The sequence below is a fragment of the Phoenix dactylifera genome, chromosome 13 (assembly GCF_009389715.1).
Source record: "Phoenix dactylifera cultivar Barhee BC4 chromosome 13, palm_55x_up_171113_PBpolish2nd_filt_p, whole genome shotgun sequence".
Taxonomy (NCBI): Eukaryota; Viridiplantae; Streptophyta; class Magnoliopsida; order Arecales; family Arecaceae; genus Phoenix; species Phoenix dactylifera.
Window position 1 is genome coordinate 4,190,289 of NC_052404.1, and position 60,948 is coordinate 4,251,236.

At 38.6% G+C, this 60,948-nt stretch overlaps 2 protein-coding genes across 3 annotated transcripts; both read right to left on the reverse strand.

The window, feature by feature from the left end:
• Nucleotides 1-9,427: 9,427 nt before the first annotated feature.
• Nucleotides 9,428-39,245, reverse strand: LOC103701661 (protein transport protein SEC31 homolog B-like). 2 transcript variants are annotated; one of them, XM_008783810.4, is made up of 23 exons: nt 38,710-39,245; nt 38,343-38,397; nt 38,132-38,254; nt 34,612-34,708; nt 34,484-34,520; nt 34,262-34,367; nt 33,864-33,921; nt 32,598-32,695; nt 32,371-32,490; nt 31,431-31,476; nt 27,410-27,531; nt 27,209-27,336; nt 26,603-27,125; nt 26,336-26,428; nt 23,336-23,521; nt 23,039-23,249; nt 16,695-16,810; nt 16,386-16,586; nt 13,218-13,343; nt 12,833-13,118; nt 11,119-11,357; nt 9,825-9,959; nt 9,428-9,721 (listed from the first exon to the last, which is right to left on the reverse strand). In XM_008783810.4, exons 1-22 carry the CDS (start codon nt 39,024-39,026, stop codon nt 9,867-9,869), a joined length of 3,381 nt encoding a protein of 1,126 aa, XP_008782032.2. In that variant the 5' UTR covers nt 39,027-39,245; the 3' UTR covers nt 9,428-9,721; nt 9,825-9,866. The 2 variants fall into 2 exon arrangements, with proteins under 2 accessions (XP_008782032.2, XP_038988754.1); XM_039132826.1 differs by having other exon boundaries at nt 9,428-9,959.
• A 1,992-nt stretch (nt 39,246-41,237) lies between these two features.
• Nucleotides 41,238-59,136, reverse strand: LOC103701726 (kinesin-like protein KIN-14A). The gene is made up of 20 exons (XM_017841465.3): nt 58,890-59,136; nt 58,256-58,413; nt 58,009-58,149; nt 57,671-57,923; nt 56,611-56,711; nt 56,467-56,520; nt 54,501-54,578; nt 50,320-50,394; nt 46,701-46,782; nt 46,072-46,167; nt 45,826-45,996; nt 45,640-45,746; nt 45,357-45,532; nt 45,089-45,253; nt 44,750-45,000; nt 44,479-44,642; nt 43,352-43,678; nt 42,874-43,271; nt 42,545-42,723; nt 41,238-41,578 (listed from the first exon to the last, which is right to left on the reverse strand). Exons 1-20 carry the CDS (start codon nt 58,954-58,956, stop codon nt 41,505-41,507), a joined length of 3,117 nt encoding a protein of 1,038 aa, XP_017696954.2. The 5' UTR covers nt 58,957-59,136; the 3' UTR covers nt 41,238-41,504.
• Nucleotides 59,137-60,948: the final 1,812 nt, after the last annotated feature.

Consider the following 60,948-nt stretch of genomic DNA (forward strand, 5'->3'; position numbering starts at 1 on the left):
GACAATGTTCATTTCAGGGAATTTTGCTCTGAGCTCGGCATTGATCACCGTTTCACCTCGGTCGCTCACCCCCAGACAAACGGAGAAACTGAGGTAACTAACCGCACTATTTTGCAGGGACTCAAGGCTAGGCTTGATCGGTCCAAAGGACAGTGGGTCGAGGACTTGTACAATGTCCTTTGGGCGTACCGGACCACGTTCCGACTGCCCACGGGAGAGACCCCCTTCAACCTAGCATACGGCACTGAGGCCGTCATCCCGTTGGAGATCGGCCTGCCTTCTCCAAGGGTGGAGCATTACGACCCCGACACCAATTCCTCCCAGCTCAGGAGCAACTTGGACCTCGTCGAAGAGACAAGAGAGGTTGCCCGGGTCCGCATGGCGAGATACCAACAGCGAACGGCCCAATACTACAACTCTAGAGTCAAGCCCAAGCTCTTCAAAGTGGGGGACCTCGTCCTCAGGAGAGCCGAGGCTTCTCAACCGACCGAGCAAGGAAAGCTCGCCCCAAATTGGGAAGGGCCGTATCAGATTGCCCGGGTACAACGACCAGGGGCGTATAAATTAAAGTCCCTAGAGGGGACCCTGATCCCGCAAAGCTGGAACTCCGAGAATCTACGAATGTACTACCAGTAAAACCCTTAGGGGTTCAAGACCATCAGGACAATGGACTCAGCTTCCTTTTCGCAAATAATTCTCTTATCTTGATGGCTGTAATTCTCTTCTAATGTTGGGTCGTCTGTGATCCTCAGATTCTCCGGCCAAAATCGGGATGCCTCGAGGCTCGACCGTAGAGTCCCAAACTCCCTCGATCTCGAGAAGTATCGCAGGACGATGAAACATCGGCATGACGCAAGGATCCCTCGACTAAGGTCGGGATGCCCCGAGGGTCGACCGTAGAGAACCAGACTCCCTCGACCTCGGGAAGAAGCCGTGAGGGGTGGAAAGGGTGGCTCCACCCGGGGCGCCACAAAGTGGACCCCCGGGAGCGGTCGACGATCCCCGATCCCCGAAGCGAGCGATCCCCCGACTAAGGTCGGGATGCCCCGAGGGTCGACCGTAGAGAACCAGACTCCCTCGACCTCGGAAAGAAGCCGTGAGGGGTGGAAAGGGTGGCTCCACCCGGGGCGCCACAAAGTGGACCCCCGGGAGCGGTCGACGATCCCCGAAGCGAGCGATCCCCCGACTAAGATCGGGATGCCCCGAGGGTCGACCGTAGAGAACCAGACTCCCTCGACCTCGGGAAGAAGCCGCGAGGGGTGGAAAGGGTGGCTCCACCCGGGGCGCCACAAAGTGGACCCCCGGGAGCGGTCGACGATCCCCGATCCCTGAAGCGAGCGATCCCTCGACTAAGGTCGGGATGCCCCGAGGGTCGACCGTAGAGAACCAGACTCCCTCGACCTCGGGGAGCGTCGCAGGTCGGTAGAGCGTGCCCAGACCCGCCGACCTGACGAACGATCCCCCGACTAAGGTCGGGATGCCCCGAGGGTCGACCGTAGAGAACCAGACTCCCTCGACCTCGGGAAGAAGCCGTGAGGGGTGGAAAGGGTGGTTCCACCCGGGGCGCCACAAAGTGGACCCCCGGGAGCAGTCGATGATCCCCGATCCCCGAAGCGAGTGATCCCCCGACTAAGGTCGGGACGCCCCGAGGTCCGACCATAGGGTCTCAAGCTCCCTTGACCTCGCAAAGAGCTACAAATCAATAAAGCCTCCCCAAATCCTCTCAACCTCGACGGACGCCGTTGGGTCCGTGAGAAGCCCGAGCCCCCTTAAAGTCAAGAATGACTCCGGAGGTCGACGAGGAAGGGAGGCAACCTACTCCACCATGCGAAGCATAACTCTGAGAATGCAAGAGGTACATCTAACTAGACGCCCTCCTTGTCAAATTTTATCTACATACTGCTGAGCGGAATCTCATCCAACGTTGGAGTCTTATCTCGCCCCAAAGCCGGGCTTCTCCAATAGGTCGGCTTAAGACCGACCTCCTAACTACATTATGCGTGCTCCGTCCGTCAAGTCTCCACAATTTGTACAAAGTCTTCATATATTAGGGCCCAACTCGGCTCCCCTACGTAAACTCCGATGTTTAGCTGAGAAAGTGGTCCCGGCCACGAGGGCACCAGCCAAACACAGATACCAAGGCAATCTTTGAAAATTCCAGCCTTGCTTACCGAAATCTCGGCAGAGTCCGAGAACGATAACTATGAAAACCTTCGGCAATAACTTGTTTATTAGCCCGCGCTCCCTATGAGGGGTTCGGAGTTGAGTTCGGAAATCCGACTAAACTCCCCGAATAGCAGCACGCACAGACCTAGTCCGGTCTTACTTGAAGGGCTAAGGCCCGACCTCAATGCCTTGGGACTTCTCCGAAGGCCGAACGCGACGACTTTCGCGATTCAAAGATCCGAGTTATGGGACTTAAAGAAATTTGCTAGAAACCCAAGCTCGGGGCTCCCTTTGGTCGGAATGACTGAAATCCGAGAAGGCCAAGACATAACTCAGGAAAAAGGGCAACTTCGTTAAGCAGCCCGAAAACTAAAATACATAGTTATAGGTCGTCAAGGCGGTTAGCTAAGGCTCTAGCCGCATTCACGACAAGAAAGGGAAAGACGAGCACAGAATGATAAAAGTATTCTTCATTGACAAAGGGCCGGAAGGCCAATTACAGAATTGGAGGTCGACCATTCAAAAGCCGACCTCGGATACAATGAAAAAGAAAAAAATACGCTAAGTCCTAAGCGGCGGGAGCAACATCCGGAGGGTCGTCTGGCACAGTGATGACCTCAGGACCTTCAGCCGGTACGAGCTCAGGGTCGGGGGCAGGGGCCTCGGGTGCCGCCCCCGGGGCGCCGTCAGTCTCGGCCGCCGGTGCCACCTCCGGGACGCCGTCCGTCTCGGCCGCCGTCGCCGCCTCCGGGACGCCATCCATCTCGACCGCCGTCGTCGCGGGCTCGGCAGGGTCTTGTTCGTACAATCCTGCCTCGGATGTCAAAATGGCAGGAAGGTCTTGCATATCGGACCCGTAGCCCAAGTCCATCCTCGGACGGACTGTCGAAAGGTCATACTGGGGGCAGTACCGGCGCATCTACAGCCGAAAGTTATCGAAGCCCCGGAGGAACCCATCCACCGTCTCCTCCTCGAGCATGTCGCGGAACTCCTGCGACCCCTTGAAGAGCTCCACGGCGTGATCAGCCCGCTCAAGTGCCCTCCTCTCTCGGGCCTCAAGCTGCTCGATTCGGAGGCAGGAAACCCCGTCCTCATACTTAAGGGCCGCGACCTCGGCCTGGACCTCCCCCAAGCGCGCCTCCGTACCGCGCATGGCCGACCTGGTCAAGGCGTGGGCGGCTCGTTCCTCCCCGAGCACCTCCGCAATAGCGAGGCGCTCGGCCTCGGTGGCCGCCCTCCGAGCCTTGGCCTCGGCCAGTGCCGCCTCCAGCTCGACGATCCTTTTTTTGGCCGGCTCCAGCTGCTGGCCGAGCTGTCGGGCTTCCTCCTGACACCCATGGGCGATGAACGCCAAGGTGTTGAGTTCGTGAATATGCTGAAAAGCGGGAAGCGAAGACATCGTGAGTTGAAAAGCACACAAGTTCGCTAGTAACTCGAGGAAATTAAGAAGGAAGCTTACCCGGGCGGTGTTGCAGTAAGCACTGTCAACGACCTCCTCCAGCGAAATGTTCCGGAACTCAGCTCGGTCCCTGGAAGCATCGCGCGCCGCAACACGGAGCGTGCGACCTCGGCATCATGGATGGCCGAGCTCCCCTCGGGAATAGGGGAGCCCGGCTCAGCTGACTCCTCCCGGAAGACCCGGGAAGGGCCCGGCATGCCCGAGCCCGAGGTCCCGGAGCCGCTCGCTTCGGGGCCCCGAGTCGGCTCGGGCCCTGGGCGCTGCAGCCGGATCGTAGACGGCCCCTCCCGCTGGGCAATAGGGGCGGGACAAGGAGGGGCCGATGGACCCGCCTCGATGACGACCCGCGCCCGCCTCGGGTCAGCTGTGGAGGCCCCCGCCTCGGGGCCACTCGTCCCGGCCGACGTCGAAGCGCCGTCCAACCTCGCCCTCTTCCGAGGTTGGGGCATGGCCCCCCCGGCCTCGGCCTCTCGCCTTCTCAGGCGGGAAAAAAGCGATGTGTTGCTGGTCGGCATATGGGGAATATCTGAAATCAAAAATTTTGTTAAGTGTCAGACCAATGGCAGTAAAAGCAAAGGACAAGGAAAGAAAATAACGCAACCACCCTTACCCTCGGGGCGCGCCGAGCTCAGACCCACGCTTGCTAGGGCGTCCTCCCGCAGGAGCTCGGTCAGGTCGTTGCCCCTCCCGAGGGCTCGCAAAGAGTCCAGGGTCCTCAGCTCCCTCCTTGAGGGCTCGGAGAGCTTGTTGAGGGCCTTCAACCGAGGGTGCCCCCACGTCGGGTCAAACCCCCAAGGCGCCTCGGACGCCAGGAAGAAAAACTTCCCCTTCCACTCATGAATCGAGGAAGGGGCGCCCTGAAAGAGTGACATACCGCCCCGAATGGCGAAGTATAGCCACCCTGCGTCCGCCGGATTCTTCTTCAACAGAAAACACCGGCGGAAAAGACCTACTGAGATCGGGATCCCGTGCCCGAGGCACAGGGACAAGAACCCGACTATCGTCCTTCACGAGTTCGGAGCCAACTGCGCCGGGACGAGCTGGTACTCGGCCAGCAGGTTGTTCACGAACTCGTGAACGGAAAACCGCAGGCCAGCCCAGAGCGTCTCGCGGTAGACCGCGATCCGACCTGGGGGCGGCTGCGTCACCCTGTCCTCCGGCCCCGCGGTTTCAAGGCGAAACCCGGGCTGGAAGAAAAAACGGGAGCGGATCAACTCCAGCTCCTCCTCTGACAGACTCGACCCTACCTCCTCGGGACCCAAACCCATTCTTACAGAAAAATAAAGGGGAGGAAGAAAGGAAGGAAACCCTAGATAAAACAGGGTGAAAACCTACTGGACATCGCCGGAAATCGCTCCGGGCACCAACAGCAAGGTTCGGTTGAGGAAGGAAGTAAGGGAGAAAGACAACAAAAATAAGAGGCAGCCAAATAAAACCTTTAGGGCAACCTCGAGGGGTTTATATAGACCCCCCTGACGGCCCAGATCAACAGGGTCGGTTCCCATCCCCCGACCGGGTTGCGCCACGTGTCGACCTCGGAGGCCGAGGCACCGTATTCACTCCGGATTAATAAATCGGGTACGAAATCGAAGCGTTGTCCCATCGGATCTCGGGGCCTCATCATGGGTCCGCAGAATCAAATCGTCTTGAGGAACGAGCGGACGCCACCCCCGCTCCCCTCATTTAATAAGGCCCTGAGACACGTGGAGCCCCGACGTAGCCTCCAACTCACCAGATCCATGATCCGGTAGCACGAGGTCGGAAACGTCCGACCTCAGATCATGCCGCGTGTCCATTTTGAAACGTAAAACGGCACACTCATTAATGAACGGGGAGCCTCGACCACAGGATCGAGGCGCCGTCTCGTCGAGCTCGAGGACCCTCATCATGGATCCGCCGCACAAAGCGACCTTGGCGATCCAAGAGACGCCACCCCCGCTTCAAGAAGCGTAATGATGCGAGCTTCATCATAAGTTCGCTGAATAAAGCAGCCTCGAGACGTCAAAGGGCGCAGGTTTCACCATGAAAACTCCGAGAAGCGCAAGGGTGCGGACGAGACTCGCCCCCCAACTTTAGCAATAGACTTTACTTCCCACGTCCGAGCCCACAAGCCGCTCGAACTCGGAAGTCGGGGGGTAGTGTTGGGGGGAATAAGATTTTTTCCCCCAAATGACACAAATGCCCCTAAGAAGCCGCACAACCTCCGACCCTGGACGGCCGAAGTCGGCGTCCGACCTCGGAACGCCCGACCTCAAGATGACTGACCTCGAGACCTCCGGTCTAAGAAAAACCCCGATGTTCGAGGTCTACTCTTGTCAACCACCTACTACGGCCGTGCACCTCTGAGGTCCGGCCGAGGACCATACCCTGACGCCCCTCTGGCATTTATTGCGCATGGCCGCCGTAACCCTCCGGCTCACTCAACAATTAATGCGGATCTCCGGCTTACTCCACAATTAATGCGGATTTCCGGCTTACTCCACAATTAATGCGGATCTCCGACTTACTCCACAATTAATGCGGATCTCCGGCTTACTCCACAATAAATGCGGATCTCCGGCTTACTCCACAATAAATGCGGATCTCCGGCTTACTCCACAATTAATGCGCATGGCTCCTGTCATCTACGGACTCTCAGCTCTCCACGACAAATTAGCCCAGCAGAGTCTAGTCGACTATGATAAGTCTCTGATCTCGGCCATACCTCCGACACCAATGCAATAATTCGCCTGGTAGCGTGTTAGTTCGGGTTGTACGACGCCCTCACCGCCGACATCAGTGCAATAATTCGCCTGACCGTGCGCCGACCTGAACAACATGCCGAGCCGTACTACGGCTTCGCCCTGTTACATCGCAGGTAAACCGACCCCCGCCTATAAAAGGGAGCCTTGGCCTCTCAGGAGGGGGTCGGAAGATGGATGCACTCTACAGACACTGTTTATCTCTCTTTTTACACTATTTGCCCCCTCCCTGACTTGAGCGTCGGAGGGCCGGCGCCGGAAAACCCGGCCACCGGTTCGTGTGCAGGCACCCAGACGGAGGACGCCGCCAGCTGACGGATCGCCGCCTCGCCACGAGGACCAACTGCTCCTTCTTTCCGATCACACCAGACAGAGGACGCCGCCCGCCGACCGGTCGCCACCCCGCCGTGGTGACTCGCCGCTCCCTCTCCCTCAACCGAAGATTGCCCCCGGGTCCAATTTCCAGCAACAGCAGCGATTGTGAGTTAGCTGTACCCGGCCAAGGGATCCGACAGGGACGAGCTCCAGGTTCTCGCAGTGGCAAATCTAAATCATAAGCCCGTCTGGATCATTGACGAAGAGCCGGTCGATTGTGTGTACCTCATCTTCGTCCTCTTCAATCTCTCCTCCATCGCCGTCGTATCCTAACGCTGCAAAAGTTCGATGTTAAGCTACTGGAGAATTATTGATTGATTCGATTGTACAAAAATTCGTGCTAGCATATATTTAGTTCGACATTGGTTATAGACCATATAAATCTTGAATATTTGGAACTCAAACTAATAACAACTTCCGGCTAACCTTTGTTAGTGTCTGTTGTTACAAACTGATTGATCCTATCTAACCTAAAAGGAGATGTGGTTGTCCATGGGGTCGAGCTAGGTCGGACAAGCATCGGGCTAGCCGCCATTGTGCTTCTTATGGACCAAGTGAATTCCGACGCTCATAGTTGAATGGCCTGCACCCCAAGAAAAAGAATGCTCTTAAAAGAGAAGTATGAAATGGAAGGTTGGTAGACGAGGTGTGAGCTAATGAGCAACGAGGCTGAGACTGGGGGCCATCGAAGTTGATATCGGAGGATGAAGATACATGCAGTGGCTTACCTGTCTACTATTAAGTGATGGCACTGCTCTAAAATCATAGGCTACGTGGTAGTTAGAGGAGTCGACAATCTTTGAGTGGCGAGTTGAGTGTATATCCGGGAGGAATGGATGCTTTCCATGAATTTCTTTTATGTTGTAAAGCTTGGTTAGTTTGATATCGGCTATGACGTCGTAGCTGTTTGCTTCCATTTTTTATGGAGATCTTTGTACTTTTGAAATGGTATTAGGGGTACAGTTGGTGTATGGTCAGAATCGGAATAGATTAGGATGAAAATCGGAATGACCATATGAAATATTTGATTCTTGATTAGATTCAGCTGACTCAAAAATTAGTTTTTTGAAAAATCAATTAAATAGAGAGAGAGATTTTTAAAAAATTATTTTTTAAATAAACTAGGTGGAATAGAATTTGAATAATGAAGGAAGAGTAGGGTTGGTTTTGGGAGATCCGAGCAACCCTCATTCCTCCAGAGAATAGGAATGAGGATGGGACTTTCTCCAACCGAACAGCAAGAGTGAAAATCACATATTTTTATTTTTATTCCAAAATCCAACTTCTCGCAATCAAATATGTCCCCGGTCTCTATAAGAAAACACTGTCTTTTTGTTGTTTCTTTTGTTTCTATTTGTCGCCATACAAGTACTGCAGGCTGATACGTGATTTGTTGGATGGTTGGGATACTGTCGATGTAAATTCAACACGGATGTAATTTTTTTAAAAAGAAAATTAACAAATGATCATAACCTCATCTATCCTTTCCCTCCATAGTTGAGATTAGGGGCTTCAATGTTTACCTAATTTATATTAGGGCACGGCATTTTTTTTTTAATTTTAATGGTGTTAAGGATATGTTCAGTTGCTTGAAAAAGATCTGGGAAAAACAAAGCCTTCGAAAAAGTCAGAGTTTTCCAGCCATCTGATAGGTACGGTAATTAAAATAATATAACAATGAGTTTTCCAAATCTGACTAAATATCTTCATTTCCTTGGAAAATATTTTCCTTTTCTTTCACTTTACTGCAGCTTTTCAAACAACCAAGCAAACCATAAGGACCTGCAGGCCTTAGAAGAAAATATGGAAGGGAATTAAATACATTTTTTGTTGAACAGGAATTAAATGCTTCTCCACAATGCTGGATCTTCTAACAGGACGAAGGGCTCAAAAAAATAAAAGAAAAAAATCCATGTAATTTTTCTAGCCCACATATCACCCAATCAGGATCCGAGATGACTTGATCATATATTATGTTAGGACATAAGTCTTGAGTTTTGTAAACCCAGATGGACTCAGGCTTGGCACCGGTTTAGATCCAACGAATTCAGCTGACATAAGGTACATAGTTTTACTACCTTCTTATCCCTTTCTTTCAAAGCTAATGAACTACACTTCAGATTGATTCACTAGTGGATGGTTCTGAGGATAAGGAGGAAATTAAGCTTTCCAAATGAGATAACTCCGAAGATATTCGATCCAATCCAAATTGTAATCAATCTAACTCAAACCCAATCTAGCTCCGATTCTACCAGGACCCAGCCGCGACCAAGATTTGGATGGGCAGACGAGTAACTCTCCAACAAGTCTTCATCCAGGTTAGGGGACACCCTGGCTTTGACGTCCCTAATAAGATGTACGAAATTGATCAAATAATCAAATCTCCATTTTAATTAATACATTCTTATAATTATCTATAAGAATGGGTTTAGAATGGATTTCCCTTGCGCTTTGCCTTGTAAGCGTAGCCCAACAAATTGCCCTGTAACGTCTTTTTTTTTTTTTGTGCACGAATGCAGAACCACACAATGCCCAAATGACCATCCTGATATAACTTTATCCACCATGGAGCTGCAATGCAACAAATGGAACCAACTAAACATCGTATGCTTCAATCAAATTTTGATGGAATTTTGCAGGAAGAATTCCACCAAGGTGAACTGCCGTGGGAGATTTGATCATACACTTCTCAGACAAAGTTTAAAATGACCTTGATGCATTATCTTTCTAAATATACAGAGATCTGGGGGGAGATAATAGATGAGGTCCTAAAATTCTTTTTTTTTGTTTTGTCTTGTCTTTGTAAGCTAAAATAACAACAGCTTAAGTGTCAAGACTTTGGACCACAAAGCAAAACCAAAGTTAGAAACAAAATGAACAAACAATCATCTTACAACAAAAATTGTAAACAATCAGCGGCCCAAGAGGTCTGATTCACTCAAAATTGCTAATCTTTTATGGCAAGGGACCTTCAATGCTCCTGTTAAGGTGCATAGGAGAGGACAGGTTATTAAAGATTTATAAATGACACCAGAACTTATAAAAAAATTTGACTAAAAAAAAAAAAGGCATGTCATGTGTACATGGACTAGCTCTGGCGAAAGAATGCCGCCCCAAGGTACACCTTACACTCTCACGCTCTGCCTTGTCTTTATCATTCGCTTCAGTGCTGCAAGCCAGAAGTTGCACTCGTCCCAGTCACTTGTTGTCAGAAGAACCTGACAAATTTAATATTAGTTGAATGAAGCATCCAGGAAAGCTAATGAACTACAAGGACTAGCAAGCCTAATTAATGGGTTAAACAGTAAAATAGGTTACCAGAAGGTAATAAGATTAAAAACAAATCGGATACGGATCAGATACTAGCATATTTATATCTATATTTATTTTATTTGACGAATTCAGATATAGATACGGATGTTAGTCAGACATAAAAATTCATATCCATATTTGTTTTAAATAGAGACGGATACAAATCGGATACCGAAAGTATAGATATAAATACAAATACAAATCACATAATTAAATTTTATAGCTATAGAATTAAAGATATTACTAAGTAGATGATAAATCAAGTTAATAGCATGTTAATATTTAACATGAGCATTTATTTTTACAAAAAAAATATAAGTACTAATATAAAATTAAATTGGATTACAAATAAAATTGGATATTCGGATACAGATTTGATAATTGTCTATCCGTATCTATATTCATTTTTCTTTGACGGATATAAAAACGAATACGAATATTAGTCAGATGCTCAAATTTCTACGATTATATCCATATACGAATAGATTTAGATACGAAAAAGGATCCGGACGGATGTTATCCGATCCACTGTCACCCCTATAAGGTAATCTAACTTCAAAAAGCACAGTGAGTTTTAAAATGTTTTTGGAAAAATTTCGAAAGACAAACCAAAAAATCAAACATGCAACAGGATCTTGACCAAACTGCCAGACATAAGAAAACAAAAAAGGAGAGGGTTTACCAATGCTCGCTTTGTTATAAGATGGGAATTCTATACTCTTAAGAAGAGAAGCTAGATATGCGGTCCACAAAATAGTTCTGAAAAGTCGTAAAGAAACGCCAGTTGCCGGTGACCTTATAATTAGGAGTCAAATAAATATCACTATTATTCTTCAGCAGAAACTATTATATAATCATGTGGGTTAGTGGCACAGAAACAAAAAGCTCTCATAGCTGCAGAATAGCGCAAGCAACAAATGTGAAATAATGACGTATAGGTGTATAATTACTCTAACTACAAAATTGTCCACTTAAGATTTCTTTTTTGTAATTATATGTTTTTAAAAAAATCTGATACCGTGATTAATGTTTTACAGCAGTAACTTTTGTAACAAATCAGTGTACCTGGATGTGCAATGCACCAGCATAGTCCCCACCATCCAACGCTTGGCAGAGTTGACCAAGTTTAGATGCAGCATTTGGAGATACATCCCCAGTATTGAGCTTTGCAAACAAAGCTCCAATTTTCCTCGAGTTGTCCTCAATTTCTCGCTTTTTAGATGGATTTGCACGAGATCCTCCAAGAGCTTCTGACGACTCATGGTAGAGTCTGGTCAACGTTGTGATAACAGGCCTCAGCTCAGCTGTAAGTCCACAAGCAAATGCACGTTAGCACTGCATATACAAGTCCATAACTGAGATGCGTTCTAGACTTAGAACTGATGGCCCATATCTATGAACGTATACTGACACAAATCCCCACAATTACCTTACCCTGGAGAAACAGAAACGTCCAAAAGCATTGGTAAAACAAGAGTGACAACAAAGAAGATAGAAAAAGTAGACCAATATTATCATGTACAAACAATTTGATGCAGGTTCCAATAATGTTCATTTGTTTCACTCGAAATTATTACTTGCCTCTATGCTGCTCAGTGATAATAGGCTCTCGATGCGAACAATATAAAATCAATTACTAAATTATTGGGAAGGAAAAAAAAAAGTAACGCTGGCTCCTTCTTGCATTCAAATTTGTAGTATACAAAAATGAAAAGTAGGGATCACAAGAAAAAACTCTAATAGTCAGCAGAAACTATCCATACCTATAGACAAACTGGATATTCAGAAGAAAATCCAAATGTTGTTGAATCACTTTAAGACAGACGCAACAAGCACTACCTCTCATGGTTAAAGAAATAATTTGAATTACAAAAAACCATTTCTTACAATGCATACATATGCATGTATGTACAAAAATATGCATGTATGTTTGTTTGTGCATGATGCATTTGTGAATTATGAGTTCTATGAATTTGAGATATCGTGAGTGACGAGAAACACAGTTTCTTTATCCTTGATATGATACTTGAATACCGAATGTAATTTTATCAAAATAAACTCATTTTCGATTCCTATTGCAAAAAATCATTGATCATGATTTATACGTAACTAATAAAAAGTGCTTCAAAAGAATTGAATGTTTCAGATTTTCAAGTGGCTGAAATGATCTGATTACTGAAACAGGCGTGGACCATCTCGGCATGGTTCAGGCACCTGGGGCAAAAACATGTTTCCCAATATTGCCGTTTCACCCAAAATACCACTGTTTTGGGTAAAACGACCTAAATGCTTCTTCTTTACCAGTTTCAAGTTAAGTGCTCTGACTTGCAGCTGGCCAACATATAGATTCAAATGAACTTTAATCTTAAATTCAAATTTTTGGCACATGGAGGTAGTACATGTTTCCCACACTGCTTTTATAAGCATGCGAAGCTCAATTTCTGGTCAGGATATTTAGACATTCCAGAGTTACAACAGGGAAAGGAAGTAAAAGCATTGGTCTGACACAGTCCAACGTCTCCAAAATATGGCTTGACGAGTCAAATATGGCTCTAAGGGTAACTGGACTAATATCAACATCATTTTTTTAAGCCATGTTTTGACAGGCCTGGCTACATAGGTACAACAAGGCAAAGTTAGCTAAGCCAGACACGTGAATATGAGATATACATTTTCCAGGCCATTATATGTATGAACCAGAAGTGTGAGAGATGCAGAGCTGATATTTTCAGATAAATAGTAGTGCCATTGATTTTGGGCATGCATGTATTGAAATTACCAGGCACATTTGAAGTATCCACTGTTAGCACTGTAGGAGGAGGAGCTGGAGGGGCAGCAATTGGCTGCACTTGTGATGAGTAGCTTGGACTAGAAGGTTGCGCAGGGCTGATGCTTGAACTCCGAACAAAACTTGGATTGGAAACTGGAATAAAACCCCTAGGTGCAGGGGTAGGTGCCACAGCTGCCAGAAATTTGAGATCAGTAACCGATCCCAGTTGAGATGCACCAAGACCATGAGAAGTGGGTAATGGTGATCCAGATCGATATGTAGGATTAGCTACTCCCTGTCACAAACATGAAAAAAAAAAAACAAAAGCATTAATTAGTTAGAAAACGTAAATATCTTTCCGCAGTGAAGTTCCAAGGATATATAGCATACAGACCGGGTACAGCTGAGAACCCAAGCTAGGCTGCTGGTATTGATCCACGTTTCTAAGGGTGGGTGGGGTTGCAGGAACGAAGGGCCTCACTGCAGGCTGTGATGCAGCAGGAGGTGGGGCAAAATTTGGCTGTTATCAGACAAAATTGTTAAAGGCAAATAGACTGGTATAACAGATGGATTATTATGACTACAATAGCAAAGTACTTACATAAGTAATGGTGAACAAAACATTTAACAATTCTTATCCAAAACTAAAACATATTTTAAAAGGATGCAAGTGAAAATCAACATTTCATTAGCGTGCATTAATATAGTAGCAAGTTTGGAAAGCTTCTAAATGGTACATACTGAATTAGGATTCATTTCATTTGTTGAGAACTTTTCTAGCGCTGCTCTTAATTCAATGAGGTCCTATCATCATATTTAATTAGGGACAGAACCTTGGAAGGTATAGACATCCGTACAAAAGACAAGTAATAAACTTAGAAGTGAAATACGCTACGGAAAAGAAAGCAAAAAAAGTTGAATGTATAGAGCTTGTGTAACAATCAGTAAGCCTCCACACGGGCATGATTATGGTTCGACATTTATTGAAAGACATTTTGGATTTTAACAATCATCAAATCTTTGAAAGGAAAGGACCATTCACAGATCATCAAATTGACCTCTGTCTCATTCTGTAAAGATTCTAGGAAGAAAAAGACATGCCCTCTGGCCCAACCATATATATACATATATATATATACATACATATATATATATATAATTATATATATATATATATATATATATATATATATATATATATAGCTACTCTGAGAAGACTTGAAGAGGGAGGTCAAATTAAGTGTCTGTTCAGGATGTCAGATTATGGGCCAGGTTTCCTACTGGCACGTAATTAATACAACAAATGACGTTGGCTCCATAAGAGACTTACAAGACGTGTGAGGTTTGAACAAGACCTATTATCAATCGATTAAATCTAGCAGCATAAAGCTGTTTCAATGCAACTTTAAACTAAGAGAAAGAAAATTGTACTGACTGTATGGAAATAGCAAATTTAAACCAGAAACTCATAAAGTACCAAGAAGGAAATGTATATCAGCGATAGTGAGGAAAAAAGTTATAGCGAAAATAGTTATAGCTTCATTTTTAAGGATTGTTTGGCTCGTTGCAGGCCAGCTGCAGGGTGGGCAAGCCTCACCCCTCAGCCAATTTGGCTACAAGACACCCACAGCCCCAAGTCATGCACCCCAACCCAAACTGCTCCATGCCCTCCAACTTCTGCACATCCCCCCCCCCCCAATGCCCCCTCACCAACTGCTCACCTCTCCTCCACTCTCCTTCAATTCTACCCCTTCCCGCACCTTGCTCCTCCCCCGTTAGCATTGAGCTACCGCTTCTCTCCTTCCCCTTCTTCTGCCCCTCCCCTTGCTGATGCCAGATCACTGCTCCCCCTTTCCTTTCCCTTGTCCTCCACTTGTACCCCCTCACACACCCTGCCTCGCCCCTTGCTGACACCGGATCATCGATTCCCCCCTCCTGTCCACCCTCAGCCACCACTACCCTCTTCCGCACCCCAAACACCCCCAATGTTGGTGCCAGCCACCATTCTCCACCACCCCTTGCCAATGCTGGACCCCTCTATCTTCTTTTTGTAGGTGCCCCCTCCACCTCTCCTTACCCCTCTTCTCTTTTGCCTTCCCTATCTCTCCTTCTTGCTTCTCTCCCCATCATCTTTTCCTATATCTCTTCCAAAGAGGTGAGATCCAACCTTCTGTAGGTCACTTGCATGCAGCTTCGGCTGCAGCTGGATCTCACCTACAAGGCTCCAAACTAGTTTGCAATATTGGTGCATAACAGCTCCTATTGGGAGTATCTTGCCATACTAGTAGTGGACCAATACTCGGTACGAGGGGCATATCGAGTGCCGGCTTGTACCAAGTGTATCGACACTGTACCAACAGGGTACTAGTATAGGGCCCGAAACCAAGATTGTGAACCTTGCTCCAAACATCCTCTCAATCATATTTTGGGATTTAGTTTTAGATTAAATCTGGAGAGCTGAACAAGTCTTAGAATTGTTTCTTTTTAGTTTGGGATCCAAATATTTATAAGAGAAGGTAAATATTTTTTTTTTCTTGCAATAGGATTTGAAGTTGGTTAAAAGTTCATTTTTAGGTCAAACTACACTATCAAAATCTAATGATTATAATAGCTAAGTTCCATGTCCTTAGAACTGCAACATATTGTTTTCCACAAGTTTCGATCCTCACTAAATAGGATTTCACATACATCTACAAATTTTAGTATTCTAAGTGATTAACGATTCTAATCCCATAGGATGGGGCCTTCCTGGGTTTTCCATGGAATAAGACATGCCACCACCCTACCTCTCCCCGACCATCAGGATGGGGACACCGAAAAAGATGTTGGGACATAATGATGGGATGGTGCTGCATTATAAAACCTCGCCAGAAACCCCACAGGGACTTGAATCCTTGTGAGTAATTCTGAGATAGAAATCCAGTGGAACAGGATATTTTCCTCTCTCCTCTTTTACTTATTCTTATTTCTCCCCCCTATTAATCTCATCAGCTGTCCTCTTTTATTAACGCTTTATTACACTGTAAATCAGATCTGAGCCAAACTGATATGATCTCTACAATTAGCCCACATTCTCTCTCTAATAATTTACTAAGATGCCCACAAACCCTAGCTTAATTCTCAAACCAAATGATCTTTTAGATCCTTTGATTGTACCCTCTTGAATTAGATTACCTCAGATACGGTCTTAAAAAAATTATTCAAAATATATTTTTATTTAAAATTACTCAGTGAGCGTTTAGTTTCACTATTGCTTCTTAACACAAAATCCAAACTCCCGATAACAAACCCTAGCAAGTCCCTATGGTCACTTTCTTTATGATGAAAACTGAAATCTATCCTTTTAGTTCTCAGCAGCAAGCAAAGCAATTATTTATAAACTCTATGGTTTTCGTACATTCTTCGCCAAAGATCATGGATCTGAAACCCTTATCCGTTAGGATCCTGTCTCAATTAGTTAATATGCACGGTAAACCAATTATAAAAGCAACAAAGGAAAACTTCTATCTTTACAATTCATTCAGAAAAAAAGGGAAAATTCAATTAAATTAAAATAAATGACCTGTGGAACCTGGGGTGTCTGTGATGGAAGAAACATCTGGGTTGGCTGTGCTGGCTGAAATGACACGGGATTGCTGTACTCAGGGAACTGTGTTTTGTATTGCACAGGTTGATATCCTCCATAAGAGCCAGACGATGGTTGATAGCCTTCACCATATGGACTGGCAGGGACGCTCTGCAGCGGCTGGGATTGTGATTTATCCTAATTTAGAACACAAGAAAGACACACCAGTGTGTAAAAGATGAAACTGTACTATAACTGAATGAAAAATTAATTAAAAATAATAAAAAATATATATAAAAGAAAAACCTGATAATATTGTTGAGAGTAGTCAACAACATTCAAGCCAGACTGGTCAGTTCCATACGTAGATCCAGCATGTGGCACACTGGTTTCATAAGGTGAACTTTTCGGTGCTTCTCTCTCTGCAAAAGAAAAGCATCAACATCAACATACTTCACCATGTCTGTTTATTATAACTCGGAAAAAAACAGTGCAAGCTCCTTTAAAATTTATCATCTTTCATAATGTTTTATTGCATGGGAAAACTGATGTGTGCATATTGCATGGAAAATCAGCAACTTTCTAATTATTTTCACATGAGAATGATCCATAGTAATACACAGACAGCATGTATCTCAAGCAAATAAGAGGTAGAACTAAAGGGAGGATAAAAGTGTTCAAAGAATGCATACTGGAAAGTGGTGGAGGTTCTGAAAAGCACCTATGCACACTCTACTATCAGAGTAATTGGATCCCAACAGAGACGCTATATTATTTTTGAAATGATGAAAACAGAGTGAACTGTTAGAAATTAATCACACTTACAAAATATAAAAAAAACATAAAGAAAATATTATGATTTGGGAAAGAACTGGCATCACAGTAAACACTATGATCCTTTGCACCTAACACAAGATTATAAGCATTGTATAGACTATAGAAGAATGAAAGAATGTCACTTTCCTTAAATTTTTCACAGCTATAATTCGGAAGAATTTCTGCAACCCCACCCAACTTCAAAAGTCTCCCTTCACTATCCACTCTGCCAACAAAATTTTCCTTGGCGGAGGACCATCACAAAGGCATCTGGCCTTTCATTCCCAATGAGATTACATGCCTTTCATTCAAACTGAAATTATTTGCATGATTAAATGATCTATAAATGGGGTTAATGCCAACAAAATTTTCAGTAGCCGCATCACAAAGGCATGTGGCCTTTCATCCCTATTCAGTTTGCATGTCTTTCATTCATATTAAGATTATTTGCATGCTTAAGTGAGCTAATGTGTTGTTGTATCATTAAAAAAGTTTATTCAGTTTGCATGTCTTTCATTCATATTAAGATTATTTGCATGCTTAAGTGAGCTAATGTGTTGTATCATTAAAAAAGGGATGTCCCAATGTAGGAGGCTCCCACCACTGTTGGGTCTAGGGAAGGTTACATGTGCACAGCCTTACCCGTGTATGCAGAGAGGCTGTTTTCGTATTTCAAACCTGTGAACCCAAGTTACAAATTATAATAGACCAATAGCTTGGTGGATATGATCCTATGTAGAACTTATGCTGGACAAATTCATAAGTTGATCAGATCAACTAACATATTCTTTAAAACCTAGATCCTTTAAAGATATACCTATCAAAGGAAGGGAGTTGAGAGTAACTCATATTTATTTAGTTTTCCCTGCTAGCAGAAGCTAGATCCCACGATCACTAAATAATGATGCAAATTTGTAACACCAAGCTAAAATGCAATTGTGTGCAGGGTTTCCGTATGCATTTCTAGGTCTGTTACAACCTCAAACTATCACTAGCTTTGATCTCAAGAGTCCTCGTCCAACTCTAGAAATTAAATAAGCATGCATGGGCTTAACCTCAATCACGAGAAAATCTATTTAAACTTGAAATTACCATTTTGCAGAAACTAACTTAAAAAATAAAAGCAGTAAGTTCTTGAATCATATACAATTCAAAAGCAGCTATGTTTTCCCCGTGTTATATATCAAAAACTTCCTAAGATATAACAATTAGAATGAACAAATGGCTCTTTTCTTTCTTCTACAAAACTCAAATCATAACAATTGCCACATAGATATTGAAAATGACTCTCAGTCAATTTAAAAGTTTAAAAAATAATCAGAAATTAACAAACAAATATGCTGTTAATATGCTAACTTTCAATTGGTCCCAATCATTTCCACTCAAAGGCTCAATTGTTATGCTTTAAATGCTTCTACACTTTCTGCAATATCTATCAACGGACCAATTAGACATCTTAAACCCATAAAGATGGCTTCCACAAAATTCTTGCCAAGTCACGGTGATTCCCTTTTGCCAACTTTATAGAGGAAAAAGATTTATGAAGTCCAAGAGGATTTGTAGGCAGTATAGCTTATATTGCTACTGTTTGGGCTAGCCGGCCTAAAGACTCCACCTCATGTAAACAAAATTCATACAGCTTGGAAAAAATTTTCTGGCCTTTCTTTAGGTTAACTTATTTAAATACTTTTTATCATGAAAAAGAGTTCCTCAATATTCTTCGAATATCAAACTGCAGAAAGTGACACAAGAGGGAAAAGATTAAATAGACTAAATAGTAATAGAATACATTACTTTTGCAAGGATGACAAGTAAAATAGACCTCTAAAATGCAAAACAGCAAGTAAATTTTTATGACATCATGCTACATGGTGACCATCACCCTCAAAAGTCAAAATTTATTATTAAATAAACATAATTTCCTTATTTTCATATGCTGTGTAGTCAGTAGGATACCAAGTCAACCAAATGCTGCCAGGTTTCGTTTCCTGTGGAGTTGCACAAATGAGGAAAATGCTTATAAAAGCTTCCTATAAACAAAATATATACTGACTTTTGAACTAGAAAGATATTAGGATATTCATATAACAGATTGAAGCCCTAGTTGGCCACCCTACCCAAATCAAGAAACTCATAGGCTTAGATAAAATGTCATAAGCTTAATTTAACTCTGAATTGTGCCTAGATGAAAACTTGCTTTCCCGTTGATGTGAAAATTAATAATGCAGGGACTCAAGTAGGAGAAAGGGATAGAGATTTTGCTTTCTCCTCCTTTTTGTTGTGGTTTGTGTGCATGTGTGTGTGTTGGGAAACGGGCAAGAGGGGAGGAAGTGAATGTACAAAAGGGTAGGAAGCCTATACATTCATGAATCTAAGCCAATTTCCAGCAGTCTCATAGTGAACCAAAGATAGGCACCTAAAATGGCTCTAACCTTATGACTTCATTTTGTTCCGTTCCATCCAAACTACATAAAACAGCCATGCTACACATGCAAAATCCATAAATCCATATACTTCGAAATATATAGAGGCCTATGTAAATAGCCAATTATGTGGGAAAAATAACATTTATGTGTTCTTTTTGACTGAAACGTGAGGAAAAAGGGGATTTTGCTCTTAATACTAGGGCCTTATCCCTACATATATGTTGGGTTTAGATATGCTTTGTCACCAATCATTTCAATCCATGCCACAGCCAATTTCATTGCAAGCTTTCCAAATCCTCACAATTTCCAACAATTTTACTTGAGGTCTACCCTTCCCTTTCCTGACCCAATTTGCTCCATTCAATCTACATAAAATAGGTGCGTAAATGCAAAATCCATATACTTTGAATAATGCAGAGGTCTGTGTTGAACGCCTATAATTTGCAAAAAAAATAAAAAGAAACTCTTTTGAGCCTTCTTTCTGACAGAAAAGGAATGAAACCTAGGGATAATACTATTAATATATTTACCCAATCTTTATCATGAGGCCTTATCACAACATTTAGGGTTGGCTTTAAACATGATTTTTCACCGATCATGTCAATCCAGCATCAAAGCCAATTTCATTGCAAACTTTTCCAATCTTTGCAACTTCCAACAACATCACTTGAGGTCTTTCCTTCCCTTTTCTGACCCAGTGACACAAATCGATGAATAGACAAACTGAAGAGCCACTGCTTTGGGGGCCCTCCTCAAATATTAATGACACATGTTCATACCATATCAATCAGTTATCCCCCACTATGCACTTAACTAGTAGAACCCTTCTATTTCCTCTTGTTATCCATTTCAATTTTACCACACATTCATCTGATAAATATGGGAAACAAAAGACCCATGCTTATTCAATAATTCTTTTCAAAAAGTAAAGGGAAAAAAGAACAAAAACCATTTGTAGTAACATTTAACTACGAGCCATATGAATGAAAGCTCCTTCCTAGTTTACCATAGTTCTAACTTCTAAGGCTTGTTGCACTTGTTTCATGAGCATGGAGTTTTTCTATTGCCTAACATTATATCTTAGGTAGGCCTTGTTGTCTCATGAGATCTAATGTTCAGCACAAATTTCACTTTCTTTAATGCATTCATTCTTTGCCTTGTCCTTCCTAGCTTGGACAAATATTGATATCAGCAAACGTTCAATACAAATCTTTCTCTCTAATGCATTCATTCTTTACCTTGTCCTTCTAGATTGGACAAATATTCATATCAGCAAACTTTGAGTTCATCATACTCATCTTATGTTTTCAGTATTTCTTTGTCGGCCAAGATTACAAGGCATTAGAAATATTTATGCTTACATTGTTGCATGGGGTAAGTAAGATTTTGAAGAAAGCACCAATTAGATGTCCCGAGACATGCCACAAAGGATGCTAGGATGATAGTGGGACAATCCCTTCCCAACACTCAGAATGATGCCCCATCCTGGCATCATGCAGGATGCCCCACCCAGACATGAATCCTTGGCAAGCACAAAACCTAGGTAGAAGATTGCTACTAAAATAATAATTCAAATATTCTTATTTTATCTTAAATAAATGTATCTTTCTCCACAAATGATCAAGTGATCTTTTTAAGGATAAGTATGTTGGGACAGCGACCAGCATCATAAGTAGTTGGGGCAAGTGGCAACATTATTGAGTTTATAGTCATGATGAGCTTAAACCAGTGGTAAGCACAAATCCATATGTCTTTGCATAATGAAAAAGAAATAACATGGTGTATGCTATTATCAAATGATATAAGATGATTAATGACTTAAGGACAAAGTTAAATGCCAAATCGGGAATACGGGAGGAAAGCCTTTGCAGATGGGGGCACATACAGTATGATTATTTTCATATTCTTTGATTCATTCTACAAAAGAACAAAGAGGTGCAAAAGGATAAATATAATATCATAGATTTTAATGAATGGAGTGGTTTTTCCAGATATTATGTGACTAGATGACACCTTGACAACTAAAGGAACAGTTCTACAAATGCCTTGGTAATTTCAGGAACACTAACAAAAAAAGAATAAGAGCATCGAACAAGGCAAAAACCATATGTTCGAAAAAATAAGACAAAAAATAATACCTAGAAAACAAGATTAACATGAAAAAATGAAAATGCAAAGATGGACAGGTGATGAAAAATGCAAAGATGGATATGTGGTAAAACTAGGAAGCATAAAATAGGGAAACAATTTAGGAGCCAGATTAAGAACAAAGTAATCAAGAACCAATTAAAACGGTACGGGAATGCACAATGAATAACTATGGAGGCCATAGGAAGGACAGGTGCACAGATCTATTTTAGAGCCAAGGGAAGAAGAAAGGCTGGAGGCAGAGTCATGCTAATAATTGGAAAAGTTTAAAATTACAACAGGTAGCCCCTGATAGGAAGATTAGTGGAGAAGGGCTCATAATATATCCACCAAAAATAGTACGGAGAAAATTAATGGTCATATTTTTTTATTAGGTTCATAAATTCATCACACTGACACTAGGAATGCCTATATAAATTCTAACCCAACTTGCTCAAAAGCTTTATATCATTTTTAATTTATATAGCAAAACCAATGGTAAATTATTAGAATATTCTCCTAGGAACATCAAAATAATGCACATCAACCATGCCCAAAGACACTCAAGTTATGCCTCATATTCTTTATGCATTACATACTCCCACTAGCTTTGCATTCCATGCAAATTCTGTAGGTTGGAAGCAAGTCGCACGGATGATATTCAGTGCAAGATATTGGTTGGTCAGAGCAACTAGACTAAAGTAGAAGCTAGTTAAGGTACAATTATTATGATGAATAGAGATATTCTGAGGCAACTAGTCTGAAAGAGCATTCCGTTGACAGGTAGAGTAGATGTTGATGTATAAAAGAATTTCCCTATTGCCATTATATCTCAATGGGAAGAAAAAGGCATATAAAAGAACACACATAAAACAAAAGGTAGATAACTAAATTTCTAAACTAGCAAAGTCATTCTTCTGAGGACAAACACCAATGTTGTCCCCTGGCTATTGTATGGTAGCTGCCACACTGGTCACAGCATTTTGCTTGCCAAATTGCATCATGAAGACGCAAGCAAGAAGATGAGACAAATCATGCATTCCACGAATTTTGGGTATCTATATTGCTCCATTGTAACAGCCAAAGGATATCACAGCCCACATATTCCATTATCAACAAAATAATGCAACTATGATTATTCATAAATTTTTATCAGATGGATATAGAGATTTTGTGGAAAGTACAGTTTGTTCAATACAGAAAACTCTAGTCAATTAAACCTACAAAATAAGCATACGAATCAGACACTGGACAAAAGTTATCTAATTTATGTTTTACCACCTTCAGCAGAGAGAGCTATTCGATCCCGCAAGATAGCAAGTTCATGAGAAGAATCCTCAGATCCCAACAATTTTAGATACTCCACTGCAGTTGTAAGAAGCCCTTGGCTGGCAAGTAATTCAGCATAGTTCTCCACTAACTTAGACAAAGATGCACTGAATTGCTTCTGCCCACTTGCGAGGGCAAGGACTATAATCTTTTCCATAAGATCCTATTTAAAGCAAAAAAAAAAAATATTATTCTGCTGGTTATGTCATGATAATAGATGACACTTAGGTTACGATGATAGAAAATCACCTGAAGAAGGTCAACATAAGCCCTCCCTTCACATTCAGACTTGAGGCTGCGTGACCAAATTTCCACAGTTTTGTCTATATTTCCAGCACAAATGTAACATAGAGTTGCTGCAAGCGTATTTCCAACAGTCATAAGTCTTGAAGCAAGAGTGTCACACAGGACTGTCCATTCCTCCTTCTGTGCAAACTGTTGCACAATCAAGACATAGAACAACTCATGATCAGAGGAAGTAAATTAAACCCAAAAACAATGATTCACATTTAATGAGTAACAAGTCTCAAATTAGGCAGGCATCCGGTCTCGACGTAAATTTCACCATAATTATAAGCATGACCCAATAAGGTGATTTTATGTAAATGTGATCTACCATTCAGTGTTGTCAGTGTATGAAGTCCATCTAGATGCATAGGCCAGCCCCTCTCACACCATCTAGGAAGATAAAACAAGAAAACCTCCTAGTAACGAATCTATGGCCTATTGGTCATATAGGTGCCTGGCCACTTGAACACTACCTCGAGCACAGGCAGCCACTTATCTGTACAATAAAAATATGCCAAACAGTTTTCCACTAGCCCCATAGAATTCACCAAATAGTAGGAAAAAAGGAAGCTGCTTAATATCTGCTGCTACAGTCCCAAAACCAGGTAAATCATTTATTATTTCATTCTTACTTCTGAATTTTCCTCTTCTTCCACTTATGCTTCATCTTTCTGATTCTATTTAATTCAACTCTTTTAAACTCTTTCTTATTTGTTTCTTTATTATTTATTTCATATACAGGCTACAAAGACCCAAGTATTTCCTTTTCCTTGCTATTTTCCTTTTCCCTCGTTCCTTTCTTTTCATCCCTTACAGCCCCTCCTCCTTCCCACTTCATTACTTATTTTCATTATTTATTTTAAAAGCAATCACATTGCAGTCCCAAAACATTTTTCTTTCTTTTATCTATATTGCCTTGCTCTGCTTCTGGTACCTAATTGGAGGTCTCTCCCCTAATCTAAAACAATTTTCATGGCTCAATTATTTTCTTCTTAAATTTCCCATTCTTTCACTGCTCCAATTAGAAAAGGTGAATCAAAAACACAATGTGAACTGACATGTTATTAAAATATTCTAGTTATGATTATCTGGTAGAAAGAGAATGGCATCATGTTCTACACACGTCTGAAACATGTGTACCAAAATATAAGTAATCTGTGTACACTTCCCAACCATGGATCAAAACAGACAGTACATATATTGTGAAAACTAGATAAATAAAACTGCTCAATATCATTTCATTACTTTTATTGATTTACGCAACTCAAGTGGTATAGATATAAAAAAAAGGGCAGTATGTATAAACATACATATATCTCAAATGCGAGGCAGTACAGGAGGAGTCCGCACATAGCACTGAAACAACTAGGACACTTTCTTGCCTTTTCCAAGACTAATATAAGAGAAAGAAACTTGGGCTACAAACAAGATGGGCCCAAAGTATTCGGGCTTGACTCAGTTATAAGGTGAGCTTTAGATGACGCTCAAGCTTGGCTTGTTTCTTACTTGAATGAGCTCAGGCAATCTCATTATCAAGCCAAGCTGGTACTCTTCATGAATAGTTTGGTTCTTCAGCAGCCTAAGACAAGCAATGACCAGCTGGACTCAACTTTCCATGCATTAACAAGCCTTGAGCAATATCGACTAAAGAGATTGGTAAACAGAGACACCATATCGGAAAGGAAAAATAAATGGTCTCCATAAGACGGGCCTTTTGAAACTATGAAATTAGTTTGATGCAAGTTTTTAAAATCTAGTAGCTGCCAGCTTGTGCTGGCAAATGGCATGTGAGAGCCCATGCTGGCATGTGTTTAGTTCCAATATTGGCTGTGTACTGGGGAGATCTTGGGTACTAATACAGAGCCAAGGAACTCAGTAATACCTTTTGCCTAGCTTATTTGGGTGAGGTCCTAGATCATTACAAATAGTATCAAAGCAGCATTGGCACATGATCTATGTGAACAAGGGGAAACAGTAGCAAAGGCCATTTTGCGGTTGACCACAAGTTGATCATGATGTTTGTGATTGAATTTGGATCCTTAGCCTAACGAAGATAATTCCTCGTTCTCCTTTTGCTTTGACACATGCTAGCCATGGGCTGGCATGCCTTCTGCCAGCAGCACTTAAATCATTGGCATTATCATGACTCATGATTCGCATTGAGCCAGTTTTGTTGAATCCATCAGAGAATAAGTTATGAATATGCAATTTGAGGGGTCATACTTTCCTAAACTTTAAGGCTAGCAACACAACATACCAAACAAACACCTATGAAGTATTGTTTGCAATGTAGAAGCCAAATATGTGAAGGATCCACAAAAGGCAGAATCTAAGGTACACTTCAAAAGTTCGGTTGGTAAGATAAAAATCATTATCCTCAATAGTAGAGATTGATTTTCTAATTTACTTAAGAGCAGACCAAGCCACCACGGAAGACTAGAAATATAAAAAGAATAGCACATAAATGATGACATGTTTTTAGATTTACCAGATTAACATACATCACTAGTAGTGAAGAATGCACCTTTAAACTAGTTGGAACTTAGTTGCCAGAATTGGGAGTGGGGGAAGCTGGTGAAGGTACAGGTACAGAGAAGTAGATATTTTAAGAAATACGCTTATTAAAGAAGTGATTAGGAAACTGGTGTTTGTTCAAGATTCTGGAAGATTCCGAAGTAGGTGCTTTATCCTAGTAGAAGATTCCAGCTACTACGGGCTGGAAAATGCATGCACAACAGCTAGATATTATTATCTATAGATAAATTGAACTAGGTTGATTGTCTTTAAGACTTAGATCTCTGACCAGTAAAAACTATACTCTAAATTTCCATTTTGCTGAATGAAGGAAGCCATTCTATACAAAATTCTGTATTTTTACTCACACCAAAATGTACCACCAAGAATTCCAGAAGCTTGTGTTAGTTTATTTCATAACATTAAATGAAAAATCAGAAAACTTACCGTGCAAAGAATAGCAAGTGTTTCCCTCCACGAATTAAGTGGTCTGGTACTAACAAGGCCCATGAGATCATTACTCACCATTGCCAAGACAACCTGAGTCAATAAAATCAACATCAGGATGTATGAGACGCTATTATGTCCCATCCAAACAAAATAAATCTAAGAAATGCAGCCCATAAGAACCCATTCTAATGCACCAGACAGAAACTTTAACTGGATTCAAGACAATATCAGAATTATAAGTAAAGAGAACACAAACAGGCAAACCTTTAAATAAGGTGAGATGCTGTTCTTAAGATACCGATCACGGGTGCTTTCCCACAATGAAGGACCCCCAACATGTGCAATAACCAGTGCATCTGCCATCCTATTTGCTCCAATGCACTGCAAAACTGCTCCCTTATAGTCTCCAACAACCAAAGCACGTTGAATGTTATCATCAATTGATGGATCAGTAGTCTCCACATGTTCTTGCGGTTCTTTCTGCATTTGCTTTCCATTAGGCACATTGCTGTCTTCAGAGATTGAGCTATCAATGGAAGGTTGAAGATTATTAAAGAAGTCTTCTCCATCATCAGTAGGGAATGCACTGCCTTCTCCACCTTCAGCCAATGCACCATCATCAAAATCAAGTGCATTTGTTAACTTTTTTCCAAGATCATCAGGTGCATTTTCACTTCTATCATCTGGTACACTGAAACCAAGATGAGCAAGTAACTTTGTCCGAGCTGTTCCCTCTTCCTCAAACATAACTTTCAAGAAGCCCCAAGTTTCTTTGTCATCTTCAGATCTGTTGAACAAAATTAAAAATCAATTGATGAATGATAGTCTAATATGTCTTCAGAAGTGTATTACTTCACAGATATCACATACACAGAATCTTGTGATTTCTTATCGCATAAAGCTCGTAGTGAAGTTTTTTCCCCATTTTGAATTGCAGCTTCAAATTCAGTTGAGCGGCTCACCAAACTATGTTCAGTAACCAAATTATGCACGTAAACCTGAAACAAAAGGTAGATTATAATATACAAGATAGAGAAACAGAGGAAAGAAATAGCAAGAGTGTTGCATTACCTCAGAACCACTAGATGGAGTTCCTGGTGCTGAAGGACTTGGTTGGAATGAAACAAGCTTGCCTCCAAAACCAAAAGATACACCTGTTGGACGTTTCAACCACTTTGGAGCTCTCAAGCGTACTGAAGAAACAAGAGAGAGTTGTGAAACCCAGAAGAGGATTCATCCAATAAAATAGCAAAAACATGTGCCACATGAAAGGGATGATATTGAAACAGCTGAATAAACAACCTACAGATGCACTGATGCTGTTAATTTACATGGTTGTCATGGAAATGGAAAAAGAACACAATTTCATTGGTAAAAAAGAAGGTACAGAAATTGCTTTGAGTTTATTACAGACATACAGAATAAGCCAGAAAATGAGTTGAGCATTTTTTTTGTTTTTATTTTCAGTTAATATGCTCTTCGAATGCGCCTTAAAATTTCAGGGCTACATATCTAGTGGGTTTTGAGTCCTAAAATGCACAGAATTATTGTCTAAAGTTGTATTTAAGAATTGGATTGTTTTGCGAAAGGTTTTAAGTCATTGCAGTTGTGTTTTAAAATGCCCTTCTACCTAAAATTTCATGGAAGTAGGAAATTTAATTTTGGAAATGAGGTTTTAAGTCATTGCAATTGTGTTTTAAAATGTCTTTCTACTTAAGATTCCATTGAAGTACAAAATATTAGGAAATTATTCAGTTATCTTGTGCTTGGAAACAGAAAAAATCTACAACAGAGTTCAAGTTATTTAGGAGTTTATGGACTTGAAAATTATCAGTCCTAAATTCATATTCTCTATGGATAATGGAAATGATTGGGGTGCCACTGCACAAAGTGAAGCTCCATGGGCACGAGCACCAGACATGTCCAACTCTTGTTACAGGTAAGCTGGGAGTCTCTTTTGGTATTAGAAACAAGGATTGATGAAATATGCATGATGTATGGGCAATTTTGAAAGAATTGCCTCGCTTTGTTGAGGTTTTCTAAGTTGTTTCTCTCTGTTCTCTCAACTTATTCCCCTCCTATATGCACCCACTAATATTCTCTTTAACCTCTCCAACTGCCTCTTTTTCTGTTACTGTGTGCCAGTTATAAAGAGATTATGAGACCAATATAGGTCTGAAAAATCTCCAGTATTTTTTCTATTTTGGTCCTAAAACTGTATAAAAAACAGAGGAGGATGAAGCATAGTTGAACAGTTTCTGTGAAGGGGATACCGGATATGAAGGGAAAAGCACTTTATTAGGCCAGTCAATTACTGACCTGCCCTAGACCCAAAAAATACCAAGAAAGTATTAGGCTAGGATTTTCACAAAAGAATGCAATCCAGACCAAGCCCTATATCTAAAATATGTCAGCCTTCATACCCAGGTTCAACCCATGGGGCTACTTAATCAAGTGTTAAGTCGAGCTTATTTATGTCAGAACTGGGTTGAGTCACTGGACAACCTGAACCATTTGCAAGTTGCTACAAAGCATAACACAGAGAAAGCTAAATACTTGGACAAGGGCATTTATAAAAATAAATCCAAAAATATAATAAAGAAGAGAAAAGGTACACATTATAAACCTCAAGCCTCACAAGTGCATTGTAAGCTAGACATTGCTGTTGAAATCTTAGGATTATGATCCAGATCGAAACGGCCCTAAACAATCTAGATCTCATCCTTAGATTGAGATTAATTAGGATCATAAGATCTATAATCTGGATTACACTGCACCTTGGATCATAAGATCTAACTAGATTATACTATTTACTTATTAAATCATGCATAAATCCATTCTCTATAATATATTTACAATATGGAATTTAAATTATTTAATCTAATCTCTCAAGCAGTAAAGTTAGTGAGACTATCATTGGAGTTCCTGGAACTAAAGAGTAAGAGGATTTTTTTCAACCGTTCTTCAAAAGTCTCATCCTTGTTTTTTTTTAAAACATTCTACCTAAGAGGATAATTGAATTGATACATATTATTAATCATCTTCAATACCCAAATACAACATTTGTTTCGTTATACATGCTACATATGGGCTTCCATTGATAGAAACTTGGCTTCTTAAATATGGGCTTTTAATTGTATATTCATCTACTTTATAGTTGACTCACATTTTAATTTTTACATTTCTGTTATATTTGAAAAATTTTTGGAAGAAATTAGAAACAACTTATGATCTGCAATCCAATCCATGATCCAATCTGATCTAAACCCCTCTAAGATCTATCACTATATCCTAATCTTAACAACATTGGAACTCAATATGATTGTGTAAAACCATCACCATGAAAGATTTAAGAGTTTCAAATGTAAATATTTCTTAAATTTATAAGTATCAACTGTTTTTAAAATGCATTATCCTCATTAATGGACTAATATCGGTGTCAACATAATGGTAGAACTGAGGAATAATATCTTTCGAAATGATTCTTATCGAAATTTAAAGCTTCATGACATATTGCTATTATTGTCCCATCAGTTTTGGGCCCTGTCTCACAAAGTGATTGTCTTGTCTTGTACCTAGGTGCGCCAATCACATGCACAAGGGTGCAGCAGCGTGAGGATTTCCCTAAGTCATGCAAACAAAGAATTCCAAGAAGTCTAAGAGCAAATGATAAGGCAAAGACTTCACTTCATTGTCTGAAGAAGATTAGAAGGTTACAGAATTCCTGAGATTTTGTCCAATAGAAGAAGGATTAAAGAAGATCTGGAGCTGTTGTCGGAAATTCTGTAGCCCTCATCAACATGGTGCACATATAAATGATCAATAGAGCAAATATATCTTAAAAAGTTTGCAAATGGATGAATGATGCTTAGCACAATATTAGATCCCTTCATAAGGTAAGTAGGAGGTAATAAAAGGGGCGAGGTCCTCATTTGTCATTTCTAAGCATCTAAGTCCAAAGAAATACAACTGCCTTTGAAGCTTTACACTCTCCTGTACCTAGCAAAACGAAATTTGATCTAGGCTTATGTGAAAGGGGAAAATCCCCTTGCACGTAAGGGAGCTAATATATGTGTAACATATGTGTCAACATAAATAAATAAACAAATCAGTGACATAGGGCTGTCATTTACAAACAAGGGTGTTACTACAGCTTCAATATATAGCAATACACAAAGAAAAATACAAGCATCCACCTTGACCAGGTCTGTTTAGATTTGCAGCATAGAGAAGTTTCATATCAACTGAAGAAAAAAAGGGCAAAGTCTAGAAAGCATACCAGAACAACTGAATTAAGTGTTTCTATTCTAATTGACCATGAGAACTAGGCCAAACATAATGGTTAGTAAATAATAAAACCGAGCAAAATAACTTACAGAATCAAGGACTTTAGCACTTCTAAAAGTTTATAATGCTAATTTGAGAAAAATTGATTCATCAAGTTAATAAATAGGGGAAGAAAAACTTAACTGAAATGTTGCAATGTTTTAATTGCAGTACTTTTATAACTAATAAAATACCAGATATAATAAGTGCGTGCATGCCAAGTATACTCAAAGTCTAGAACACAACTATAGGTTTTGTTCTCCTTGAAGTGAATTGTACATTAAAAATACACAAGACATAGTTGTTGCTACAGCAAATAGGGTTGGGCAGAAAAAATACATTAACAGAGAGTAAAGATGTTAGTCTAAGAAAAAATTCTAAGGCAGAAAAGTAGAAAACAGGTGACTTTCATCAAAAGATAAACAAACCCAGAAACTGCTGAGAAATAGAGAGAACAGCTGACAAGCTAACTTATAATGGTATCACACTAATTTCTCCCATTTATTTATGTTGACCATGAGTTTCCCTTTTGCCCCTTTTCACGTTATCCATTCAATTTTCTGTTTCAGGAAACCACATCGAGTCTTTTTTCTGGACATCATTTCCTAGGAAACTCTACATTGTGTGGGAAAAATGTTCCAGTTAACTATGGGTAAGATGCACGCATAGAGCAATCACCTGAAATCTATTATATATAGAAAGCTGTCCAGAATTTTGGAAAATGCATTAGCAATGAGATACAATACAAATGGACAAAATTATCTACCTGGAGCACCAAATTCACCCTCACCAGCACCATACCTACTGCAAGCCTGCATTAAGCACAAAAAATTTAGAACTCCAATAATAACCTAAATTGAAAAAGAATCCAATGCAAGCAAGGAGTATAACTCATAATTCAAATAGAAAAATCTTTATAGTGTACAAATCAGTATCTCCTCGTGATCAAACAGATGACATCACATTTTCATTTTCATATATGAATTGGACTCCATATGAAAAATAAATGTAAGCTTTAAAGCAAAATCTGAATGCACAGCTTTACCAAGCCGCTCTTTGGAAAACAACGAATCTGTGTCAGTAGATTCTCATACGAAGACACCTTGAAAGTATAATGGATACGTAGACAGAGAACTAAAGTTAACATCTGGGCTAAACAAGGGCACTACTCTAAATTCTGAAGAGGCTGAGCCAAAGGAACAATTGAATAAAATAAAGTTATTTAAGTATCCAAGGACCCCACATAGCATGCTTACTGAAAACATGACAAATTACCTCCAAGTTTAATTTGCAATTATTCAGTTACTTGCTAGAAACTTAGAATTGTTCCATAACAAGCATCTTTTAGCATTCCACAAAACAAAAAGAGTATATCTTGCATTACTCAGATTACATCTTATTCTGAGGAAGCAGAATAATCTATTTCAAAATCCTGATAAATTGTTCAGAAAACAAATTCAGGAAAAAAGGCATCAGCTATAATGCTAACAACAAAAAGCCCTATACGCAGGACTCCCGATTCATTAGTCATATATCAATCTGCCATTTATGTTATTTTCTACTCTTGTACATAAAGCTATCCCCAAAGATGACAGAACCAAATGCTAGAAAAATAAAATAATTCTAGTTAGTGCAGGACTATACATGCTTGAGCATTGTAACTTTGAGCAGATTAAGAATTATTATGACGTATAATATGGTTTTACCTCAATATTATATATTCCGATTTTTACATCAAAGGAAGATGCTGATATGACCCCTGGAATTTTTGGGTACCAGTGAATATCAAAATTCCAATTCGTGCTAGCTGGTAATTCACATACTATCTGCAAAACATAAAAAATGGTAAGTCATAGGTGACTTATGCAGTAACTTCAGTGTTCACAATAGTGTCTGTTTAGAGAAGCACTTGAGGCATTAATTGTTTCCATACCTCCCCAGTAACTGTATCCCAGCAAATAGTTCTGTTATCTTTGGCACAAGTAAGCAAAAATGAGCTGTCATATGGACACCAAGACATGGCGATCACACCTGGTTTACGCAGGAAACTCAAAATGAAAAAAGGAAGCAAGTTTGTTTTTCATTCTACAGATGTCTGGATTTATGTGTGCGTTAGATAAGATTAAAAGTAATAAAAATAAAGGAAAAACACCAAGATAACCAGCAGAGGACATCTAAAACAAGAAGGCAAAGCAACCAAGGCCCATAAGTAACAATGCAAGTTGGCACAAATAGTACAAAGTAATACCACTATAGCTGATAACCTATAAGCACTATACATATCATGAACATGCTAAGATACTAATGGGCACTATAACTCATGCATAATATGGCTCATAAGTTTAATACCACTATAGCTAATGCATTTTGAAACATATCCTTTAATCCCAAGAGCATAGGGTCATTACCCAGTTATATTCCCAGCACTTTGGGGTCCTAGGAGGCACGGACTGGGAATAGACCTAATCACCTAACCTTTGGCATCTTTTGCATAAAGTGGCTGCCCCAGGACTTTAACCCGCGCCATTGCGCATGTCAACCTGAGCCTTTTACCATTGCACTGGGCACTAGCCACTTCTTTGTTCCCAAGCCTGAGTGAAAAAGGTGGATGGTTCATACTATGTTGATAGCCAGTTGCAAAAGGCATGTCAAACTATGAAATAGATAAAAAATTCTATAATCATGAATGTTTGTGTGTCAGGTGTCCCCTCAACAAATAAGGATCCATAAAAACAATCATAAATAGTGGGGCAGGCCTGGATTATTAAATAGGTATTATTTACTTCTTTGATTAATTGGTGGTGTTCTCATTATCAAAACTTACTAAATAAGCAAATCTCAAAACAAACTAAATAAATAAATAGAAAGTCATTTGGCTATTTCAGTTCAAAGACCGCCAAAACACTGTTAACTGTACTCCTTAACTAAAGTTTAAAGATCTGTAACATATTCATATGTAGTGACTGCTTTTCTCATAGTCAAGTAAAGTACATAGAAAAGACAACAAATAGTACACTCGAATTTCAAGACTAGAGATGATGACAAATTGTAGGATCAAATATGTAATGGGAAAAGGTACAAGCAGTAATGCAATAAATTATTAATAACATAAATACATATTAAATTAACAAAAAGTATATATATATTTACAAACATAAACAGGCAAAATGTCACGATTTGTAAAGATGAGCAACTGAACCTTTTGTATGCCCTATAAACTCTCTTAATGGAGATATTGTTTTCCTCACATCCCAAACCTGTGAAAGAAATGAAATGAACGATCAAATCAAAAGCATGTAAAATTGGTTGGAATGTTTAGAATCTAGAATGTCTACTGAAACGAAAAAAGATAAAACAGGTTTAATTCTGTTTGAGACTTATTTCATTTCATTTTTCTATAAAAACCAGAGATGAATTGGAAAACTAGTAAGATAAACCAGCAACAGGTACCAAACAAACCAACTGGTTGCAGCAGATTTAGGCTAAAACATTTCAATACTCATGCTATGATAAACAAAGCATAGAACCAAAATTTCAAACTTTAACTCAATTGAAATATGGAAATGATTGCAATAATCAGTAATGCAAAAATATTACTCTAAGAGAAGGTGAACTGTCATCATCGGATGCAATAATTAGTTGGGTAGAAATCTCAGGATTCCACTGCAAAACAGAGCACCTCCTTCTATTTGAATCCGAAAAGCTGTTAGAAAGCACAAATGGACACCAGTTAGTTAATAGTGGCCATGGAGCACTAGAACTTTCCTTTAAATATTGAATATGACCGGAATAAATATAACTTATACACAAAGAACTTGCCTTGTAACGGGTTTCTGCTGTCTTAAATCCCAAACAACTGAAAATATGTAAGGGAAAGGGGAGAAAACCATATGAGTTGCTTATGTGCCCGAAAGGATAAAAACAAAGAAAATAGAGATTTTCCAAACCTGTCATTCCATTAAATGAAGTGGATGCCAATATATGTTGAAATTTGGGATTCCATGACACAAAAGAAACTTCAGTTTGAGAACCAGAACCAACACTCTGTAGAAACATGACAGTTTAAGTCTTTTATACTTTTATGTCTCATGCAGAACCAAATATAAACTTGTATTTTTGACCACTAAAAAGAGAATAAATCAACATCATACTAATATATTGCCACCTTAAGAAATGAAGTAATTCATAACAAACAGAGTTTGTGACAGCATATGACGATGTAACAAGGTTGTGCCTTGAATGCACTGTAAATGCGTGCTAAGACTCCTCGCATTCTTGGAATTGAGATTACATTTCTAACCAAATGTTTAAACTAGCTTTTATTTTTCTACATAAAAGCAATTTTCCAGAAATGCCAACATTTGATTCTGATGGATGACACATGCCCATGATTCGTTTTACTTAGTTGTACCTTTTATTGTTGATATCGATGCACCATATCTTCCCAAAGGCACCTATATCTCTGGAAAGAATCTCTGGGTTCAGGATTCTATAATTCATTCAATTTTATGAACTTGGTCCTAACCTAAATTTCACACTTCCCAATATTTTGCTGAGGTTCCAAACTTTTACCTTACAAAAGTGTATTGTGTCGACCAACTTAGGCATGTAACATGTATCCAAAAGCTAACCAAAAATAGAAATGCATATCAACAAGACGCATATGCATAGTCATAAGACAATGGTGTTAACCTGCTGCCTTAAATGTATACAAAAGTTTAACCAAGTTTCAGCTGTCCAAAAATGAGTCCAAGGGATGGAAAAAAGCACACATACAAACATAAGCATTCACATGCATGCACCCATATATTCAACTGGCAATAAGGATGTTTCTAATGAGTCACAAACAAAGATCTTATTGAAAAAGAAGCCAACTGAAGGTAACATCCAAAACAGGCTAAATTTGTCTACCTTTTTTGTGCACGATAAAGAACCTGAAATAGTTATGCCAATTTCCAAGGACAACCCTATCCCTAAAGATTACTAATATCTAAACAAACTCCATAGGACATAGCTTCAATGCATCAATCTGATGCAGATACCACAAAGCAGAATTATGCTAGGAGTGGCAGCATGGCAAAAGAGTATGATGATAATGCCTAGTGCAGCCTGCCCTCAGATATCAACAAGTAGAAGATCGGCCCGCAAAGAAAATCATAGTTGAATATAGAAAAGAGGCCTAGACCATTTAATGATAATATAATAACCTTTTTGTATATCCAAAAATCATTCAAATCTCATGTATTTCCAGATATTTTAAATGTCAAGCTGAAGTTTAGTAACTTTGTGCCATCTATTCCCTAAAATTCTAGGACTGCCATTTTAGAGGATCACATACATGGTGAATTGCTATCAAAAGATCAAAGTCTGCAATCTCGATACCGGGTACTGTACCAGTACATTATCGGCTCGTTACGTTATGGGTTAGTACAGTATGACATCCCGTACTGAACAGCTATTGAACCATTTTTCTTAAATTTTATCATGGTACATCTTAGGCCCCATTTGACAGAGCTATTGGTAGTAAAGCTTTTGGAAGTAGAGCTTTTTGAAATAGAATTTTTATAAAAAGCTATTTGTTGTTTGGTAACTATATTTCTAAAGCGCCGTGAGACTTTAATATGTGTTTAATCAACAAACTGAGAAAGTACTTTGGTATGACAAAATAACCATAAAGGACATTGCATAGTATTATACAATAGAGCATAATAAAAGATAATATATATTAATACATAAATATATAATATAGTACAATATTATATTAATGTAATATAATATTATTATAATATAGTAAATACTATAGCATAATAATATAACATAACTTGATATTATATAACATAATATATCAATGTATTATGATATAATGTAATATAATATTATATTTATAGTATATTATAATAATAAAGGTATAAAATATTATAATTATTATCATTATATATTAATATTATCATTTTTTGTAATTATTATATTTTATCATTGGTATTTTAGTCCAAAAAGAAAAAAAATTATAACTCAAAATAGCTTTCCGACGGGGCCTAAAAGTATTTTTTTGGAGAAGCTCCATTGTGGAGCTTCTCCCAAAAGCTGTTTTAGCTTTTGCCAATGGAGCTTCTCCCAAAAGCTATTTTAGTTTTATGGCCAAACTAAAACAGCTTTCCAATTTTTTTACCAAATATCCCTATTCTATTTAAAAGTACTTTTGAAGAGCCAAAAAGTGCTTTCTAGCCCTCCAAAAGCTCTGCCAAATGAGGCCTTAGTACAGGTTAGTACATCTCAGTATACATCTTCATACGCCTTGGTACAGAGAGTACGAGACCTATATTGATCCGAATATGAGTTTCATACTAGTTCTAACCCAAAACGGTACGGTACGCCCAATACCAGACAGTTAAAGACAGTACAGCGGTCCATGCTAAAGATAGATTGTCCTCTCAATTTAATCTTATGCATCTTTTTTGGATGGATAGCTAAGATTTTTAAGACACACTTTAAGACTCCCCCTTGCAATTCTATAGAACAAATATTCAAATAAACTACTCTCCAACCTAGAACCCCTTCCTTAAACAAAGCTAAGTTTCTCCCTCCCTTTCTTTTTTACAGTGCGATTTGGAATACTGGAACGGTCGATATTCATTCTTCTTTTTTTTTCGTCCTATCTCTTCCTTTTCCGAAAGAGAAGGAAGCTTTCTCGAAGCCCTCATCAGTCCATATTACAAGGCATGTAAGTTTACCCCAAGTTTTCTGCTTTTCTTATTACTAGTTTTCTTAGTATGCTAATCCTTTATTTGTATTCCAAAGCAGTCCTATGAAGGTGATAAGGAAAAAGAAGTGGGTCTTCAAGTATAACGAGAGGACAGCTGCTTTCTCCCTTTTGGTCTTATGTTCTACATTTTTCGACGGAGGGGTGTCCATTATTTCATGGTTTCTTTGTGTTATCACTTTCCAATTGCAATAGGAGAAGGGTAAGAATAGTAGGACATTACTTGAAAGTCTTTCTTTCAAGCTATGAAAGTATTTTTTAATTAGTTCCTTTTTTTATCTTTTATTTTCCTTTTCATGTTTACTTAGTTCATATCTTAGCATCTGATCGTATAATATTTGATTATAGGAAAAAGAAGAGGAGAAGAAGCAGCAACAATGAATATTAGGAGATTTCCTGCCTGTGTAGGTGTTTTTTTTATTTCAGAAGATGAAACTTATCATCCGGGATAGCACTAATTCATTTTTCACATATATTCAAAATAAAATCTGGAAGGAATCTTTCTTTCCGATTTAACTCATTTCTTAGTCAACACTCATTCCAAGTCATACTATGAACCACAATGGTTATTTGGCTTTGTAAATCTTAGCACTTCCATTTGTATAAGTAGTATCTTTGAAATGTTTCTCACATACACATAAACCTGCTTGCTAAATGGCACTCATTTGCTTCAAATACTCGATCGTGTAATATACTCGCAGACCTACCTTGAGAGGTGGGAAGAGATTAGGTTCAGGTGGATTTGTCAGATCCCAGACGCAGAGTTCCCCTTCATCGGCCCCAGAAGCAAGCAGGTTTGGTGAATGTGTGTTGAACTCCAAACCGCGAACCTGTGGTTAAAAAGACTCATGAACAATAAGAATATAATCCAAAAAAACTTACAATTAAGCATCCACAATGATAAAAAAAAATAATTACCGGCCCTGTGTGCTTCTCAAGTCGTGCAACTAAAGCACCATCTGGATCCTCCGAACTGCAATTCAATTGTATCTTTCTCATTAGAATTGAAAGCCGTGATAATTAACTCTCGGACTAAAAACACTAGGTTGTTAAGATCAAGGCATATGAATCAAAGGCAAAACATGAGAGTAATTTACATTGAGATTTAATATCGAAACACAACCAAAATTGCCAAACATCAAAAATTTGCCTAAAAAAAATCGGAACTTTATCGTTGGAAACTAGATATCTAGTATCGTAATGTTGTTGAGTAGTAAAATCAGACTAATTCTTGATTAAATCTAAAGAGCAGCGAATTGAACAAGAGAATTCTCATCAGGAATACCCGATCAGCTTCAGGGGATTCCAGACGCTGATGCTGCCGTCGCCGAGGCCGCCGGCGACGAGGCCCAGGGAGTAGTCCTCGGACGCGGATCCCGGCCGCCCCCACGAGAGGCGGTTGAAGCGATCTGCGCTGGGGCAGGTGCCGACGACGGGGAGCTCGTGGGCATCGGATTGGAAGTCCAGCTTGAAGATCTCGAGGTTGGCGGAGGAGCTGAAGGACAGATCGACGGCGCCGGCCATGGTCCCCGCCGCCAGGTACGGCGCATCGGGGGCGAAGGCCGCGAGGGCCGATCGCGGCGCGCTCTTGATGCAGGCCATGGGAGGGCCGGAGATCTCGCCGGCAAAACCCTAGCTCACCTCAGATCTAGGGTTTGGGAAACAGAGGGGGGAATTGGCGATCGAGAAGCGGGAGGGCGACAAGAGCGTGGAGATGGGAGGAAGGGACTCGCCTTTTATTGATCCACCACTCCCAAAGCGTCTTGCGTTTCCTTGGGGCTCCGTTCAGGGTCAGGGATTTCGTAGGAAAACGGTGAGCGATAGTATAAGAGAGAGTGATGATAGAGATGATGGAAGGATATGTAACCCATTTGGACTTCAAATTTCACACTCGAATTTACTGGACGGCTGTGATACTGTCAAATCCTGGAAATGTTTTGACAGAATGCATTTGAGAGAAAAATGTTTAATGGATGGATATGATGCAGTGTCGTGCAATGAGATTGATCAAATGAAATAATACCGTATGATGGAAACACAAACGGTCGTGATCTTATGAGAGAGAACATTGATTTTTGAAACATTAAGTTAAAACCGTTTTCGGCATCATTCCCAATCTCCTCGTCCATTATGAAATTTGAAAATAATAAACGGATTGAAGAGCAAAGAGGCCTATGGAGAAGCATGTTTTGTTATCTGAAATCCTAATTTTGCCTTAGAGACTGCCGATGATCTCATTTATATAATATTACAGTTCCAATAGTAGAGCTGCATGGGGCTTGGAAAAGTCTCGTTCGTGTTGATATAGTTCTTCAGGCAACTTACATTGCGTTGGAGGATGACTCAAAAATAATGATTAATTGGTATATCTGAAGGATGGTATCTACTCCGAATTCCTTGAGAGCGACCAGAGAGTCAAATAGTATACTGAGTTAGTTTGCTAGTCATGGTGCAAACCACGTTACTTCGAGATATCTTATTTTCTGATTCTAATGCTAGATCAAGGGGTGACAAGCGTGCATTGTTTTAGCTTATTGAACAAACCTTTTATTTAAACACATTCATTAGATGAGGGGTAAGTTGTCAATACTAAAATTAATCTTCATACCTAGGAAACCAATTTTCGGACAAACTTGAAATGATTTTTTGATTTGAAATAAACTTACTGAGCTTTTTAAACCAACATTAATATGCCTCAAGTTTGCCCCTTATTATGGAATGGCATACATATAATCAACCAGGGAAATCAAAGCTTAAGAATGGAAGTAAAAATGGTCTGATTATGGAACCGCATGCATATGACCAATCAGTGAAGTCAAAGCTTAAGAATAGAAGTAAAAAATGATCTTAATGGTTCATGGTTATACTTTTAGACATAGCTTCAATCAAGTTTAGAGCAATTTATGGGTCATAAACTGTTTGAAATAGGCCGATCACTAATGTTCTTCCTAGTTTAAAATTAGGCAGATACAAGCTTGATCATAGACTAAGCGATGCAGCACAAGATGCAACCAAATAGGTGCTATGACTAACTATACAATACCAAAGTGTCAAAGGGGCCAGCAAATACGCAGGTGAATATTACATGATTCAAAACTTTTTGGTAGATTTTTTTTATAAATTTATTATTAGGAACAATACCAAAGTTTTGTAATAGAATAATTCTAGTATGTATTCTTATTACTGAGTCCTATTTCGAGTATGATTCTGCATCAGATTTAATGCCCAAATTAGAATTAGGATATCATATCCTATAAATATTATACATCGTAAGGATATCCTTTGAGATATTAATAAAATTCTTTTCGAGAGAATTTCTTTTACCAAATAAAGAATTCTTCAATCTAATTTTCTTTTACTTGCATGTTGATTTTTGAAACATAACCTCATTGATCAAATCACTCATTTTTTTCGCTGTGTCACTCAGTGAACCAGGTCAGATTTTGAATTGAGAGCACAAAATTAATTTTACACCTATCTTGATGTATAATGGTACATTCAGTCAGAATTTAAATAAGCATACTCTAAAGTAGCAGAAATGACATCTGCACAATTTTGCTCCAGAAAAACTCTAATCATGTTGTCAATTGTATTGGAGATTCTTTGCATACATCTGATTTTATAAAAGATTTTTCCCCTTAACATGCGAGGCAAATAATCCACATAACCAAAATAATCTCCTTATAAGGATTTTGTACCTCTGAAGAGCAAAAATTTGGTGGCTATATTTTTATTAGAAAGCTCCTATTTAAAAAACTACAATTTTGTTAATGTGGCTTCAGGTACAGTCCCCAAGAACAAGTCAACTCATCATACATTCAAGTCCGAATCATTTATTCTGCATGAAAAAAATGTAAGGGAAACAATATTCTTAACAAAAAAAGGGCGTCCCAGATGTTTCTCAATAAGATTGTCAGAGACAAAATTGCAACTGAGAATACAATATGCTTCTTTAATCAACAAAGTCAGACTTTCAAAAATCTTCCTCCAAAAGCTTCAAGAAGAAGCAACCACTACTGCGAGTCATATATAAAAGAGCATCAAGAAAAATAAGACCTCTCCTTCTCTGCAGCATTAGATTCATAACCAACTTTTTATGGCCTTTGAAGATGACTGGATAGGTGGAGTCCTTGCACTTTGGATATCATTCGGATCTGCCATGAAACAGAAATATCTTTAAATGGAATTCCTACCATTAGAACAACAGACTTTCTTTAGTTGTTTCTAGACATGGTACATGAAATAAATTTTAATATGAAATTCCTTGTCATGAAGATACTAGATAGATTATTAACAAAACATTGCAAATCTATAAATTTACCATCATATACTAGCAGTACACAATACAAATGGACCAAATGCAGAGAGGAAATAGAACAAGAAGTTTGTAAATTTACCATCATATCTGCATCATAACTAGCTATAAAAATGACTACTCAAACAATCCAGAGTTTTCTCAAATATTAACTTCACCACTATATAATCCATCCGTCCTAGTCCTCAAAAAAATTTAAAACAGAAAACATAGGTTCATGTTATTTGCAAAACATGCATGCACACGCACATGTTTGCACACAAGCTTACACTCTACCAACACATTTATAGCAGACATAGCATACATGTCCACAAGGAAGATAGAAAAAGCTAATGATGAAGATTGAAGACAAAAAGAAGTCCCGCAAAAACCATAGCCTTGCCATTTAACCAGCCAGACATAGCAATCCTGATTAGTGCCAGAGAAAGGATACCAGAAAATATGAAGAGAGGAAGTCAAACTAGCAGTGGGTAAAAATTGAAGACAAAAAAAGACACATTCAAGGGATCAAATGCTTGTAGTCTTACGAGCTAGACAAAGTATGCATGACTCTTTTGGAACTGAGGACAACTGAGCCGTTAATACTATTTCAAAACAAGCAAGTCCTCAAAAGATTAAAAGGACCTTGGAGGTCTGGATATAATGTCACAGTATCAAGTAGTAACATACAGCATTCTCTATCTTCATATTATTCTATTATTATCTCATATGTTATTTGATGCGAGGTGAAATTCCTCAGAGTGGAGGATAAATCAGTTATCAACAAACTTTGTAAGAGCATTTAGCTATCTAGATTTCTACTCACATGAATCCACTGACTTCCCACCAAGAGAAGATCTCCATGATATGTCCGAACCTAGTGTCCGAACATTGGTTAATGATTGCCTCCTTCGTATCCTGGCATCAGCTGTCATTGGTGACTTCACATCAAAATTGTTGCTTTTAGCAAATTCCGAAGGTGTTTTTGATTGATACTGGATGTTCCTGTAATTTGAAAATGAAAAAATTGTGAATACTTATTACATGATTTTTTCTTAAAATTAAGTGATATGATTTACAAATGAATTCCTTCCATTTTGCTCAGCCAAACCGGTAGAATCATTTAAAAAATATTAAAATGCTTCAGCATATTACCTTCTTTCAGAGCCATTAATATATTGTCCAATGCTCTGTAGAGATTTCCTTATATGAGATCCTTTGCTGCTAGCATTAATAGTGGAGCTCCTTGACTGAGATTTAGTAACAAAACTGGTCTCATCCGGAGTTGTCACTATCTCATCCAGTTTTGCAGCTGGATCAGAGGTTGTCTGATGGAGATGTATTCGAGATCTGCTCTCCACCTTTGGCAGCTGACTGCAACAAGCTGAATTGCAAGTACCAGGAGAGCATTGGTGGAAGGCCTCTGTAGCAACTATACTGCAGCAGTTCTCATTGTACAAACTTGCTTTTGCAACTGCAGAGTCTTGAAATGCCACTTGAGCACAAAGAATATTCTCTTTATGTGGCTCTCCTGCAGAGAATTTTGAATAAATCTGCCATCCAAAAAGGCAACAAATCAAACACTGTAACCGGTAAATCAATACTTAAATTCTATAAATGATGATGGCTTTACATGTGAAGCTGCAGTTTTAACTTCTAGCTGTTTCTTTTCAACCTTGGAACCTTCTGAGCTCAATCTATGGTTATAAATTGGTGCATAATCTGTAGCAAGCTTAAGTCTTGATATAGGGGACTTCAGCACCTTTCTTTCATCTGGGTTGTTCACTGTTCCATTCTTCAGAACAGTAGGATTCCCAACGCTCAACCTTCGTGGACGCGGAGGGGTGCGCTCTGTAAACTGTTTCAATCTCTCCAAGTTTGGATTATTTTCTTTCATTTTTTGTGAAGAAATAGACTTCTCTCCTTCCTTGATTGCCAATGCCTTCTTGAGACCATCTATCTGCAAAAATATAACTATTATAATTATTATCCACATCAGGTAGGATTATCATGCATGCTTATCACAAACGCCAGAGCATCTATAAGTGGTAGATTTTTAAGAAGCAAAATTTCCAAAGAACATGACTTTCAGATCAAACAGCGGGCATATGAAAATATCACCATTTAAGTTTTTCGGATAAGGCAAGTATGCGGGCCCTTCATGGCAAAATCAGTCCCCAGTACTGTGTGTGAACATATTAAAATCCTACATATTTTTATACCTGCCGCACATGGAAATATTGAACAACTGATTACATTATCTTATATCCTAATTACCTTTTTCATATGAATAGCTAAGAACCTCTTTATATGTCTGCACATATTATCCATGCGATATATCCCACAGGGGCTGAAGACAAGGAGTGTAGAGCCGAAAAGAGTAAGCAACAGTGCAAGTGGGGTTTGTTGGGATTACATAATCCTTATAAAATGGAAATGCCAGCTTCCTTTTAGAAGGTGATTTCCTGTGTCCTTGTCTTCTTAAGTATCGTGAGATCTTGACCCTTACTGAAGCACTCTCTCTCCTCACCTCTACCTTTCTCCTTGTGTTCAGCTCGTGTGGGAGATATCTCAAAGCTGCCACTTACCACAACCAGATATCTGAAAAGGCCCTCACTTAACTGAATTGCAAAGTTTTCTTCAGTACAACATAGGACACTGTAGTACTTCTGTGTCATTTATACATGGAAGACCGTATATACTTGCAATGAACAAATTAGCGAGATATTATATAGAACAAAAAACTTTATTCAACTGTACCTGTTCCTTGAGTTCCCTGATCTCACTGCTTTCTTTGTTCAAATGAGCAGCACCCAGTTCAACAGTGGATGCCCTTTGAGCAAATTTCAATGTACTGATTGTTTCCCCATAAGAATCAGCTTCTGGGCTCACATGAGCAAACATTAACATCTTCGCATTTCCACCTACAATGAACATTTCAACAAAACAAATAAGAAGCACTTCTCATCCATTTTAAAACCCCGCACAGCTTAATAGAAAAAAGCAAAAAGAAAAAGAGGTGAACTAGAACCTAGTGAGTTTTGTAGCAACTGTGTGAGCTTGCTATTTCTATATGGAATGTGAGAATTCTTCTGAGCTAAAGCTGTTATGACATCTCCCAAACAGGAAAGAGATTTGTTGATATGTTGTGCCTCCTTCAGTCTGTCTCCCGTAGCTTCAGATTTATCCACCCTTTCACTGCCAGCAAGGTCCACCAAATGCAGGCAACTATGAATAGCACTGCCTGACATGTCTTTACCGTGCACGTGCACTGTCAACACACTGCACACAAAATTTGTTATGGTCACTACAAGGAGAAATCCAACAGACCATAAGGCTAGTAGCTGCCAGGAGATATAAATTTAGCAACCTATGAGAGCGGCTGCTTCTGTGGTTCATTGCTGTCGAGCCAAATGCACGATTCTTCTCACCCAGTTTCATAAGATTAAGAACATCAGCAGTAGACTGCACAAGGTGCATGGTGGCATCTGGAAGGCTCAGCCAAACATTGCTTGAACAACTCCTAATTTCTAATGTACTCTTCTGGTTAAGAATCAACAAGCCTGTAAGAGAACCACTTTTACATTTCTTAAACAAGAAAAAACAAAACTAACAAAAAATCCAGCATAAAAGGATATTTTGTGTTTGATGCATCTTCTGCTAGAAGGTCGCGGACTTGCTCATTATAAATTTCAACCATCTGAACTCGAATATCATATTTTACATCCTTCCTGATACTTGATAATTGAAATAGATCATTCAGAGCCATATAGTTGATTCCTATGTCTTTACTTGATCCGTTTGATGGGCCACACTGAAATGCAAAAAATATTGGCAAGAATAGGAAGTCCAATGAAATCAGAATTTTCAAGAATCATGTAATATGAGCATTAACAAAAAGAATCTATTGAAAAAACATACCATAGTGTATGTTTTACCAGATCCTGTTTGACCATAGGCAAATATGCAAACATTATAGCCATCCATGACAGATCTTATTAAAGCCTGGGTGTCCCTATATACTTCATCTGCATAATTTTAAGATTGGAAATGATGTTCATGCACAGAACGTTTCAGATAACTAACTATAAATGGTGAAGGGATTACCCTGTGTAGCAGTTGGGCCAAAAACTTTGTTAAACTGAAATATTTTGCGTGTATTTTGTGCTTTAAGTGGATCAATAACCATCAATGAGCCTTCATTTCCAATGTAATCTATAGTACATTTTGCTTCCTCATTGAACATCGGCCTGATCCTGCAAAATACCCGGATATTTCCTGAAAAAAAATATAGTGAGAAATCTTCCTTAACTGTCATAACATAAAATATGTCAGTCCATGGTGCAAACTTACCTCTTAAGTCTTGAAGTGTGTTATACAGCTGCCGGTTTTCTTTGACAGCTTGATGATACCCATGAGCAGCCACAGATAGCCCTTGAATCTGGACTCCTAAACCAAAGTAAAGAAAACTTTTGAATCTTTAGCCCAAACAAACTGAAACAGATTTAGATTATATGGACAAACATCGCCAAATTCATTCGAAATTGCTTCTCCCAGGTTTCATTTGGTTCAGGGCCTTTAGGCTTAGAGGGGGTTTAAAGAGGAATAAAACCCCTATAACCCATTTATTCCATTTTAACACACCAAATGCTAGAAAAATAGCCATTTTATTCCAAGGGCAAAGTGGATATTTTAAAAGGTTGATAAAGCTATTTTTTCCATTTAAGCCAAAGTAAACTATTCCCCCTGTAGCATGGAATTTTACTCTAGGATTAGAGTGAGTTAAGAGGTAACTACCTAGAGGAAGAAGGAAAAAACAACACAACCTAATGGTTAGGCATGGTCTGTGGAATGCAAACTTTAGGAAACTCGCCAAAACTGCGAACATTGATGTCTCTTAGATGCATTGAAATTCAGTATTCCATGCTTTCATATGTTTTAAAAACTGGAACCAGTTCAATGTCAAAATGTGCGTCACTTACCTAGTTGTGCAAAATCGTTTTGTAATTGGGTCTGCAGAGTTCTGAATTCAACCCTGGTGTTTAGTAGCAAAGCCCTGAGTTCCTGCAAAATCAGTGAAGGCTTCAGTATCATTCCATCTAATATTCAGTAAAGCAAATGAAAGAATGATGCTGACTGATGAAAGTAAGCAAACAATCGGGAAACTGGAATTAGAACCTTAAAGAACAATATCAGAGTGGCGAATTTGTTTGTTCATCAATATATCCTGTTCTTATGCTGTGATGAACAAACATATTCAGATGTATACCTTACTTAAGCTAGCTATATAGCATAACTGGGAAAGAAATGAAAGAATTGAGAGGAGGAACAAGTTGTTCAAGTGGAGAGCTTTACACCTTAGCATTTGTCAACCTAAAAAAAGAAGTCCTCTTACTATATCCTAATGAAATATCACATTTGCTTGATAACCTATCTATTTGGAAGTCTGTACAATAGATATATGATTTTATGATGAATGAAGACGGTCCTATATATATAACTTATATGAACCATGTTTCTCATGCATGTTGGACATATATAAATGAAGTTGAGTCGCAGCTCACATACACATTAATACTACATGTAAAAGGACCTCCTAGCTTTTACGGGAAAACAAGGAAATTGTAAATAATAACCTTAGCTCGCTGACCAGGAACTTCATGTATACTATCAACTCTTCTTGAAATGCAACATTTTATCACCAAAAAATCTTTCTGCAATTGCCCAGTGAACATACCTCATTAATGGGTACTTTTCCTACCCGAACAATTTATTTTCTTGTTTCATGCTACCAAAACTCTAAAAATAAACCCGGACTACATAGTAGGAGACCATAGAGCAAACATTTTTGGAATCACTTGAAGGCAATGTTTTAAGTCCCGGCAGAAAGGGGGGCATCCAGGCAATCCCGTCCTATTCCTATGAGAAAACAAGACCGGGATGAGGGTAGGACTCCGAAACCCATCCATGCGGGGAGAGAAGAAGAAAGAGGAAAGAAAAAAAGGAAGGAAACATGAAGAATAAGAAAAAGTGAAAAGAAAATAAGAAGAAGAAAAAGAAAAGAAAGAAAGGAAGGGAGAAGAAAAAGAAAGAAAGGAAAGAAGGAACAATGAAAAGAGAAAGAAGAAGAAAAAGGAAAAAAGAAATAAAGAAGGGGATAAGAGGAAAGTAAAAGGAAAGGAAAGAAAGGAAAGTAGAAGAGAAAGAAAGAAAGAAAGAAAGGAAAGAAAGAAGGGGAGAGAGAGACAATATTTATCGGGATGCATGATCGAGACTGCTGTCAAGACAAGGCGGGACAACGAGGCATCCAGTTCCATGGAGAAACCAGGACACCTTCATGCCACAGGATTTAAAACCTTGCCTAAAGGTACTCTAATTGGTCAAGAACCTAGGGCATTGGTGGTCATCCTTGCTTGGATTGGGTCTAGGTTCAAAAAACTCTGTCCCGCATAAGCTAAGTATAATATCAAGGCATTGTTGGCTAGATATAGACCACTCCTAGCCCAAGTTAGGACTAGCTCAAAACTGAAAGTTTATATATACTTAATTTTGTATACATACATCGATTGATCAATTATTCATGGTTTAACAGATTTTTCTTTGTTCTTTCATCTCTTATATGTTATCAAGAGACATAAGAAATGTACATATGAGGAACATGTCCCCTTTTGACCAAATATAATTCAGGTCCCTCTTCCCCTACATTTTTCCCTTACTTTACTTTTTTGACAAAGAATGGAGATAGTATGATGAATATGATTTTCAATTGCAATTTCTGAACCAATAAAATCCTCTCCTTGGTCTATTTTGAAAGATAGAAAATTGCTTTAACAAGCTTCCAAACTAAATGATAGCTTAAAAATGCCACACCTATTTATATAATTCATTTCAGTTATTGTGATATATAGCACATCTACCTAAAAGTGGCATTTGGTGCATTGAGAATGATCAATGCTTCATTTTTACCATGGATCCCAGGAGGAAAGTACATCTAATTATTGGAATTCAATTTACATCTCTAGTCAAAGGTCTTACGCATATCAAAAGTATCTTCATTCTAGTAAGAACCCAACCCCCCTTACAAAAAAAAAGAATCTCAAGAAAAGGTAAACTCATCTTGGATATTGATGAACTTTGTTGCTAAGTGGTCTTGAATATATACCCAAAATCTTTTGGAAGCAAGGCATTAATTGAAGGTCAAAAGAGTCACTTTCCTATAATAAGAGCATCTATGAGACTCTCCATGTAAAGCAATTCTAAAAGCTAATGATAACAAGCCTCATGGCAACTAGCCATCTGAGTTCAAATAATGGGCAACTAAAAACAAGATCTCACTCATCATGATTTTCAACTCCCACCGCATAAGGGGGCAGTTGGCATTCCTGCATCAAGTATGACTACAACTGATCACTTAATCTAGTCCAATGAGCAGCACATATTCTCACCAGCTAAGCTTGTTACACGAAATCCTAAAGAACAATATTGCATAGCAATGGAGTTACAAAGTGCTACTACGAGCCTTTTTAAAAGAATATGTGTCATGGAAATGGAGATAAAAAGATTATTTTCAAATGTCCAATCTTGCATGTGCCGAAAATTATTTCTATGGAACAACACATGGACATGGGATACCAAGTTGCCAACCATGCAATGAAGGACTAATATGCTAGTATAGATGATTTATTTGGAAAGAGATGAAAATGTCAATTAAATATCTATTTGACAATAATATAAAAATCATGGAACTTATGAATTGAAACATCTAGCTAGCATAAAGGAATACTAACATGACCTAATGTGATTTGCAATCCATAGGTCATGATAAGAATTATCAAAAAGCTATTATCCACACAAAGTGGTATTCAATTGCAATATCATACTAAATTCCCTTATTGCAAGAAGCTAATTCACGTATACCTTTCTTGATGATCTTTATCAAAGTCATCCTAACTAAGAGACTAGTATATTAGATACAAAACAGAAACTAGACCCCAAGAGATTGAAAATTGTTTAGACAGCCCATTCAGACCAGAAAATTCAGATAGCTACCAAGCGAGGAATACAAGAAAGAAAGATCAAAGAAGTCCATCTTCAAGAATAATATGAATATGTACTGAGTACATAACATTGGGCCTTAAAGACCCCATCTTTGGAATGTTCTCTAATATTGTCCTTTTAAAGTTGACGATACTATTAACAGGCAGGGTAAAGCCAATCTGGAGTCAAATTGTCCAAACTGACTCAAAGCTAAAGGTAACTATAGGGCTTCTATAAAAGAAGATGGGCCAAAAGGAAATTTACAATATATGCCATATAGGATTAACTAATGGCATAATTTAATATGTCCATCACATGGAAAACTGTTGCGGGCACTCAAATTATAGCAAAATAAGCTTAGAACATTTCTTCTTTCATTTTGTCACTGCAGGGGAAAAATACATATTGATACAATAGGTGCTCAAATTATGTGGTAGACAAGTGATTCCAACAAGTGCTTAAATTACAATAACTGTCATTTGTCTTTTTAGAATACATTTGGAAAAGTATCATAAATACTGATAACTTCCACCTAGAATATTCATAGGTACTCAAGTAGCTTACCTTTAGTTTGCTTTCTTGTGCTTCCAAGCGATTCCAATGATAGCAATCACCTTTCCCCAAGCACAATTTACAATGCTGCAAAAAAATTAATAATCATCTACTGAATAAACAAGCAACTACAAATACAAATTTGTGAGGAGCATAACATCAACTTTGTTAACAGATCAACTTTTGCAACAATTTTACATGGAAGAACAAAAAAGAATCATATAGATCACATTGTCGCCTTATGAAAATTCCTCTCATGCTTTTAAACAAGCAAATATCATCCAAATCCCATTGTTGACATCTTAAGTGGCTTATGGTTATCATGGTTTACCATTGAAATGAAATCGAGATGTCATATGTGGTATTTAATATATTAATGAAATAAATATGTTTTGTGGGAATAGAGTATGTGCATGTGTTCATGTGTAATATTTAATGAGATTCTAATAGTATTTGCAAGTATTAACTAAAATGGCCTATATCGTCCGCTAGGGACAACAACCTCCACCCATTGTTCCACTCTTCCAAATTGTAGTCTCAAAGAGCTAACTATTTTTCATAGATAGCAGTTTATCATGTCCATAAATTATATCATGATGAATTGTGCATGAAGTTCAATAAATTGTCATGAAGCTTGTTTAATATCTTTGAACAATGTAATGATACAATTCAAACTATATCCCTATCCAGACTTCGCTAGAGTTATACTTCAATAAGAGTGAATTATATTCTGTAATAAGACCAAAGTGTTATAAAAGCTGATGCTTCTCATTTATATTCTTTCAACATAAATAGAGTACTCATGACTCCAATTTCATAAGTTGCATAATCAAGAAAGCAACATATGGCTCATTTTTTTGACATAAAGAGGAATAGATCCCCAAAAGTTAGAGTGTGGCAAAGAAGTTTTACATAATGACACTTATTTCAAGTTTGGATACTGACTTTATTCCTATACCACTGCAGCTATAGTTTTTCCATGATCAGGATTTCCATTTGCAAGATCAATATGATAATAATGTATCAAACAACCAAACATTTATTAAAGCTCTTCATACCTTTAGTTATTTTTCAAACCTATCCTTATGCAAAGGAGTTGCTATTCTTTTAAAGTATTCTCTTTTTGTTGGAGCATAAATATTCAATTGTTTTTTCTCTCCCTAAGCTTTAGTAGATTTCACCATGGGTCCTTCTGCCTCGTAAAATTTCTTCCTTCATACCTTTAGTGATTCTTCTGTCTTGTGGTTAACATTCATCCTCCCTAAGGGAAAATCCTAGTTCCACCACTGCGTTTTGCTAAAAGTGAATTGAACTGATCATAAAGACCATTTGATTGTTGAGCATGGTCCTCTTGCTGCATAATCCATTTTCTCTTTCTGAGTATTGTCTCTTGCTGCATAATCTATCTTCTCAATCTTTCTTTAAAATCAACATCGTTTACCATAGCTGATTTCCCCAGTCCATATGATTATGTGATCTATGTCTAATTTCTATCTCACATGTCAGCTATCATACATAAATTAGTTGCTTCACTTAAGCACAACATATCATACATTGATTATAAGGAGATCTAATCTATATTTAAATATAACTCTAAAAAGAAAAACTTGCCCAACAACTAAAAGTCAACATTCGTTTTCTTTATACACCATCTATCACTGGAGGAACACTTCAATTGTAAACAAGCTTCTTATTACAATTCCCATCTATGTTATATTTTTGCTTCGCTTGTTTTTTACTTTTCAACACAAATATGCGTCATAGTCCTAGCAAGACTGCCACAGCCCTTAAATATTCATTGCTCATGCAAACAGCATGTTTCTGGCTCTTGAGCGCATCTCTTAACATGACCAAATTAATTTGTAACACAAGAGTTAGGAGAGATGTCGATCAAACCTCACAATCAGATCTTTGTAGATCAATTACAGAAGATGCCCTAATACAAGTATTCAGGGTCTTTCAAATGCCATATTCTAAATGCTGTGGATATTTTATCGGTGTGTGCATATCTGTAAATCAAGGTATTAAATAATGCATTATTCTGTTACAGTGGAGCCCACATTGAAACCGTCACCAATAATTATAAAGGTTATAATTGCTGTTATTTGCCTCAACAAGTGTCTTTTAAAATATCTATATTAATATAATCACCGTTATAACACAATCATAACAAAAAATAATGGGCCATAGCAGAAAACAATAGTGTGATCTTTCCGTCCACTTTCATTAGATAAAAAATATTTTTTTCGGACAGTACAATCAGTTTTGGAGGCAAATTTGATGCAAAAAATTTGAAATTTGAAAATAGTATTTTATATGGAGAAAGGTACAAGTGAAAAATAGCTGTTTTATATGTTGTTAGAAACTATTATAATGTTAAATAATGCATTAAAACAGCTACTAATTTTCCCCTATTATGTAATGTAATGGTGGGATGCTCAAATCATTATAACAGCAATAATAATGGGTAGAACACCATTATCTAAAAGACTAAAACCTTCATATAAATGATAAAATTACCCTAAACTCTCATTTGTACAAATCATTTCATCTTAAATTTATCAAGAGTGGCTCCATTTATGTATTTCCATAAATGGTCTAATTGCTGTATTCATTTTTGATCTTTTTATCATTGCATCACTTACAATGAGAAAATGGTCTAATTGGTGCACAAAATGCATGCCAATAAAAAAATGCAAATGCTCCCTTGCAGTATTAATTAGTGCCATAACAAAATACAGCACCAAATATGGCCAGAAAATGCTTCTTCTAGAATTGTAATCCTAAACCTTTGCTCATCCAGGTATAAATTATGAGCACACACCAAGTGATCAATTATTTCAAAATTAAGCTCTAACGAAGTCAAGTTTTCTCCTTTCAATGGCCAAATAGAAGAAAATATTCCCTAGGCTATTTAGGGCCTATTTGGCATCGCTTTTATTTCTTGTTTTTTATTTTTAAAAAAATATTATAGAAATTGAGATAAAAACATGTTTGATATTACTTTTTTTATTTTCTATTTTTAAAGTTTCTTTTATTATTTCTAGAAAAAAAGAAAGTAAAAAATTCTTATTTTCAATATTGTTAAAAATAAAAAAAGTTATTATTTACTACCACCAACACCACCCCACAAATACCACCACTACTTTACTTAGCCACCACAGCTGTCGCCACCACCTTTATCACTATCACTACCCACCATCACCGTTGTCATACCATCTGTACCATTGTCACCATCTCCACCGCATCGCTAGCGCCTCCATCTCTACTACCGTTGTTGTTACTATCACTACCGTCATTGCCTCCACAACACCACCAGCATCATAGTCATTGCCTCTACCACATCTTTGGTGCCCTCGCTGCCACCATTGTCACTACAATTGCCAGCACCATTACCACTGTCTCACATTCACCACACCACCACCATCATCGCCACCTCCGTTGTACCACCATCACACCTGCCACCAACACCATCATCATCTCCACTATCTCCGCTACAACTACCACCATGTCGATCACCATCAATATGTTTATTTTTTAAAAAATAATTAGCAATGCCAAATATGTTTATGTTTTACAAATTAGAAAAAATAGAACATTTTTTTTATTTTTATATTTCTAAAAATAAGAAAATTGGAAGTGATGCCAAACAACACCTTAGTTGCATGCTTTATGTTTTCTCCTATCTTCTTCAGCTTACAAAAATCAGACTATAAGCAAATCTCTTTCTATAAAAGAAGGGCTAGGTAAGGCCTAACATTTTTAAGCATTTCAATTCTAGTTAGATTTGTAAAATAGTTTTAGCCCATGATAGGCCTTGATACAACCTAGATATGCAACCAGAATAAGAGTTCACAACTACAAATAACTCAAGATTATTGTTTTCCTAGAGGGAAGAAAAATTGGTACATGGTTCCACCATTTTTAAAGCAAACAAACTCAAAGTTTTCAAACCCTTCAAAACCCTAAACCAAAGTAAGCACAAACCAGATATAAAGCAGCTTATCTATTTTTAAGAAATACTTTTATTGTTGAAGTACTCCTAAAAAGAGTTTCATCCTGTATATGCAATTTCTATAAATGATTAAGCCTATATGACCGCCCAAATCCAAAATTATTTCGCATTGAATGACACGACCTGCATGCAGCTATGCCAAAATGGAAGGTCCATTGAAGGAAATTGATAAATGTACCTTGTGATCTTGAGTTGTTATTGGACCATTGATCGCCACAGTCCCTTCCAACAAGAGGTCTTGAAGAATTGATTTCAACTATATTTAGAATTGCATTTAGGAGACTTTGGATTAGAATTTCCAATTATATGGCAAGGATAAAAAAAGTATAAATAGTTACAATAAAATAAATTGCACAAAACTACCATATACAATTCCAATAATGTGTATCTAGTATGGCCTCAAAAATAGAAAGTGAAAGCCAGTTTACATATGTTCGAACCATAGAAACATTAACAAAAGTTGAGGTCATGAATAAGAAATAAACATGTATTATGTTAAAATGGAAAATTTTGGCAATAGAAACATTTTTATTGAAGAATTCTTATTAGTTAGCTTCTTCTTCATGTTCAACATAGTCTTCAATTATCCCTAAATTAAGAACCTCATTTAAATAGAAAGTTTTTTAAGATCATTTCTTATTTGGCTATGACAATGTTAAAGTCCCAATTATACATATGTATATACATAACTAGATCATTCTAGATACTCCACATCAATATATGTATGTATCTTTGCGCTTCTGTAGCACTATTCAAGAAAGTTTAGATCATAAATGTGCAACTAAAGTCTTCCACATGTACATCCATCAAGATAACAAGATTAGCAAGAAGAAAGCATTAATTCAAGATGGATTTGGGAGAAAGCAAGTCCATTATGTAAAACATCTTCATGAATAACAAAACTTCATGACCATGTATAACAAAATTTTCACGTGAAAGTCATGAAGAAAGTTACGAGCAAAGTGCGTATCAGTCTATTTTAGCCTATTGGTTCTGGTCAAGCTAAGCCCCCCTCTTGGCTTGGTTTTTAAATAGGCCTAGCATGCGTATGAGATATAACATTTTCATAGAGGGAGCCAATTGGCTGAGTTGGTAAAGTCTCTTTTCTTGAATGTTGATTCAAAAGACCTAGGCTTCATCCAATCCTCCACCCATCCTACTACTCAAAAAAAGGAAAAAAGCTTGGTTAGATGAATTGAGCAGTTTACTGTACCTTTGGTCTCATTTTGCTAGTTTATGGTTAATTCATCCAATGAAATGAGATAGGGTGGACTGGAATACTTCATTGTCACACGAAGCAAGTATTAGGCTCCTCATCGTGCATATTTATATCCATGATAGGCCTGAAAGTCTAAGCATTATCATGGGAATCCACATATTAAACCACATTTTCCTTTATAGTGTTAGCTGCAAACTGGGAAAGAGATGAGTGTTTTGATTATTTTGAATACTCTCAAGGTACCCATTATACAAACTAAAAAATGAGCTAGCAGTATTTTAAGGTGAACTCTATTAATTATACTTTGTAAAGTAGAATTTCATTTTCCCATTAATGCGGAAAAACAAGATCCAAAAGAATGTTTAATTAGTTAATTTTGACAACATATCATGTCGAACCAATAGTTAATGGCCTCCAACCAACTGGGTTCCATATTTTTCCACAAAAATGATAGCTCAAAATTTTCTATCATCAACATACGCCACATAACATGTACAAAGCAATGAACAAGTATAACATCATAACCTGTTAACCCTAAATACATTTTTATATGTTGCACCCTACATAATTTGTACTAACTCCATCTTTGCATCTCTCTCATTAAAAATAAAAATTTTAAAAAATAAAGGCATCACACTTCGGATGCTAGGATGATGAAGGAAAGCTTTGTCCTGACCTTTCCACAATGTCATAACAAAAGATAACAGACTAGGACATTGCAAACCATGGAGATTTCATTGACATTGTTACATGTAAAGCTAATATTAAGATAACGGACTAGGACATTGCTCATTTCTATCAGATTTTTTTCCAGCAAATCTAACTCCTCTGATTTGGCAACACTAAATGTTTCATTTCATTTGATTTTTTTAAAAAAATCTGTTATGTAAAATGGAATGATATATTTAGCATTATCTATATGTACCTGTTGCTCTTTCAGACAGCTTGACATGATTTTACTGAATAGCTTGATTGGATCCTGCAAGCAAATCCAAATAAAATATGTTAATATGTAATGAATTTTCTAGATGCAACTAGACTAGATGATATCCTTAGCAAGAAGTATTACCTTTCCTCCCTGATTCCATGATTTTAAAAGGTTTTCGTCGATGCTCTCCTTTGAATTAAACATATAATCAAATAGCACTCGCATGAGCGAATCCATTGCATCTGAAGAACCACATGGAAGAAATATCAAATCAAGCAAGAAAAAAACATAGCACTACCTAGGATCTTCATGAATACAGCTATGTACATCTCAATCCATCACAAAGCCTGCAGTATCAAACCTCACATACTATGCAAAGTTCCATTAAATCAGCCATAATAAGAATGATGTATAATGTAAAGGTTTTAGACATCTTGCAACAACTAAGATCTCACACAAAATAGCTAGCCATAAGGTATTATTTACATTTTTTGGCCCTATATAAATCCCCAAGATTTACCCAATGCATAACCAATATGAGACTAAGCACACACTCACATGAGTCCTCACATACTCCCCTCGTTTAAGCCCAGTGTCCTAGTTTTGCTAAGGGTCGAAATTCAGTCAAATCCAATCATAAACCCCATGATCGGCCCGTGGTTAGCCCTAAAAGGGCAAGTGCTGCAATTTTCCCAAATCTCACATGGGCTATGGGTTGGGTTTGCTCTGATACTACTCGTAACAATCCAGAACCTCATCCAAAAAAGCTAGCTAGGAGGTATTATTAGGGTTCCTTGGCCCTGTAGAAGCATCCAAGATCCACACAATGCTTAACCAATATGAGATTAAACAAACACTCACATGGGTCCTCACAAATCCTATTGAAAGATTATAATCTAATGTTAAGCGTTATATGTTTTGAAACTAGGCCTTCTATTACTATTCATGGTTTGGGCACTAAGCCTGCATAGGAGGCACTGTTGTATTTCTTGTATTTGCCTATTTTAAAAGGATCGGTCCTCCTCATATGTCCAAGAAAAGAGAGTTTGAAGATTTCATACCCAAGCAATCTGTTCCTCGGTCCAAACATAAAGCAAATGGTAGATGAAAGACAGAAAAGTCACTCAGAGGGATCTGCCTAGTGTCATATTGATAATGAAATATTCAAATCAATGAATATCAATCTTCAAGAATAACAAACCTTCACTCTTTTGATTCTCGTTCTGCATGGATTTTTGTTTCTCAGAGGTGGTTGACATGTCTAAACGTCTACAAGAGACTGAGCTCAATGAGATGGTGGGTGACTGCATCCTGCCAGCAGATTGTGGAACAACTGGGGACTTAGCAAGCTTCCAAGGCCCATTCCCTCCATTACACTGCTTCGATTCATGATATGATTTTATGGCAAGAACACAGTCAACAATCTTCGCTGCTGATCCAGCCTCCAAAGTATCCTGCAGCAAGAAAAACATTGTGGGGCAACGGAGGAAGATATAGTAGAAAGCAACTCAAGAAGTAGTCTTGGTTTTGGATTCTAACCCTTTCAAGATCTGATGCCTCGAAGCTTGGCAGCTTCAGTTGCTCCACGGCAACCAGGAAGTTGCGCACGTTTTCAAAGTACTGATAAGCAGGTAAAGGTTGGATATCCCATGCAGTGCCAATCGATGGATTAGCGACCACCTTGATGTAATGCCAAACCAAATCCAGTTAGATTTCACGAAAAAAGAGAACTGGTAAGCACAAGCAAGAAAAGAAAGAGGCCGAATGAAGGAGTATAACATATTACCTTTTGAACAGCACCGGGCTGGATCTTGTTGATGGTGTTGCATAGTATGAGACCACTCCTCAGGCAAGAGACAAATTCTTTCTCCGAGGGTTCTGGCGACAATCCAAGAGGTCCTGCCATGGTATCGAGCCACCTGGCGGCTTGGAATCGTCTGCAGGCTGCCAGAAGAAGAATAAGTATCAGTTAGTCATATTGGAGGCTCCAAAAACCCAGAATCTCCTGCCAATATTCTAGAAAAAGAAGTACTAAAGGGAGAACACAAGATTTTGTAGAAGAAAATCCATTCGGAAAGAACTTGGAAAATGCCAAAGAGCAAACGTTCGGCAAAGAATGATTCCATTCACAAGCCAAACCCCATGGCAAAGATCAAGACAAAGCCAAGAAAAGGGCATTTGAGCCCAAAAATGCGGAAAGATAAAAATTTTATCCAAACCCAAGAGAACTGAGTTCAAGATTCCATCAAAAAAGAACCTTTTTTTGGCAAAGAAACAAGGAAACGAAAGCAAACTACCCCAAAAGCCTATCCTAACGAAATCTTTGGACAACAATGAGAAGAAAAACATCAAAATAAACCCAAAAAAAAAAGGGCAAGAAGAACAAAGAAAGATGCCAAGTTAGAAAAGAAGCGGCGAACCAGCTTCTTCTGCCTTTCTTGATGCTAAACGACCATCTCGAAAAGAAACACGGCACGGCTCCTCCATTCTCCCCCCCTTCCTTCACTGCTTCTACTGCTGATTCTTGACCAGAGAACGAGACAGATAGATATATATATATAGAGAGAGAGAAAGATCTAAGGCTGGGGTTTTTGGAGGGCGAAGATAGGTGCAGCGATCGCAGTCTTTGAGGGGATCCGAGAAAATTAGTAACGGTTACAGTAAGGGAAAGAAGCGGAGGAATGTGGAAGACGCCTTTTGAATTTGAATCGGTAGGCCCACGACATATCTATATTCTATACCTTTAGCATCAGACGGACCAGATGCTCTCTAGGACATTCAGTGAAATCTTGGTTTCTGGAATATTTTTACCATTACGAAAATATAACGTACTCATTTGGTAATAAGTCATGATCCATTCAAGTTGCTCGGATGGATGATAGGGTACAATTTTTTTTTCCAACTACTATTAAACTGCAATATAACAAAATAATAAATTATAACAAATAAAATACTTTAATAGCCATATATATTTGTTGCACATTAAATAATAAACTTTAATGATTGTCAAACAAAAATTCCTTCACCAATGCTGGTATCCATACGGTGAATAGAAAACTCTACACAAGCTAAGTCTCCGTGTAAAAAATTTTGACATTAATATTAGTATCATTAATATTAGCCCCACAATATGTGCAAGGTACAGCCTTTTCTTCCCTCTTTTCAACCAAATCTTAAAATGTGTTTAGGTAATATAACGAATTATAATAAATGGAAGACTTCAATAGCCAAATTTTTGCGGCATATTAAGCAACGAACTTTAACGATAGGATATTTGTTGCATATTAAGTAATAAATTTTTATAATGATCGAGCATATTAGCATCTATATCATTAATATCGGCATCCATATGGCAAAACAAAAGACTAGCATGAGCTAACTGCTCGTGAGGAATCCCCACATGCATATGCTTACGTATATGATAAAATAATATTGGCAAAGAATTCATAAATAACATGAAAGAAGAGAAGAATGCTTAAGACATACTCATAGCAAAATCTCTTCAGCAATTTAAAATCCATATGCTAACCAACCAACTTAATGCCTGAATGATGAACCATGGCAATAGTAACAATTTGTGAGTGGAAAGACTTAAATATCATGTTAACCAAGTTGGACTCGTGACAATCCTCGGATTTCATAACAAGGGCCACTAATATGATGGAACAGGACTAATCACAGCCACACTCCAGCCCATGACCGACATATCTACATACCATGGTTCTGCTCGTGGCTGGATATCAACATACTATATTTCTAGACGTAGTCGGGGCTATCAGCATATCATGTTCCTGCTAATGGTTGGTTATCCACAATGAATGTCGCGAGTCTGATACCCTTTTTCAAATTAATCTTGATATTATATCGGGTTTCAATCCATTAGTCCATTTAATGAACTATGCAGTCAAAAACATGACCATGTCATGATGCATGCAACTCAGATTTTCTCCTTATAAATATGCGCTGAAATAATCCACACAAAATACATATTCATACATAGTAATAATAGGTGTACATACAAGGATCGGAAGGTGGCGGTAGACCCTTTTGGCTTCTATTAGAGGTGTCAAGTACTGTCACCTGACTAATCTGGTCCATTCCTCTAGCCATCTCTGATTTTTGGTGATGTTAAATTTTGTACGCGAGCAGCCGTCCGAGCAGGAGATGATCTAGCATGATTCTACCAGGACCTTTGATTTTGGTAAATTCCAAATATGCCTCATTTATTTTGAATAAATTAATCTAAATTAATGAGAGTTTCGATACTTAGGGTTTAGGGTCAACTTCAAATTTGACACCCTAAATTATAATAATTATTAACATAAAAGCATTTTGGAAATTTTAGGCTATACCTGCCCTAATAGGCATCATTGGCTTGGTGGTCGGATTAGGTAAGAAAACTCCTGCATGCATCAATATGTATTTTGTATGAGTTATTTCAATGCATATTAACGAGGAAAAAAAATTGAGCTGCATGCA

What these genes read in the sequence shown, in the direction of transcription:
- LOC103701661 (XM_008783810.4), bottom strand. Translation starts at nt 39,026, where the DNA reads ATGGCCTGCATCAAGAGCGCGCCGCGATCGGCCCTCGCGGCCTTCGCC. An exon ending in CACTTGCTATTCTTTGCACG is followed by an intron (nt 23,522 to 26,335) that starts GTAAGTTTTCTG and finishes ATTGTGCAACAG; the next exon opens with TTTGCACAGAAGGAGGAATG. An exon ending in AGACACCCCAGGTTCCACAG is followed by an intron (nt 13,344 to 16,385) that starts GTCATTTATTTT and finishes GTCTGATAACAG; the next exon opens with CCAAATTTTGCCCCACCTCC.
- LOC103701726 (XM_017841465.3), bottom strand. Translation starts at nt 58,956, where the DNA reads ATGGAGGAGCCGTGCCGTGTTTCTTTTCGAGATGGTCGTTTAGCATCA. An exon ending in GAAGATGCATCAAACACAAA is followed by an intron (nt 45,254 to 45,356) that starts ATATCCTTTTAT and finishes CCAGAAGAGTAC; the next exon opens with ATTAGAAATTAGGAGTTGTT. An exon ending in ATTAATGGCTCTGAAAGAAG is followed by an intron (nt 42,724 to 42,873) that starts GTAATATGCTGA and finishes TTCAAATTACAG; the next exon opens with GAACATCCAGTATCAATCAA.